At 37.7% G+C, this 72,089-nt stretch overlaps 1 protein-coding gene across 1 annotated transcript; it reads left to right on the forward strand.

Annotated features, from left to right (window-relative positions):
- The first annotated feature begins 2,578 nt into the window (after positions 1-2,578).
- Positions 2,579-36,520, forward strand: LOC145980850 (battenin-like). Its single transcript, XM_083113936.1, has 9 exons — positions 2,579-2,666; positions 7,929-8,080; positions 11,146-11,279; positions 16,325-16,483; positions 16,993-17,136; positions 22,638-23,034; positions 23,935-24,084; positions 24,701-24,841; positions 33,957-36,520. Exons 1-9 carry the CDS (start codon positions 2,645-2,647, stop codon positions 34,083-34,085), a joined length of 1,428 nt encoding a protein of 475 aa, XP_082970062.1. The 5' UTR covers positions 2,579-2,644; the 3' UTR covers positions 34,086-36,520.
- Positions 36,521-72,089: the final 35,569 nt, after the last annotated feature.

Genomic DNA, 72,089 nt, shown 5'->3' on the forward strand with positions numbered 1-72,089 from the left:
GTATCCAAACGATCCGGGAAATAGCCAATCTTTTCTAGGTACCTTTTTTTTCTCTACATCATTGAAAAATTTCAAGTGATCCATTTTGTTTCCGATCTCTTATAAGAAAATAAGCTCGGTTACTGTCTGTATTCCACTTGTTTACATTGGAAAATTCGCCAAACCGGAAGTTCTTTCCCCGCCATCAATAATCGAATTGTCTGATCGATCATTTTTTGTTTACTCAGGAATAACCCCCATTACGTACTACTACTAAATGTAAACAAAGATCTATCCTACGTAGAGCGGCCATATTGGAAGCGGCACTAGCGCTCAGGTGGTCATTTTAATCGCGAATTGGCTGCCTTCAGAAATATACTAACATTAGAAAGAATTCTAAAAAGTAATTTAAAGTTAAGTTGAAAATGAAATATTACGTCTCAAAATAGAGTCCCCTGCAGGGGACACTGGGAATTCAAGGGTTAAAATAAAATCTTTAGGATGTCTGAATGTCACGCGGGATACCCGGATTCGATTCCCAGGTTGGGTGATCTGTGGTCGGAAATTTTCCGGCCTTCTCCCCACATAAAGCGGCTTTGTGGTTCATCCAGCCTCAAATTAATGAGTCCCTGTGGGTGAAGACGGCCAGAGCGTGGTGCTGATCACCAAGGCTTCCCGTAAGATTTTTTTCTCAGGGGGGCAGCAGTGTTTAAAATTGGGGAAACATGGAGTGGCCCAGTTAAGCGAATTCTCATAAAGCATTATCAGCACTAGGATAATTTACATTGGCACTTTAATCTGCTGTCTTTCACAGCACCACTCGTCCATGTTTTCAAGATAGAATTTCACCATTTGAATTATATGAATTATTTCCAGATATCTCAGGAGGGGGCAAGTGCCCCCTCAGCGGGCGCCCTTGCTGATCACATCATCTCCGAATTGGCCGAGATCGAGAATGTGTGGAGCCTACTCCCACATCCAGAGCATACAGAGGCGCAACCACTAATTTTTGTCTGGGGGGGGCAAGTACGAGGATAAACGTGGCAATAATAATAATAATAAACAATAGTAATAATAATAGTAATATTAATGAAATTATTACTATTAGTAGTAGTAGTAGTAATAGTAGCAAAGACGTTATTATCCTCGTAAATCACGCAAAAAAGGGGAATAGATGTCAGTGCTAAAGTATTTGTATTGCAACAAGGATTTGAAATATTTTTTCACCACGTTCAATTTCACATTAGAATGGAAAACAAGCACACAAACTGTATTTTTGAAAGACAGAAACTACATGATAAATGCATTCCGGATATAATTATTTTTGTACATATGACATTTATAACTTTCAAGTACAGTATGTGTTTTACACATGGCCGAGTCTGCTGCCACGTAATTCGTCTGCTAAGAGGATGTTACAACTCTTAAGAACAGATTGAGACGGGAGAAATGCAAGTTTATGATTAGTGGGAATTAATGTACAGTTAATTTAGAACCTTTTTCTTTAGAAAGCATTTAGCGATATCATTTTAATGCTAACAGAACCTAACCTAACTACGAGAGCATTTAGGTTTATTATGAGAAGAATGCTAAGGGACCTAATCTTAAAACATTTTTGTAAAAGTAATCGCTACAACTTCACAGTATGTGTTACAGACGTAATTGCATACATAGCATGATGAAATCACGATAAAACAAAGTCCGAGGTTCCAGCAGAAAAAGAACGTTGCAGCAGACACTACGTTTACAACACATGTAACATGGAGCAACGTAAAATAAGAAAACATATATGCAACATGTTAACACTATATTCTGTATGTATTCGAAGTTTCTTTAATACATATATATGGACATAGTACATATATAAATCTTTTTCATTTATTTGCATAAATTTGAAATCGAGGAGACAATTGCCCCTCTGCCCCCATGTAGGTGCCTTTGCCGTTTGGAAAAAAGATGCAAGAAATACGTGAAAACTAATTTAATGTTGAGTATCCTTATGTCCATCTACTTTTAGATTCTGCTAGCCATGTTTTTTTTACTTCATTGTTTGCCCCCTCGCCCCCCTAGAATTGATTTCCGTCCAAGGTTGAGAATTAATTCGTCCCCTGCCCCCTGTGTGGTTGCTCCACGGCCTACATTCCGTGCCTTCATGCATGGCACTGCATGCACCTTACAAAATACCGATAAATAACGCTTAATGAATAATAAGCATATTGATATTGGTATTAGACTACTGATTTTCTCATTTTTCCTTCCTTTAATAAATCAATTCCTCTCTGTGAACAAGTGGGAAAATAGTAATAGTTATATTATTACTACTACTTTATTATAATGTTAGTAACAATAAAAATAATTGATGAAGTTGTGATCGCGATATCAGTTTTTCTAAGACGAAGGGAAATCTTGGACAAAACGGGAACTTTGGAAGAGAAAGGGAAATGTTACAACTTTAAAAGGGAAATTGTGGTGCGTTATTGTGACGACATCACTGGCTACAACGCGGCAGCCTTTTAAAAACGTGAAGTGAAGCTTATGTTCCAACCTAAACAAGTCAATCTTTTTAATACCGATTTTATGTAACTGAATGGTGGTAGTCTGTGAACATAGGAAAGAGCTTTAAAGAGAAGCTGACTAATACCTGAATAACCAAATATAAGCTAAAATGCTGGAATTTTTAAAGTATGGTGAGTTTGTTTTGTAATGGTAACTACAACAAAAAGTTTTTTTTGCCTGTAATAGTGTTTTGAACATATGAAAAAAGAGAATATATTCGCAAATGGAAAAGGCCATTGCCCATGAAACTATGCAAATATTTTATTAGTAATGACTTGAAAATGCAAATGTTTCAACGCAACAGCAAATACTGATGATAATAAATAAAAAAAATACATACAACCAAAAAAAAAATGCTAGCACAAACTAATGTTAAGCTATTCTTCGTTTGAAACCCTGCAATTCTATGTTGCAAGCATATTCTTTGATGCTTGGTTATATACCTTAAACAAATTTTATGAGCATACAATGATACAATGCATGTTTTCTTTTTTTTTTCTTTACAGTGGGTTGAATTAAGATAGGGTCGATTAAAAATGAGCGTGAACTAAAATTATCCACCATTTCAGTGACTTCTTTTTATGTAATGTGAAGTTCAAGAGTTGTAATAAAAATCTTCCTGTGAATGTGCATAGGATGTAAAATATAGGTGAATGAAACTAGTTTGGGCAATTTCTTATCAACATATCCTTGAATTCGACTGTACATGGTTTAAATCACCCAAATTTATCTTTGAAGACTTGGTTAAGATGGGTTCCACTACTGAATGTTATATGATATTGTAGTAGGTTAAACTAAGTAGAGTATGAATTTTTGATAATGTACACTTTTTGAGTGGGTTAGGTCAGTTGCATTTGGTTGCTTGAATTTTTTCTACTTTCTCTTCCTGTAGGTTATTGAACAAAAAAAAACATGCAACAATCCTGTACTGAAGAACTGTACTTTGCTCATCGATAAATAATAAAATAGAAGACCTCAAAATCCACAAAGCTTCTATGATATTTTCATACTACTTTCTAATATTGTAAATGCTTTTCTTTTTTCGTACAGTGTGCAAAATCATCTAAAATTTTATAGTCATAGGGGTGTAGGCATGATTATTTTCTGAGTGGGGCCGAACCTTTTATAAAAAAATCAACATTTGAAATTAAAACTAGAAAATAGTACTGAAATAACAAGTTATGATGTACCTGTCACTAAATATTTTTATTGGGACTACTGTATGTCTACTGATCCACGACCACACGTGTACTTTTGGGAGCAGTATTGTTTGTCACACGTTTAGAACATTTGGAAGCATGAAATGTGCATATTTTTTCTGAGGACACAGCTATTGTGATGCTTCTAGTAAAATACTACTACTACGGAGTGAATTGACAATATAGAGAAAGTCTCCAATTTTGTTAATTTTCGGTATACTAACTAATTTTGGCCTCCTAATCACGAATCTGTTCTAAAAAACCAGGGGTCACGTCTAGAAATTTGAAAAAAACCGATTGAATTTTTTTATATATACGTGTATATGCGTAGTTTTACGAACGAAATGTTATAACTATGCTTGCATAACCTAACCTAACCTCCTGTGAATGGTTTGTGGGCTAATGATTACTTTCATTAACTCCACAAAATCCTAGTTTTGTAGCATGTAACAGACGAAAAATTTTTCATCACTACGAAACATGTAATTTTTCCTGAAATCAGTGGTGGAGTATATGCATAGTTTTATGAACAAAATGTTATAACTATGCTTGCCTAACCTTCTGTGAATGGTTTGTGGGCCAATGATCACTTTCAAAAAGGAATTCCTACTTTTGTAGCACGTAACCGACGAACAATGTTTCATCACTACAGAACATGCCATTTTTCCTGAAATGAGTGGTGGAGTATATGCGTAGTTTTACGAACAAAACCTAACAAAAACCTAACTAAACTTAACCTGAAATGGTTATCCTTGAATGATTTGTGGGCCAATGATCACTTTCAATAAGCAATTTCTAGTTTTGAAGAACGTAAACGACGAACAATGTTTCGGAACATGCCATTTTTCCTGAAATCAACAGTGAAGCACTGTTGCCAAACTTACCTGTAATTGAAGCCCGCATTCCTCTCCCGCCTGACCTCAATCACTTTCCACGACCAATGCTCTGAAACGTGTGGCAACGCTGTAGACAGCGCAACGAATTTTGAACGTCACGTGTTCTTACATGAAAGATGGTACCTGTGTTTAATTATGGAGAATTATCGCAGTAAATAACAATGTTATTTTACAACTTCTACACGTAAATGTACAATTTTAACACGCGACTCCCAAATCGTAACTCCAGATACGTCACCAGGAGCGCATAAGAAGTAGGAAGTGAATTACAGACTTTCTCTATATTGTCAATTCTTACCAATACTACTTTCAAACATAATGGTTCCGATAATGGTTGTAAAGGAGAATATTTAGAATACTGGAAATGATTGCTGAAGTAAGTTTGAAGTTCGGAGAAACTAAATTGTACATTTTAAAGATACACAAAGTGTTAATTTATGAGCAACTATGTCAGGAGAAATAGATGGTGCAAGTGACCATTCTTGTAGGTCACCACTGCATAAGCGATCCTCTCTCACATGTGCTTGAGTTTCTGTTTTATGTCCACTTTATGCAGAGCTATGCTAATTGGGACCAGGCTTATAGTTTAAAGTTGAATCTGAACCACTATGTGCCTCCAATTGGTATCACACCTGGGACATCATGATTACAAGGTGATGATGTTACCACTATGCCATTGGGTAGGCACTCTTCTTACAAGAGAAATGTTGTATACACATGCAGGAGATGAAGGAAAGTGTGGGTTCAATGCAAGCAATCCTCGCTTACTTAAAAAGTATACATAATAAAATGATTAACCTGTAGAAACCTAATTATTGTGCTACGGACACCAAGACCTGATCAGCTTAACCACTTGCCTTACGACTTTTTTTCCAAATTGATGTCAAAATTTTACACTTTTTTTAATTTTATATTTTACTACTACTTTACATGCAAAATTACATTAACAATGATTTTTGGTATAACAATCAAAAATAATCAAAATATTCTACTCCAAATAGGCATTCCTTTATTAACCCGAGTATACTCGGAGCTGTTAAATGTGATATAAATTGTGATATTTGCTAACAATAATGCAACGAACAAAATGGTATGTTGTTTATGTTATAAATGATATAATATTGATTTCAAAAGACAAAAGAAGTAATTATTCAGGATCAAGTTCTTGCCACACTCGTACAGACGTCAAACTAACATCAGAATGCGAACTTTTGACTGAAATATCATGACAGTCAGTTAGCGTTGTTTCACTGCCACTAGCACTTACACTACACTCTGATGCACTTATGTCTGTGCTTATATCACTCATTTTGCTGCCAAAAGGACGAGAAAGTTCCAACCGAATCAACGCTTCCGAACAATGCATTCTTGCAAGCAACCAAATGTCACGCAATGCAGAAAAGCTGTTGCCTTTCTTCACTTCTTGGTGCCTCAAGGCAGGCACAAAAATTAGTGCACGCTCGAGACATCTGTTAGCCAGACTTGCAACTAACTCCACCTACCCAATTCATCATGAAAGTTCCGCCCGACTTAGTACGGGCCGGTAAAAAAATTACATTCAAACTCCTCAGGTTTCCGAGATAACTCGGGATAATATTTTGCCGGAAGAGTACCACATCCGAGATAATTCGGGTTAGTAAGGCAAGTGGTTAACCTACTCACTGAAGCATATGGACTACCTTGAATAGAAATGGGATGCAAAAATTGTTCTGCACAAGAAAAGCCATCGCTAATGAGAAAACCTGTTTGATGACTGGAAAGTGACATAGTGGCATCTGTTTTCTCTAATCTTCTGTTTTACTGCATGCACCACAGAGAGCTATCAACAGATGTGGCTACTGATGCACATTTCCACATTCTTCATTGAAGAGTCAAACTCATTTCTATACCATTGCATTAGTCATGGCATGTTCTCCATATAACTCACAAAGTTAACAAGAAATGTCAGTTGGTTTCACATTCAAGAAACAGATGGCAGACTGCATTTCACATGCAGCAGATTCTTCAATATTCTTAAACCTCCATTGGTCATGCTGTATCTCTGAGATACATGCAAATAAAATTGCTTATTTTCTCGAAAATGATTGGGCGTGCTGTTCTAAGCTTCTTGGTAGCTTCTTTCCTCTTTGAATACAGATGACCACAGTCTCTACCCTGCTTCCCCAGTGGTGCAGTGGTAGCGTCGTCACCTTGTAATCAAGGTTTCCCAGGTTCGATACCAGGTGGAGGCACATAGTGGTTCAGATCCCACTTTAAACTGTATGTTCAGTCCCGATTAGCCTTACAGTGCATAAAGTGATCTTAAAACACCAACTCAATCAATCACAGTCTCTGCCTGGCACCTTTCATGTCTGGGCTTAGTAAGTTGATTGTATCTTTGAGATACATAGTGATACATTCCTTTCGGGTTAATGGTAGCACAGTTTGCTCGCAGAAAGGACTGTCAGGATTTGGAAAACATTGAACTCGTTCATTCCATTCTCTGCAGCAGTGATGATGAATGCAGGTAATATGATGATATCAGTGATAAGGGTCTGTTGGTGATTGTGATAATGTAGAAGAAAGCGAAGATGATTCGGAGACTGAACTGGAATGTGATAATTTACGATGAACAGCAGAGCAATATATATAAATAAATATTTGTGAGGTAAAAATAAATATTGTATGTAATGCTAAATAATTTTTTTAGAGTGTTTAAGAATCATTATGTATACGAATAATAAAAAGTAAAAATTAAAAAGTAATCATAAATTTGTTAATAAAATTGTACTTGTATCTCACAGATACAGCACCACTGATTGTGTTAATTTTCCAGGTGTGATTGATGAAGGGTTAAACAATACAAACATGCAGCACAATGTTTAAATGCTGATTGAATGGCATTTGTGCCTTGCCAAGGAATCAATAAACTTAGCAACAATACACACCATGGTGACCACAGCACAGCAGTGGGCAATATTTCCATGTTGCCTTATTTTGTGAATAACCCCGGTACACTCATTAAATCTATAATTTCAGCCTCTGCCATAATCAAGGAGTCTCACGTTCAATCCCCAGTGGAGGCACATTGTACAATGGTTCGGATCCCACTTTAAATTATAGGCTCAGTCACAATTAGCTTACCTGAGCATAAACAAAGAACATTTTAAATGTATAATTTCTCTTTCTGAGGTAAATCTACTCGTGACCACCTGACTTCACATTTCACACATAAGCTATTATTATTGAATTCGGGTTTTGACTAAATACTTGAACTATTGGCATTGGTATATTTTATATCACTTGTCTTTCCTTACAGACGTCAACACCATGACAGCTGCATCTGGAGAAGGCCCCCGTAACAAATGGAATCTGCTTGCCTACTGGCTGCTGGGTCTTTGCAACAACTATGGATATGTTGTTATGCTGAGTGCTGCTCACGACATACTGAGTTCTGATTTTCATGCTGGCGTATGTATATATTTGTGGATTGTAATGTTTTTATTCATACTTCTTCTCCCAATGTGTAGGCTGATTCAAAATTCCCATCCTGTAGAACAACTCTGTTATTGTTGCACATAGCAAAATAATAATGATAATAATTGCAAAATAAGGTAGTTGTTAGAATTATGTATGTTTCAATCCAAAGTACTGAAGATTTTCAATCTAGCATGCACCTGTGAAGTTGTATGCTGGTATAAGCCTGAATGGCAGCCGAAAATACCATGTTGCCATCTTCATCCGAAATACCTTACATCAGGGGCATGCCTTGAATGCCAAGCAATGGGTCAGTTTTTTTTCATTTCGGCTAATTACAACATTTTCAAATGTTATATAGGGGGGAGGGGGTAAGGATAAATTTGGAGCCAAAATTACCAAAAAATGGACATTGGTGAAAAATTTTAGGAGGATATTGAGGAATTTTGGGGGGGGGAGGGTTGTGAGGTATGTGTGGATAGATCACTGGTACACACACAGGAGGGAGCTGTAATTGTAATAAGGACTCTTGCTTCCCCTGCTAACCTGGCCACAGGCTGAACTTTGCCCATGAATAAAAATTTCTAATGTGTATTTTGTCATACTTTTCGTACCTTTAGCTCCCACCAATCCACCTTTTGTACATCACTGCACGAGTGAAATTTTGGGAATGTTCATGTCTTTGCACTGCATTATGAAAATTACTCAAGTCACTGTGGCCTGTGAAGTCCCATGTTCCAACATAATGATTCATAAAGAACATTGCTACTACATAACCACACAATACGTAACTTCGTTGCCTTGTAATGAACAGGCCTCGGATTCAATAATCGGTTGAGTGGTTCGAATCCCACTTTAAACTGTAGATCGAGTCCAAACTAGCCTTCCTGTGCATACAGTGGACCTTAAGTACTTAATGAAAACGTCCACGTTTTTCTTACTTGTTTTGGTTATGCATAGTTACTTGTTTTGGTTATGCATACATGGTCTCTCTCACTGGTGGAGTTGTTAGCACATTGTGCTACAATGCCAGGGGTCCAGGGTTCGAATCCCGGCTGGGGCATGAATGTTCATGAGTGTCCATTCATCAGTTTCATCATGTCATCACTCATCCACATCTTTGCAAATTAGCCAAAAGTGGCACAAAAAGTGAAGTGAAATGAAGCAAATCAATCATGATTCACCACCTCCAGCTTTTCGGCACAAGTTCTTGAACTGAATGGTTTTCAAAGAAGATCCTTAATTGAATCTTTACCTGCACCACTCCAAATCGATGCATCATCTCATTTGTCAACCCTGGTGGTTATTTTCAATGTAGACCATACTTTAACACAAGACTGCAAAAGAACAGAATAACACAGGACAATGGCACAGTAAAGAAAACATGTATCCACAGCTCCCATGCTTCCAAATGCACTCTCTTCCTCACTCTATTTGCAGTGTTACATACCCTCTATATTTTGGAATTACTGACCACATGACTGATATGTCCAAGTATTTGCTGGTGATTTTATTTCTTATAAATACCATACGACCGGTACTCATTGACTAACTTCATAAGCTAATTTGTTCATTACTTTACTGTTAAGTTTCACACAAGAATGACTGTACTGACTTAGGAGGTGCTAATGATGCATAGAAAGTTCTGGAAGTTAGCAACACTTGTGGCCACCATGAACGAGGTGTTTCCAACACCCTTGCCAAAGACGAAGCGGGCGGGGGACCGCTTGTGGTCAACCTTTTTTTCGTGAAGGTGGAAGGACAGTGACCATGCAAGAACTGCATAAGTTACTCGAAAAGCAGGGGGATCTCCACACTTCTGCCTCACGTCGCTATACCGCACTTAAGATTTGAAAACCATAACTTGAAGCAAAATAAGTCATTAACATGTGACACATGCAGCTCCCTTCCTATCCTAAAGATAATACATTTACAAATCAAAATATGGCTATTTTCTCATACCAGTGTACAGTCTCAATAGTGTTTGCTACATTGAAAATTCCAACACTTTAGATTGAAACCCACATAGTTTCAGCATCTTTCCCCTTTTCCCATTTTTTGCTATGTACACTGTTAATGGAGTTGTCCTATGTAACTGGACTTTGGAATTACCCTGTGTATTATTGAACAGCAGAAGATATTTTTATGTGACGAAAGAGCTTGTATCACCTTAAAGTTATCTGCATTCTAGCATGCATTGGCAAGTAGATGATGCTTTTAATCGTACCATAAAAAATCATCTGGATCTTGCAAAGGGCATAGTTCTTCCTTGATTAACATGAGTGCCACTGAATACACAGTTCTCCCTTTAATCCATTAAAGAATCCATTTTATTTCATGACACATGTGAAAAAATAACTGTGAATACTGAGAGTGATATGTATGAACTGACCCTGAATGTCTGTGCAAGACAGAAAGGGGAGCTCAAATTTTAAAGGACAGATGCACATTTTAGGACCATAAAACTGCCTTCGGTATGAGCCAATCAACAGCAACATTTCACATCATAACGGCATGACAGGATATTCAATTGATGAAGTCCTAAGTGGCACGTGTTGCTTGTTGCCTCAGTTCGAATTCTAAGAGATTAAAACCAATAAGTTGCTGACCAAGGCAGTTTATTAAGATAAAACACTTAACACGTAACGTTTCGACCCTGTATCAGGGTCTTCCTCAGACGAAGAACTAAACTAAAATGATGAAATATACTACATACAGAAAGATTACATACACATAGCAGGGTCACAAGCCACACAACAACAAATCAAGGTGACAGATCTAAGAGATGTCAATTTGAAAGCATTGACTGTTGGATTGGTAGACCCTTGGCCACAGTATTGTGATACAACTCAAGTTCCATGTGTGTAGAAGTCATGCTTGCAAGACAAGAATGTGAGATTTAAACAGGTGCAGGGTGGCCCATTTCCAGCATCTCAGTGGGTGATAACGTTAAGTTATCAAAACTGATTGGGTGGAAAAAATAGATAGAAAAGAATCATTAACAAATAACTGAAAAAAGAGGATAACAATTTTATTAACAGATTAACTTTTTGTTGCAGGGTGAGACATTGAAGAATGTCACGGACAGATCAAGAGACTGCAACCCTACCTCAGCTGCGGCTGTGGTGTTAGCTAGTGTAATCCCATTCCTAACACTTATGTTGATGACTCCTGTAAACGCCTTTATGGTACAGTAAGTATTTGATTGTATTTCACTTGAAATGTAAGCATGTGCATGTTTAAGGCAGATCTTTAAAAATATTGAACCAACCATGTAAATGAAATAACTACATTTGAAATGGCAAGCTTTAGCTATTCAGAAGATAAAAGTTGAAGGAAGATGGAGATGGGTGGAAGGACCATAGAAGAAGATAATATGTCTGAAGAACTGATTTAGGTTTAACAGTATAGTTATAATATATAATAATAACCTGTAGTATAACAGCCTGTGGGAGCCAGTGCCTACCTACCAACTGCCAGTCGCACTACCACCAGAGGTGGGAGATCATCCAGTTACTGGGTGATGTGTGGTAGCACAATGGACCCCAAGTCTTCATCGTAGGTTTTCTCTGACTTTCTTATCACTGGCGGTTTCAGGATTTCAGGAGATGGTACTGCATATTATATAGGCATATTTCTATATCCTTCTAACGAAACTATTAACATTTAATTATTAATATTTAATAATTAAATATAATTAATGCTTATATATTGTTAATGTCTTTTGCATTTGTTATAATAAAACCTAGTGTGAAGTTATCAGTGACGGGGTACCATCTCCGCTTCAAACGCCGTACCCTTTTGTGAATGAAGACAGTGGATCTTCGAAATTAATAGGATTGAACCATTAAATTGTGCAATGCGGAAGTGCGAAATCTTCTAAATTTCACGTAAGTAATTTTAAACCGCGTTTACTGCAACCATCATGAAATGTATAATTACATGTTTAGACAATATTTGATTTTCTTTGGGGGGCAATAAAAGAGAATTTGTTTCTTGCTTTTAGAATCATTATGACGACTGGAAGTGTGAGAAACTAACTATAGAATTAGATACAACTACTTCGCTCAAATACTCGCCCAAACCTTTTAATTTGGTAAACTTTTTTTCTCAGAGGCAAAATGTTGTTGTGTGTTCTCATTGTCTCTCAATAACTTAACTTCACGGACGAAAGGTTGGTTAACTCACATACAGCCTCGAAGGAATAACCTGGCAGTGATGTCACTCCCTGCTAAGTCAGCATTGCCATGAAAGGAATCATGGTACGAGTAAGAGTATATGAGCAGTAAAGATCGCAGTGCAAACTACCAATCTTTAATTTAATGTTAGCACTGCTCGATGTTTATTTTATGTTTGTTTATTTTAATTATTTCATATAATTCGGTTTCAGCAAACCTTCTGCTTGCGGAATATTGTGAGATGACAGCCACAACTTCATTTCATCCTTCCTGCTGTTTGATGTTGGGATTTTTACCACTAACTTGTTGTGTTACAGAGCATTGTCACACACAATAACAGAGTTTGGGGACAGATTGGGAAGAAGCTGTTCTTCAAACCACAACATAAAATTTTTAGTGTTCATCTCCCCATGATGGTCCCCAGAAGTTGTTTTTGAAAGGAACACTAACTTCGCCCCCTCCACAAATCCACTTTCACCACTGGCATGCACAATAATAAATCTGGGACCCTTTCCTGTTGGCAGTTTTAACGCCCCCCCATCGAATCTTTGGAATCCAGCCATACTTTGGGGACAGTGTGGTGTGTGTTCAAGAAACTTTTATCCATGTAAATGAAAGACTGGCGGTTTGCTCTCTGCGCAGTTCTTTAACTTCACGCAAAAATGATTGCCACCTGCAATGCAACGATGCTGTTTCATTCAAGGAGTAGCTTCCTGCTGCTTACGCTATGATTTTTAAATCTGAATCCTAATTTTCTTATGACCAACGTGAACCCTTAAAATTAATATTTTCTTGCAGTTCCTTCATCAGTTTATGTACGGTGACAACAATGCCTTTCATGTATAAATCATGAATTGTTCGGTACACGACAGCTTCATCAAAAGAATCCAGATTTGTGACACGTTACTGGGCATTCGGTCGGTGTTTGCCCGGCGTTGAAAAAGGTTTCCCACTCGCACTTGCAACTTTCTCCTTCAAAATTCTCCACACAGATCTTTCACTGACACCTGTCGTCACGGACGTTCTGTGAACAGTTGTGGTTTTGTTTTCATCGCAATCAAAGTACTTATACACATTAAAAACTATTTATCTTGCATCACTGTGCAAGCACTTTCTTTATGCCACTGCTCATTGTACAACAATGACAAAACCAGCAAAAAAAAAAAAAAAATACCTCTCTAACAAAGAAACAAAATAGGCTGCAATCCCTCTATCTTAGGTGCTGTTTGTTAGACTAATGTAGCAGTGTGGGGGGTTTGCGCACCAGCATCACCCCTCTCGGAATGATTTCGATTGGTTTGCATGTCACCTTGTTGTCCACTCTAGCAAATGAGCCTTCCTTTGGAAGGAGAGGTGGCGGTGGGAGATGACATCACTGCCAAGTTATTCCTTCTGCGCTTTAATACTATACGTAGTTTTACCAAGAAATGTCCAATTCTTGCAGCAATATTTTATTGTGAATTCAAAAGAAAAAGCCAGGAGAGAAGTAAAGACAAAGACAACACTAAACTTGACATTACTAATGTTATCCAAAATTCAAGTGTCAATATCTCTAGTTTCGAAACTCGAATTGCAAAAAAATAACTTCACTATGATGCTGTTCGGGAAAAGTGTACAAAAATGATTCACTAGAAGTTGGCCGGTTTTCAATGATTTCAAAAAATCACCTGATTTCAAATGTTCCAGAAAATTAATCATGAAAGTATATAACTGACACAAGGTAGACTTTCTCGTTCTCTCTGCCTTTTCCTATTTTCTGCCCCTGACAGGTTTTTTCTTTGCTGTACTCATTTTCATTGGATGCGAAAACTGAACACCAGAAAGAAAAATTCAGAAATATGCAAACTGTCAAGACCGTACTCTTCTAATGCATGCGATTCACTCACTACCAGACCACAACTGAGTATCCGAAGGGAAGAAATACTACGAAATATTTTTAAAAAAATTTTATCGTGCCGCTTATTGTTGCGGATTATTAAAATGTTCAAAAACGTCCAGTAGCCCTTCCGAACAGTCGCCTGCCATGTTCTGAAGCAGTGAATGGAAAATGAAACACCGAACAATTTAATTCGTAAAAGTGAGAATGGATATTAGAAGGGATTGTTGACGTTAGAGGACAGGTTCTGTGCGATTGTTGACAGAGCAAGCAAAATAAAAACTAAACAAAAGGAACCATGCTTTGGCATTTTTTCCTCTTACTATCTCCAAAGTGTTTCAGTCAGAACTTTGCAACATGGAAGTTGCATAGCAACAAATATGCGCAAGATCAATAACAAGTTTACCCCAAAGGATGCATTCAGTAAATAAAATCCGGCCACGTTCTGCCTTCATGTTGCACCAGCGTTCATGAAATGACAGGGAGTACGGCCGTACCATTGTACCCCCCTCCCCCTGGAGCCACCGGTGTTTGTTATGGTACTCATTCATAGCTCCCCAATTTTCACATGATGGTGGATGACCAGGCTGAAATCTCAGAAAAGGATGTTATGCTTCCTCCATAAGATTTGAACTTATGCTTTCCTGTAACCCAAATCTTGCACCTTAGACCTCATGGCCATGGTGAGGGACTTAACAGTATAGTGCTGTTTCTATTTGAGAGATATAAGCAATCTGTTTCTCAGTACATGGGGCTAACAGGCAAATTGCATATTTCAGTAGGATGTGAAATGAAATTTGGAAAGACTGAGAATTGAGAATATTCTTTAATTAGTAGAATTCAGGAATTATGTGAGAATGTTTGGTTGAGTGAATTTTGCTTCACAAATGCCTACTGCAAAAGAAAGGGGAGAATGTGTATTTTTTTTTATAAGTACATATTTGGCCAGGATAAAATTTATACAGTACGTGAGGATTTTTCTCATATTTTTAATTTGTACAAATGGTTTCTTGATGATGGGAAAAACACCAAATGCAGGCAACACTAAACACAATTATTGTAAAGCATTTGTATCATAATTGTTTTGTTCTTGCTTATTATATACACTTCTCGCAAAAAGATTGGAATATTGTTATGTTAGACAATAGGTGATAGGCACTGCCTTGGAATGCAACTAAACATGGTGTCTGTCTGGTGGACATTCTAGTCCTTTCGCGTACATATCCCATCGTGCCTATAACATATTGCCTAATATAAAAATATTCCAAACTTGTTGTGCCAAATATGACAACATTCCAAATTTTTGCGAAATGTTTATATATACCGTATTTACCATGTATAATGCATGTGCATGTATAATGTGCACCCTGGTTTTTGATGGGGAAAGTGACAAAAATTATATCTAGTATATAATGTGCAGTATAATCCAAGTTCAAGAAATGGCTTTCTTAGTTGTAGGTTGTAGGCTGTTGCTATGCTGATCAAAAGTGAATGTCATCCTACCTATTCAATGAGTTACCTGTTGCTATGTGGACCATGACAAGTATATCCTCTTGTGTAAGAAATAAATCTCCAACCCATGCCACCTACCCCTTCTCTCTCCACTGTGTTTAGCATCCCAAAGCTTTCACTCTTGAACCACCTTATTTATTCTGTAATAGTAGAAAGCAAGATCAAAATTACATTATGGATTTGCAGCACTCAGGAAGTTATTTTCTATTATTTCTCACCCAACAAATACTGATGATACACATCCCATGTGACGGAAGGTGCATGCTTGAATTCTGCCAGAACAGCACTGCTTTTCTTGGTGTTACAGGACATTACATTACAAAGTGAAAAATTGTGGGAAATGGCCTTCCAATATTCTGTGGATAATACGCACTACAGGTTTTGGGAGCAAAAATTTTGGAAAAAAGTGTGCATTTTATACATGAGTAAATATGGTATATGTCAAGAAACATAACTTGGAATTGAATTGAATTGAAAAGTCTTTTTATGTACTACAGAGCGAGATTCAGCCTTGGGCTGCTCTAACACCACTTTGCAAATGTTTGCAAATAATGTGATTGAGGATTTATTACTTAAAATGTTATTTTCTACTTAAAATGTTATTTTCTACTTAAAATGTTATTTTCTACTTAAAATGTTATTTTCTACTTAAAATGTTTTCCTTTCTTCTAGTGTAAGGGTGCTCATGGTCATCATCCTAGGAGCTGCTGGATTTTTACTTGTTGCGTTGTCATCTGCTCAATGGGTTGCTATTTGTGGTGTAGTTTGCACAGCTTTGGGTTCTGGGTTGGGAGAAGGCACCTTTCTATCTTACTCATCCTTTTTTGAAAGGTAATTATTTTTTAATAATTCATATATTTCACATGATATTTATGTACAATATAATTTGTTTCACTATCTGAAAATAAGTTATTCATTTTTAAGCTACTGGTTCAGTCTCCTTTGTTATACAAATCAGTTAATTGTATCTCAGATGAATTAAGTTTCCATATAACAGACAAAACTTCTTTACAGGGCAGTAGAAGATGAAACAATGTCATTGTGTAATATTTGATCAGCTTTTGAATTATCCTATATTCAATTAAAATTCCAAATGCCAGTCTTTTTTTTAACTATGTGGAAATTCACGATACATTATGGGTTAATTCTGTTAAATTATAACAAGTCTTATGTTTGATTTCTTTGTGTGGCTAGTGCTCAGTCCTATTTAGAACGGAGATCTAATTCAGCTTTTAATAACTTTTGTTTCATCATGTTCTGGAAATACTTTTATCGTGATCAAATCATGCTACTTTCACATGGATTTAATTTATTAAGACATAATTGCTTCCTGAAATTAGAAAAGTCATTTCGACCTGGTCATCTGGCACTGTTGCTGCAGGCATAGCAGGTGCTGTGTCCTATGCCTGGCTTACAACTGGAGGAATGTCACCAAGGAATTCATTGCTGCTCATGCTGTCTGTTCAAGTTATCATGGCATTCACGTAAGTGGATACTTTTATTAAAAAAAAAATCATTTCCATTTGCTATGCTTATATGGTTTGTTATGGAATTTGCATCTTACTTCCCTTATCCACAAAACCTCCCACTCACTCTGCAATGGAAGTTTGCACAGGTCTCAACTTAAAACATATTATTCTCTCACAATGAAAATTAGGTGTAGTCACTTGCTTCAGTGCTGTCACCTTTAAACTTTTTTGCCTAGGTAGTGTAATTTGATTAATATGGCTCTGATTGCACATGCATGTTTTGTGCAAAGCCCTTTTGATTTTACAACATTCTAGGTCCACAGAAATCTCTTTGATTAGCTTGCTTCAGCTGCTGTTCATGTAGAATTTTTGTGTACATAAACATAGTAACATATATTTTTTAGAAAGATATCAGTAACAAGATCCATAAATAATATTTCACTTGGTCTGTGTATTTATTGATGGTAACCTATTCCAAATTTGCACTATTATGAAGCAAGTTCTTTACAAATGTCTTACACTTACGTGGGTTGGAGATTAAATAGTGGTGACTATTTTTTTACAAATGATGCAAGAGAGATGCTGTGAAACTTCTTTTATAGTCCTTTGATGTAATCACCAGCATTGTGTACAATTGTTGCCAGTGATGTAGAAGTCTTAGTATACCTGTAGCAGCCCCAGTGGCAAAGCGTGACATTTTTATGTAATCATTGCAAGACTTGCAAGACCATTCTTAATTTTATGCAATTCGTATTCTAGTATTTGAATGATAATAATATCTCAAGGTGCTGTAAGCGCATGTCCAGACTATCTCAAGAAAATGAAAAATTCTGATTTTGTTTACCATACAATTCTATCCCATGAGGTGTTCCAAAAATTGGGAGAGCAAATCCTATCAAAAATACAAAATTTAAAGTTGCTAGCATGTTTTACTATGAGGGCTATTTTTTCTTCAACCTCCAATGGCACCGCCAGGTGGCCTGTGAAGTGCTAGGAAGCGGGTCATCACGCAGCGTGATTGGCATCACCCCTGCCACTACCACCACCACTGTCAAGGACAATGCTTGAGTTGAAGCTGAGCAACGGGCATGTAGAGATGTCTGTTACAATCGACTCTCCTACCAAGTGCGAGGTGCGTAGTGTGATATGATTTCTACAAGCAGAGGGGCAAAATACAGTTGGAAATTTACTGTCGAATGATTTGTATGTATGGTGAAAACTTTCTGAGTGACGGTGTGGTTCACGAATGATGAAATTTCAAGATGGCCGAACAGACATTCATGATGAAGGTAGTCAGGGACGGAAGTCTGTGTCGAGCTCAGATGAACTCGTGCAGCGTGTCAATCAAGTGGTACGGACGAGACGTCACTTCAAAATTTCTTAACTTTCCGAAGACTTTCCCTACAGACCAGACCTGGTGCCGGGTGACTTCCGCCTTCTTCCTGGTAATGTGGAAGTGGTTGGGAAGATGGCGCTTCCATACCAATGAGGAGGTTTGGGACACCGTGCAGACCTGGCTCAACAGACAGGCGGCACCTTTTTTTGCAGAGGGTATTGGGAAGCTGGTGCATCGGTATCTTCTTGGTGATTATGTTGAAAAGTAGATTATATGTGTACGAATCTTTTGTCAATAAACCCTTGAAAAAGATATAGCCCTCGTATAATATTACGAATGCGATTTAAAATCCAAATTACTAGGAATTACACCAAAGAAGAGACTGAAGAATGGTGCCATTCCTATATTGACAATGATGATATCAATGTTTGTACATAATGTGAAGTAGGAATGGCAGGTCCATTTTTTTTTCTTTCTCCAGAGTATATGATCGTAAAATGAGGAAGAAGAAACTTTATTAATAAATTCTACCTGAAAAATGGAAAACATTGTTAAACGTCTCTTTCTGAAATTCGTATTGCCTCTGAAATCCAGGCAGTAAAATTTCCAAATCAAAATTTTAAATTTTCCAGAATCCTGGTATTTCTGGCAATCCCTAGTGGGAAGGACAGATGTGCTAGGAAATAGGTTCTGTCTGAGTAAGTATGTCTGTCACCTCGAGAACAAAAATATGGTCAGTCTTGTCATTTGTAAACATAGTAAACACACAACAACAGGAAGTACTTTGTGTTTTGTGAAGCAAGAACATTATTTTCCAAAATCGAATATTTGAACCATATGTTCCAAAAAATTAAAAATAGAAATACTATGAAGGAAATACAATGGATCCAGAACTTCTCTTTTTTTCAGTTCTTTCCAGCATTAACCATGGATAAATTTATGCTTTTGCTTGCTTATAATCTTTTTTATATCTCATTACTTTCATGTATTCTGTGTAAGTTATGTTGCAGTGATCTTCAAGAGCGTTGCATGCTTTACAGTGCTGAAAATAGCAGACACGCTGAGAAGTTTCATCTTGATGATGTTCCTGTTGTATTTGTAAACTAGGGGTCTGAAAAAAGGTCTTTTATGACCAGACCTTCAAGAGCAGGGGAAACTTGCAGTCGACAGACCTTGGATTCACGGAATTCTACGATGACCTGGGCTGCCTGACACCATTGAACTCAACAGGAAATGTAGTGTGATGGTTTGTGAATGAGGGGGGGGGGGGGTAGAACTGGGCTATCATTTCGATGTGCTAAACTTAGTGAATCTCTTGCGTGTTTCCAGCTGTTTCATGGTGACACTTAACTAATTTCGCACAAATATGCGAACATTCTGAATTATTTTTTGCCTCTCTAAAATGTTTAAAATGCAATATTTTTATTTTTGCTTTGTCATCGCCGCATCCCCCAATGATCGGATGCCTTGCCTCGCCTCTGAGCAGCGTCTGTTCTGTTGTTGGTGTGAATTGAGGGGTCTATTGCCTGATGAATCTCTGGAGCTGTTCAGAAGTGCATGCCCTTCACCTTCGGGATCAAATCAAAGTTCTGGGACTATGGGGGATGGTAGAGCACCTGCCAGTCCCATCAAGATAACAAATTAGTTGTACTACATGCCAGCGGCGGCTCAAAGGGTAGAGCTGCCGTGCCATGGCACTACCCTCAGAAGAAATGCATACCTCGCCAAGTATTGTTAAATTAATACATTGATAGTTTACAGAGATTCGAATCTTGCAATCGGTCATGCTGACATGACGACCGCCCCAACCTCCTCACTGCACCGCCAGCTGTTTCGTTTGTATCCTTGCGAGGCAACAGTCTGTGCTGCCCAAGAGCTGGCCTAACCCATGGACCTAACCAAGTTGACACACGTGCAGAGGGTTGAAGAAGTTTCCACGAAGAACATTTCCACCATGAGCCGAGAACAAAGTGGCAGGGGCGGGGTTAGCTCATAAGAAACCGTGCCTGTCTTCACCTGGCATGGCGAGGGAACTTTCGCAGTGTTGACACAGTTGCCACCTTCAGAGAAAAGTTGCTAAATACGATTGATTTGTAAGACGGGAAGTGATTTCTGCCTACTTTTGGAGAAACGAACCTAGTATTTTTCCAAAGTGAAATGAACATTTTTGATAATAGATAGATGCACCAAGAGGGCCATCCAGACTCTTATTTAAAATATAAAAGTAAAAAATCCTATGATGATGCGAGTTTCCTTTGGCATTTCGACAATTTCTTTTCATAACAAAGATATTTTCGACATCCAGTTAGAATACGTGTGCATGGGGGAGGAGGTGATAGAAGTTGCTTTTCCTTTCCTCTTGTAATTAGGGAAGTGTCCTGTAGTGTATAAAGATAGGTTAGTGAGTGATGATGAATCAGATTAGTACGTTGTTACTTAAACACACGTTGTATTCCACGTTACCAAATGAGGATAAACATCTTGGCCAGTGGCACAACCTCAAGGAAGGGGACATTGCGGAGTTTTTTTTTTTTATTTCTTGATCACGTTGGCACTACCCATTATAGTTGCCGCCGGCCGCCACTGCTACATGCACCCGAGCATTGTCCTTCAAAATGAAGGGAGGATTCAGCCGAACGTGTCACCTCTTCTTTCGCTATACAGGTTGCAGGCAATGCAGATGCCCACATGCCTCACAAAGACCTTGATGACACTTTTGTTCTATACTGCGGCAGGCACATTCAATCTTTATTCTGCTCAGCTGTCTCTGCTTCGAAAACATTGTTGTGACTACACAACTTTAGACCGCCAACTCCAACAATACACTGTTCCTCCCATCACTGCGCATGCACCTAGTGTTGGAAGGAAGAGTCCATTTCCTGGGAGGTAGGTTAGGTTTCAAGCTAATGTGTGGTATAAGCGAGATGCACCAGTTCCATTTTTTACAGCAGTGTTGTCACTATAAAGTCTCCAACCCAAGTATTAACTGTTATCTTATGAATGTTAGTTTAAAAAGTTTTGACAGTCTATAACAACATAGTATTGTGACTTTTTTATACAAATATGTGAAATATGGGGACCCTAACTCCACATGTCCTAAATGTGCCTTCATGGTATGGTGCAATATGTACAGGGAACTTTTCCTTTTTCTTTACCTTAGCTATGCAAAATGTATTTTTAAAGAGGAATTATATCATACATTCCTAAGTATGTAGACATTTCTGTGAAAAAGGCAGGCTGAACCAGGACTTGAACCTGGATCTCTCTCATACTGTACCATTTCTCTACCAAATGAGCTTCAGAGTCTGCCTGATTTTGCCTGATGTTTTGCTGCTGCTGTTTGACATGTGTGGAATTGTCTTTCTGTGCTATCACTAAAGGATGTGTAGCCCTTGAAACACTGATATGTTGACAGTGCCTAGTTTCTCCCAGCATGGAGCTGTATCTTACCTTACAATTTGGCAAACATGGTGGATGTACTTTGTAGAAATTTCATCCAATCATTTCAACAAACAAGTAATTACTGTAATCAATACTCAGTGCATTCGACACCTCAATAGTGGTGGTTAACCTGAGGCCATGAATTACAACTGAATATCATCCATTAAACCAAATCCATTTGATATCCATGGAGGCACATAAAGGTTCAGTTCCAACTTTAACTGTAGGTTCATTCCCAATTTTGAGCATAAAGTCAATTTGAAACATTTTTTAAAAAACATTCACCTTCGTGAAGTATACTCAGCACTTAATGAAAACAAAAAGAATTACTTCAGTGGAGGTATTAGAAGCTCCATTAAGTAATGTTTTCATAACTCTACCCCAAACTGATCGCTATTCATTGTTGTGTTACAACTTCTATCATGATGCAAACATTTTCTGGGAAAAAATCCTGCAGTTTGGTGTTTTTAGGTGGGGTATTCTGAAAAATCTTGGGAAAAATGTTCTTTGTTCACTGAGGTCAATCCTTAATTAATCGATATGTACTGAAAACTAAATTAAAAATAATGCTGAATGTTGTTAAATTTAGCACATTTTAAAAGCCTTACAGGAAAAGAGCTATTATTTTGATAATATTTTCCCTACAAGTGATTTTTTTTATGCTAGACTTTATTCGGTATATCAACATTTTGTTACAGTGCAACTTAACTTAATCATATAATATGATTTCTGTTGATAGATTTTGGTACTTACTTAAGCATCCAGATGGACCTTTCTCTGGAAGGATTCTGACTCAAAGTACTGCCAAAGTGCATCCAGAGGCTGTCATTAGTACAGTGTCTAGTACTGGTGTTGACCTGTTCGTTGAAGGGGAATCATCTCTAGAAATTCCCATTGGAGCTAGCGTTGAAATTAAAACTGAAATGCCCAGCGATGTGGAGACATCAACCGTACCCACACCACCAGGCAGTCCACCAGGCACTCCTCCAGGCACTCCTCCATCCGAAAGTGCTGATTTGAGTAGAAATATATTTTCTGAGTTTGTGGACAAGCTTAAGTCTGTGCCAGCGCTAATTAACTACATGCTTGCTCTGGGAACGGTCTTCTTGTTTGAATATTTCATCAACCAGGGATTGGTAAGTTGCATGCAAAATGTGTTTATATTATAGATTAATATAAATTATGATAATTATTTTTCATGTAATTCATGTACTCTACTTTTGTTTTGATACATGGTTTTTTTTTGTATGGCAAAATCAGGGGCCTCCCCAGTGGTTTAGTGGTAACATCATCATCTTGTAATCAAGGGGTCCCAGGTTCGATACCCAGTTTAGGCACATAGTGGCTCAGATCCCACTTTAAACTGTAGGTCTAGTCCCAATTAGCCTATATGTGCATAAAGTGGACTTAAAAACAAAAATTCAAACTAAGGTAAAATCTATTACAGTCACCTCGAAAATCTTGAGAAAATATTGTTTAATCAGAGACTCAATGAGTTTTTTCTATTTCTGCTTAGAATATGACAAATAGAAAGATTAGAGGTTCTCTTATTATGACTGCATTTCATGATCACATTCTTCTGTAAGTGTGTATTTTGCTGAACATCAGTGGGAGTTTTTGTAAAACCATAACAGATGAAGGCAAAAGATGTTCAGGCAACTGCTTCTTCTGCTGGCCGCAAACTCCACTGTCATTGAGACAGCGTAGTAATTTCTAAATCATTCAGAGAGGAAAGAAAGGTGAAGATGGATTGGTAGGAATGTATGTGATGAAAAATGTAATGATGAAAATGGCATTGTAAAAATTCCTAAAGATATTACCATCCTCGTAAATTCAAAAGGTATGATCAGGAGACACTCATTTGACTAAAATTCAAATTAACTTTTTTTTCTAATTTTTCTATATCTTTCTCTAATTTCTTTTCTTTTATGTTGATTCCTCTACACTTGTTAAATTTACTTTACAAACCTGTTATTTGTGACGATGTATTTTTCATGCTTTATATATTTATTTTCTTTATTTCTTCCTTCATTTAGTTTGAACTGATCTACTTTGATAACACTTCAATAAGCCACCAAGAGCAGTACAGATGGTTTCAAGTTGTATACCAGATTGGAGTCTTTTTGTCTAGATCTACGGTTAATTGTTGCACTATTGACCGTGTGTGGGTGTTATCAGTATGGCAGGTAATTATGTCATGTGCCTACTCTAAAATGTTACATGATAATTGTTGTTATCATCTTTGACAAATGGAAATAATAATTTAATTAATTATATATATGCGTTAGACTTGTTTCATTCATGTTTCCATTTGACATTTGAAAGCCAGCATCTCCTTTAGTTATAGCCCATAGCAGTGATATATTTTATGGATTGTATATTTTGCCACCTGCCTGTGAGGCAGAGTGGTGAGCACAGGGAGCTATGTTGCCAGAGGTCCTGAGTTCGAATCCTGTCTTGGGCATTCTTTGTGAGTGTCTGTTAATCAATTTTATCATATCAGTCATCTACATCATCGTGATTAGTCAAAAGTGGCACTAAATAACATAAATAAAATGTTCCACCTTGATGGAACATTGAGTACTTGACTCAAAATCCCTTATTCAATTTCATTGTATCATCACTCATCCTCATCTTCACAATTAGCTCAAAGTGGCAGAAAAGCATAGTAAAATAAACTAAATGAATTAATTGAGATCAATTGTATCATGAATGTCAATAATAATAATTTGGTGGAAGTTCAGCCTTAAGCAATTTGTAGAATGTACTATATCTGTAAGTTTCTAAATATTTTTTTTTCAGGCAATAAATGTGGGCATGTTTTTGTTGCAAGTGATTTACAAATACATCCCAGTGATATGGATTGTTTTTGGTTTAATCCTGTGGGAAGGCCTGCTCGGAGGAGCTGCGTATGTTCACACATACAATAAAATTTTGTACAGTGTAAGTATATAACACCAGCTACTTTGATCTTGAATAGGTAATAAATTGAAATAGCATTATATTTACGGTAGTTATGTTTTTATTGAGAATTAGATATTAGTTTCATTAGTTATATACAGGAACCAGGTAACATTGCGAGTTCTAAATTAACAAAACATATCAAGCAAACAGAGAAGAATTGTAAATTAAACAAATTGGAATTTTCTAAAAACTTGGAACACACATTTTCCAAGGGTAACAAAATACATCTTAAATTCTGCATTTGATTCCTATTTAACTCATAACTTAAGGTTTACTGTATCTTTTTTTAAATATTGTTGAATTAGCATAACTGCTTTTGATAAATGGAAATCCTCCTGTTATGACTGATGTATTGTGCTGGACTATGAAACTCCAAGGAAACTGGAAATTTTAACTGAAGATCTGAATTATTTTAAGATCATATTTGACCCATTGAAAAAGCCGCATAGCGTACCTATGTTCTCACTATGGCTTTTATTGTTCATTTTCCCTTTCACAATTATTGAAGAGAGGGGCAAGGGGGGATACATTTTCTACTTGTCACCGAAGGTAATTTTTAAAAAATTGTAGTGTTTTGCAGAGGCAGAAATGTGCATGGGAACTTTTTCCAAATATATTCCTGTGAATTCAAGAGAACAGTCTTTAACACGGCAATATCTTATGTAATGGAAATGTAATAATAAATAATATGAAATTTTTAACAATTAATTTATGTTGTAAATTATAAGTATGGTTCCTGTGTTAGCTTGCCATCACTACCTATTCAGTACTTATAAACTTTAGTGTTTCATTGGAATAAATTAAATTAAAATAGTTATAAATACATAAATGTGAAAAGAAACATATCAAGCCAATTGAAATTATGATGTAGTGGTAATGCTGAAGTATTGTAATCAAGGGACCCTGGGTTTGATCCCCGGAGAGGCACCATGCAGTGCTTCGAATCCCATTTTAGACTGTGGATCCAGCCTTAATGAGCATTTCTGAGCATAAAGTGGACTTTCAACAAACTGACCAAACTATTTTGACCTTCATTTGCCAGAAGCGTGCAGTAAAGGAAGGCAGAGCAAGTGCCGCTTGTATTCCTTTTTTAAAAACAATTTTGATATCAATGCCTTTATACCCCTTGGAATGGAATTTATTTACTTTAACATATTTACATATGCAGACTTTCCAGTTCCCCTATTTCCTGTCATGTTGGCTGCAAACATAAATTGGCTGCACCCTTCATGAGTCTTGGCAAAGTGGCACAGCTGTTCCACATTAGAAGGAAGAGGACTGCTCGTCTTTCTACTTGCTTTACTTGTGAAATTTAACAGTAATGAACAAATTAACTTATGAAGTTACTCAATGCGTACCGGTCATACAGTATTTATAAGAAATAAAATCACCAGCCAATACTTGGACATATCCATCATGTGGTCAGTAGCTCTGAAATATAGTGGGTGCATTTGAAAGTGTGAGAGCTACGGATACGTGTATTCTTTACTGTGGCCATCATCCTGTGTTATTCTGTTCTTTCGTGTGGTGATTTTGCTGTCTTGTATTAAAGTATGGTCTACATTGAAAATAACCACCAGGGTTGACAAACGAGATGAGCCATCGATTTGGAGTGGTGAAGATAAGACTCAATTAGAGATCTTCTTTGAAAAACACTCAGTTCAAGAACTTGTACCGAAAAGTTGGAGATGGTGAATCACGAGAGACCATGTCCTGAACTATGCATAACCAAAACAAATAAGAAAAACGGGAAAGTTTTCATTCAGTAGTTAATTCATACTATGAGAATGAGACACGCGGTAATAGATAATTAAGGTACTCATCTTTTCCGCGAAGCTGTTTTACATTATTTTCTATTAATTTCAGTAGCCACTGCCACCATCCTCGTAGGAATTTGTTGTGTTGTTGGTTGGCACATTTCTCTTGTTTTTCCTAAATCGCCGCTAGGTGTGCTGCTGTCACCTGTATGTCTGCTTATATGTCATCTACTGTTCACCGGTGTTAATTGCTGCAGTAACGGAAGCCAGGCGCGGTGTACCTGACCACTATCTATGTTCAGTTCATGGTTGTAGTGCATGATGGCATATGTTTCTTTGATTTTTGTGTCTACGAGAGTGTGTGCTTTGTATTTGACATGTAGTTTCTCAATTTTATGGTTGTGGAAACTGCCAATTTGCTAGAAGTGTGCTTAAGACACAATTATTTTCAATTTGAAAATAATTTCTATGAGCAATCTGAAGGCCACTATCAGCTCCGATAGCAAACATAGTAATGCATTTGGCTGAAAAAAGTATACTCCAAACTCCGGAACTCAAATTCATCAGATATGGACAATACGCTGATGACACCATAGCCATATACAAAAAAAACAAAAAAAAAAAAACAGAAGAGATCAACCTGTTGTTGGAAAAACTAGATAGCATCCACCCCAGACTAAAATTCACCATAGAACATGAAAAGCAGGTCAAAATCAATTTCTTGGACCTCACCATCAGCAGCGGGGGAAACAAATTCACAACCACAGTTTTCAGAAAACCAGATGCAAGCAACATATATATGAATGCACTATCCAACCATCCACCCAAGCAAAAGGCCAACGTATGGCTAAACTTCTTCCAAAGAGCCTTCTCCTACTGTTCCAGAGAAGAAGACCTGAGGGACGAGATAGCAACCATCACGGAACTGGCACTAAAACATGGATATACTGAATGTCAACTCTCCACATGGTGCAGCAAAGCTGAAATCCAAGTCAGACAATCTGCACCATCAACACAACCTGCTCCACTATTGCAACCAGATCCAGCAGCAAAACCAAGTGGTTTGCCTTTCCCTACCATCGTACCACATCCAACCGCCTTACCAAAGCCCTCTGCACCTACAATATCCAAATAGCACACAAACCAACCTCCAAAATAGCTGACTAAACAAACATAAACGGTACTTCCTCTCGCCCTCAACAATCCAGGCGTCTGATGCTGAATGTGAGTCAAGGCTCATTACATCAGCAGATCCATCAGGCCCATCAGTGAGAGATTTCAGCAGCATCTATCAAATGCAAAAACTTCCCAAAACACCACCGGACTCGCCAAGCATATCAAATTTCACAACCATAAAATTGAGAAAGTACATGTCAAATACAAAGCACACACTCTCATAGACACAAAAATCAAAGAAACACATGCCATCATGCACTACAACCATGAACTGAACATAGATAGTGGTCAGGCACACCACGCCTGGCTTCCGTTACTGAAAAATTAACACCGGTGAACAGTAGACGACATATACGCAGACATACAGGTGACAGCAGCACACCTAGCGGCGATTTAGAAAAAAAAACAACAGAAATGCGCCAAGCAACAACACAACGAATTCCTACGAGGATGGTGTCAGTGGCTACCAAAATTAATAGAAAATAATGTAGAACAGTTTTGCGGAAAACGTGAGTACCTTAATTAAGTAGTTAAAAGTAAAAGACAATATTATGTTTGAATTTGTTTAATTCCACTTGATGCACAGAAACGCTAATTGGGACTCATCCTACATTTTAAAGTGCAATCCGAACCACTCGACCAATTATCGCATCCGAGGCCCGTTTATTACAAGGCAACAAAGTTACATATTTTGGGGATATGTAGTAGCAATGTTATTTATAAATCATTCTGTTGGAACTAGGAACTTTACAGACCAGAATGACTTCAGTAATTTCCATAATGCAGTGCAAAGACATGAACATTCCAAAAATCACAATTGTACAGTGACGTACAAATGGGGCATTGTTGGGGGTCATAACCCCTCTTTTGGCACAATATTCCTAAAATAAGGCTAAAGGCAGGAAAAATATGACAAAGTACCCATTATTGTTGGGGTCTGGTTAGTGGGGGGAAGCAAGAGTACCCTTTACAATTCCAGCACCTTCCTGTGTGCATACCAGTGATTTATACACACACATCTCGATACCCCCCCCCCCCCCCCCATTTCCTCAATACCATCCTAAATTTTTCATCAATGGCCAATTTTGGTAAGTTTGGCTCAAAATTTACCCTTCTCCCTATATTATATTTGAAAATGTTGTAATTAGCCGAAATGAAAAACTGACCCATCGCTTGCCTATCATGAAAATTCACAGCATGATCCTGTCATTTGCAGAATACACCAAGTTTACCATGTGTTCTCTTTTCTCCAGATGTATCCTCTAAGATAATAAAAGGGTCATCCAGGTGGGTTTTCTTTTCAGTGTAAAAATGCCTGGGTTTTCTACAAACCCTTAACAAATATTTAAAATGTCAAGACATAGCATGGCAAGTCACAACATGCTGACTTGATGTCATACTACACTGGTCAAAAAAATTAGGTGAGCAAGCCAGAGGGAGCAAAAATGACCCAGAAAGTGGTGCAACAGTAATATATTTGCATGTGTTTTGCTGTCCCTCAGCAGATAGTTAAATTATGAACAATTACAGCTGTGGTAGAGCCCAAGAGGGTGTTTATGCAAGTGACACATGATACGACACGCTGCAGTTCAGCATAACATGGTGGAATATGTTGATACAAACAGTGATGTTCATTGTAAACCAACCTCTAGTAAGGTGCATGGTCTCCATGAACACTGCTGCACACCTGCTTGGCATGGAATTATCGATACGTTCTTGGGGAGCCTTCTCCACTGCTCTAAGGCAGCCATTTCCAGCTGTTGAAGAGTTGCAGGAGTTCCGGGTGTAGCTGATATGCATCTTTCCAAGGCATCCCAACTATGTTCTATTGGATTAAGGTCTGGGGAACATTCAGGCCATAACATCATCTCAGTGCCTTCATCCTGAAGCATGTCGTTCACCATCTGCTCTTGGTGGGTGCGGGCATTGTTCATAAAAATGAAGGATTCACCAATTTCTGCAGCCAGAGGCAGAACATGAGGCCTGAGGATCGCATCTTGATACCGCTGGGCTGTCAAGGTACCATTACAAATGGCACGATGATCAGTACATTGACCATTGGTGATTCCTGCCCACACCATAATCCCACCATCACCATACTGGGATACTTCATGCACATTAGCTGGATAATGACTAGTTCCATGTTCCCTCCAGATCAGCATGCATCTTTTGTTTGACTGCAGACTAAAGTGTGACTCATTGGACAAGAGAACTTCACTCCACTTGGCATGATTCCAATGACAATGTTCTGCAGGCCAGTTTCTATGGTCTCGACAATGTTGTGCAGTTAAAGGTAAAAGTCTGGTAAGCGAAGATAAACACCATCCGGCTCTAGGAATAACTTTAACACAAACCATGCCTAAACAAAGAGCTTTAAATCCAAACATCCAACGATATAATTTCAAGAAAGCAGATTTCATTAATTTGTATCGGAAACTCGAATTAGCTGACTGGGACCAAATAAAAGAATGCGAAGACGTAGATATTGCCGTTGATAAATTTTATGAAATGATCGAAAGCATTTTTAATGAATGTGTTCCACGCTCTCGCTCCTCTGTAAAAAAATCTTACCCATGTTGGTTCACACGGGAAATTATTAAAAATCTGAAAGCAAAATCACGTCACCACAAAAAATGGAAACAAGGAATGGGAAATGTAACACATCACGAAACTAAGTATAAAACTTTAAGAACGAAATTAAAATGGGAGATCAGTAAAGCTTACCAAAACTATATTGAAACTTCAGAAATCAATCTTGCTCACGATACTAACCAGTTTTGGTCCTTCATTAAAAATCAAAGAAAAAATCCACCCGTGCAGCCAACTAAGTATAATGATAAAACCATTGACGATAATGAAAGTATCCAAGATCTCTTTGCAAAGTATTTTGAATCCGTATATTCCAAAGAACCATCTATCTACAAAGATCTGCATCCTAATGTAAACATGAACTCACTTCCTAGTATCTTAAATATCTCTGAAATATCACTAAATGAAATTGAGGAAGTCATTAAAAAACTGAAACCTAAAAAATCCGCCGGCCCTGATTCAATCCCCCCTTACGTAATTAAAGGATGTTCGGAAATTCTTAAGTACCCTCTTCACACCCTTTTCAACTTGGCTGTCAGAACTTCGAGATTTCCAGCAATGTTGAAAACAACAGAAATCTGTCCGATTCCCAAAGCCGCTGATAAGGCTGACATATGTAACTACAGGCCTATTGCAAAATTGTCAGTACCAGCAAAACTCTTCGAGCAGATAATATACAAACATATATATTTTCATATTAAACCCATTCTTTCCCCCAAACAGCACGGATTTGTCCAAAAACGCTCAACCGTAACCAATCTTGTCGAACTGACAAGCTACATTGCACCCAGTATAGCTAATAAAGGGCAAGTTGACGTTTTATATACAGACTTTTCAAAGGCATTTGATACAGTTCACCACGATATATTAATACAGAAATTTGCCAACAATAGCCTTTCTCCTCCACTTATTACCCTTTTTTCTTCCTATCTGCAGAACCGCCGACAATATGTCGTGTATCAAGGCTGCAGATCAACCGAATTCGTGGCCAGTTCGGGAGTTCCACAGGGGTCGAACCTTGGTCCCTTGCTATATTTAATTTTTATAAACGATTTGCCAGAACTACTCACAAAATGTGAGACATTAATCTTTGCTGATGATGTTAAAATATACAAAAATATCGAAAACGCTGATGACTGTACAATATTACATGAAGAGCTGAATAACTTGCTTCAGTGGTGTGAAATTAATAAAGTCAGCCTAAACCTAAAGAAATGTAAACTTGTATCATTCACCCACAACAGACACCCTATTCAACATTCATACACTATTTCTAATGTGTTAGTACAAAGTGAGAATATAGTTACCGACCTAGGGGTCACTTTTGACAAAAAGTTAACATTCCAATCACATATTGCCCGCATTTTAAGCGAAGCTCACAGAAATTTGGGATTTATAATGAGAATGGGTCATCAATTTAGAAAAAAGGAAACATTTCTCTTGCTATATTATACGCTCGTCAGATCTAAACTCGAATATGCTTCTCTTGTTTGGAAACCGCAATTCAAGAAAGATATCGTAAAATTAGAAAAGCTTCAAAATAAATTTCTCAGATATCTACTATTTAAACTTGATGGTACGTATCCAAAACTCACTCCTAGCAACATATTACGCGAAATCTTTAATATTCCGTCACTCAACGAAAGGAGGCAAACAAGTCAAATAACTTTTCTCTCCAAGCTTATCAATGGTAAAATAGATTCTTTTAATCTGTTGTCGAATTTAAATTTTTATGTGCCAAACTGTATGTTAAGGCCCAGAACGGATCTCTTTCAAATCCCCCTTGGAAGAACCAAAATGACAGAAGCTGAACCCATGAGGAGAATGTGCAAGTTATTTAATTCAGTTTCTAAGAATAATCCAAGTGTAGACATATTTAAATGTAATTGTAACATAAGATCTATTCGCTGAATTTCTGTATGTTTTGTTTTGTTTTGTTCATTGAATTTTGGTTTTCATTCAGCTTGTAAGGTTAAATCCAACAGTTTAGCTTCATTTATTATTGTATTGTCTCTGTGTTCCCTTTGCTTCTATAATCTAATAATTAATTTCTTCTCACAATTGTTTTTAAATGTAAAATGTATATTGCGTCATTCATATTTCTTGTTAATTTTCTTAGTTATGTTCTTGTTTATGTAATGGTGTCATCCCATATTGAACACTGTAATTGGGCATGCGCCTGTTGTGTTTGAATTAAATAAATAAATAAATAAATAAAAGGGGGACAAACCACTGGCCTTCATGCATAGAGGGCACCTTACTGCAGTGAGTCAGTTGCGAATAATTTGCGTGCTGTTGCCGTGAGAAACTCATGTTGCAGGTCAGTCACATTGTCGCCTATTCCGATGAGCCTTCAACGGTACACATCGGTTGTTGTTGTTCTGGACTCTGTCGCACATTTTCCATCTTCTGAAAATGGGTTCATAGGTGGGAAATGACACTTAAAGACAAACCAAGGGCTTTTGCTACGTGCCTTTATGTCTGTCTTGCTTCCATCCTTCCAGTAGCTCTCCAAAGTGATAGATTTTTGTAAATGGCACTGTGGTGGCATTGTTCTTATTGAATACTCCACTACACAAACCCCCACACACACTCTCACAGTCAGTATCAATCGCAGAACTGGGGTGCCTGTGTGGCTGGTTCACGTCTTATCACATTTTGTGAGTCATGCCTTGTGAGGTCACTGAGACTGCTGTTCTCACACTCCAGTGTGGATTTTTACAGCAAGGACCATCGAACACAAATAAATCACAGTTGGCAGGTTTGGGTGTGCAGTTTCTAGCCTGCTCCCTTAATTTTTTTGAACAGTGTAGTTCAAATGTGACTACAATCATCACTAAATTTAATACTCAGATATTATTGATAGTAACCAGAATCAGAATAGATATCAGAAATCTACCCAAACTTTCTCTCATATCGCATCATCTCAGATTCAAACTTGTAAAAAAAAAGTAAAGTGCTCCCCTGTGCTTTGTACCATGCCATGAAGGCATATAAGGAGTGTATAAGGGGTTAGGGCCCCACACTTTCTTGATCTTGGCCAAGCTGGGAGTGATGTGATCAGCACCATGCCCTTGGTGCTCTAGACTAAGAGGCCTATGTTGCTTCATTTACACACTGATGGTGTGTAATTAATCCCTGACTCACTGGTTGTGTCACCTATCACCTGCTGCTTTGGTCTGAAAACTCTCTGAAATACACAAACCATGAAAAATCTGAGCAAAATTGACTCTAGGTGGTTGCAAGGCCAAGCATGCATAGGAATTATAACCAACAAAGTGGCTCCCGTGAATTCCTTCAGCATGGAAAAAATGAAGATCTTAGTTTCTCAGTTTGAAGTGCCAGTGTCCTACAAACTTGTGACCCAAGTAATTTATATCTGGTTAATAGTCCCCTGAAGTGCAAGGCCTTGGGTAAGTGCCTAAGTCATCCCTTTCTAGGGATACATAACTGTAGAACAAGTAACATAGATGCTCATAAACCCTCAACCAAATATAGAACACACACCACTTCATAATGGTAGTGTCGAGAAGATATAGTGTGATGAAATTGATATTTTTTCTCTTTTCTAGATTCCAGAAGACAAGAGAGACGTCTATATCAGAATAACTAGCATTATAAATGCTATTGGGATTACCTTGGCAGGAGTAATTTCGATCCCAGTTCATAATATATTGTGTGCCCTGCCAGAGCCTCAATAAAGAACAACATTTCTGGAAAGTGGCAGTAACGAAGATTTGTTCAGTGTTTAATGTTGTTCAATATTCTAATTTTTTTTAAGTGTTCATGTGGTCAACCACCTACGATTTTAAATTGGTGTTGTCTATATGTAGTTAGTCCAGATTTCTTGTTTCCAAAATATTAAAGGACAGTTCCGAGAGTTTTTCTAAATATTTTGAAACAATAACTCTTTAACTATCACATGTTTATTTTAATTATTGATCTGTAAGTGCTAGATGGATGAAAATGTTTTATTACATACAGTTATAAACAGAAATTTTTGTCAGGTGATACAATTACTTTTTTGGATTTGTTTGACTCATGTATATTAAATAAAATTCATTTTTCCTGAATGATATTAAGTATTATGGGAGATTTCAAGTGTGATATTTATGAATGAAACCAAAGAAACATTGTGATACTAGTGATATACGATTTTAGAAGTGAAAAACTGTTCAAATAAATCTAGTCTGTTACATACACACACATTATTTGGCTGATACTGCCATATATAATTCCATGTTCAGAAACGTTATTGAGTGGTACTTAACATATTTTCCTTAAAGCTTTTCTATCAGCATTTTAAGTACTGGCAGAAAATTAATGTAGAAAGTTGAAAGTGTATTTGTTAATAGTTAAGAAGTTTTTCTTATCCAAACTCTTCATGTTAAGTCATAAACGTTTCATGTGTATCAAAGAAAATGTAAGTCATATTATTAACATGTGATAATAATTAATATGGTTTTGTGTTGAAGCAAAATTTTTGTTCAGATGAATCTTATCAAAACTTATTATGTATTTTGATAAATTTGTCAGCTGTTTCATTCTTGTTCAATCCACACACACACAGTTGTGTTCCATTACATTGCTACATAATAAATGTGTTGTAGGGCCCAATAGAGTAATGATCTATGAAACAGAAGTTTCTATGTTCAGATGCCATAACCCTTTAAATTGCTTCTGATTATTGTGGTGATGGAATGGGGATTTCTAAAAGTGGACTTTTAAATGTGAAAACACTTGGTTTATCATAGGCAAGGAAAATTCATTTTTCCTGAATGATATTAAGTATTATGTGAGATTTCAAGTGTGATATTTATGAATGAAACCAAAGAAACAATGTGATACTAGTGATATAAGATTTTAGAAGTGAAAAACTGTTCAAATAAATCTAGTCTGTTACATACAAACACACTATTTGGCTGGTACTGGCATATCTCATTCCATGTTCAGAAACGTTATTGAGTGGTACTTAACATATTTTCCTTAAAGCTTTTCTATCAGCATTTTAAGTACTGGCAGAAAATTAATGTAGAAAGTTGAAAGTGTTTTTGTTAATAGTTAAGAAGTTTTTCTTATCCAAACTCTTCATGTTAAGTCATAAAAGTTTCATGTGTATCAAAGAAAATGTAAGTCATATTATTAACATGTGATAATAATTAATATGGTTTTGTGTTGAAGCAAAATTTTTGTTCAGATGAATCTTATTAAAACTTATTATGTATTTCGATAAATTTGTCAGCTGTTTCATTTTTGTTCAATCCACACACAGTTGTGTTCCATTACATTGCTACATAATAAATGTGTTGTAGGGTCCAATAGAGTAATGATCTATGAAACAGAAGTTTCTATGTTCAGATGCCATAACCCTTTAAATTGCTTCTGATTATTGTGGTGATGGAATGGGGATTTCTAAAAGTGGACTTTTAAATGTGAAAACACTTGGTTTATCATAGGCAAGGAAAATTCATTTTTCCTGAATGATATTAAGTATTATGTGAGATTTCAAGTGTGATATTTATGAATGAAACCAAAGAAACATTGTGATACTAGTGATATAAGATTTTAGAAGTGAAAAACTGTTCAAATAAATCTAGTCTGTTACATACAAACACACTATTTGGCTGGTACTGGCATATCTCATTCCATGTTCAGAAACATTATTGAGTGGTACTTAACATATTTTCCTTAAAGCTTTTCTATCAGCATTTTAAGTACTGGCAGAAAATTAATGTAGAAAGTTGAAAGTGTTTTTGTTAATAGTTAAGAAGTTTTTCTTATCCAAACTCTTCATGTTAAGTCATAAAAGTTTCATGTGTATCAAAGAAAATGTAAGTCATATTATTAACATGTGATAATAATTAATATGGTTTTGTGTTGAAGCAAAATTTTTGTTCAGATGAATCTTATTAAAACTTATTATGTATTTCGATAAATTTGTCAGCTGTTTCATTTTTGTTCAATCCACACACAGTTGTGTTCCATTACATTGCTACATAATAAATGTGTTGTAGGGTCCAATAGAGTAATGATCTATGAAACAGAAGTTTCTATGTTCAGATGCCATAACCCTTTAAATTGCTTCTGATTATTGTGGTGATGGAATGGGGATTTCTAAAAGTGGACTTTTAAATGTGAAAACACTTGGTTTATCATAGGCAAGGAAAATTGTAATGACATTAAGTAGGTAAATGGCATGAATGGCATGAATGACAGTACGTTCAGTGCAAAAACAGTAAGTTCACATGTTGAAACTTTACCTTGTTGTGTGGTGTAATGATTTACACCAAGCATCATCAAAAAAATCTAAATATAATTTTAAAAATACTTCTTACAATGTAATCTTCAGAACACCATAGGAAACAGGAGCATGTGGGGGGGGGGGTACAGGGGTACATTGTACCCCCCTAAATTTTTGAAGGGGGTACTGTACCCCCTTAAATCCGTAAATCTAATTGTACCCCCTGTACCCCCTTAGAGAATTTGACAGACGCAAGGTGCTACTGTTAAAATAATCTATTTTCAATTAGCTCAATAAAAAAAGTTTAAATTGTTTATAACTTATAAGCATTATCTTCCTTACCACAGAAATTCTAACAATTGTAAGGGCCTCCCCCATGGCGCAGTGGTAGCGTCATTGCCTTGTAATCAAGAGGTCCCGGGTTTGATACCCGGTGGAGGCACAAGTGGTTCGGATCCCACTTTAAACTGTAGGTCCAGTCCCGATTAGCCTTACTGTGCATAAAGTGGACTTAAAACACCAACTAAACTCTAACAATTGTAGACTTATTCTACTACATTGTGCTTGCTATGATTTAGTTCATTGACCTGTGTTCTTGGAAACTTCTTTAAGGAGATGAAAATTGTTTAAAGTGTGTGTGGAACAGTGGAATCACGTAATGTTTAGCCTACTCTCAGGCGAATGCTCATTTGCGTAAGAAGGGTACACTTTTCTTAAGAAACTCGCATCTATTCGAAGATATGATATAAACCTTAGTCAGAAGAGTATATGACTGACCTCCTTTTCTTTTGAATTTTTCAAATTGAATTTTCTGAAACAAAATACTTACACAAACAAAATTAGAGATGACTGACCAACTTGGTGGTACAATCTACTCCTGTACCTCACCCATAATTTTCATTACTTTGTAAGAGGGTATTCGGAAAACTATACTTAAACCTATATACCTCATATTAAGAGATTTGTTGAAAATACAGATGTTACTAAGACAAGAAAAATGTGTTTTCTCTCAAATTTCAAGACGAGAATGAAATAAATCTCTGCAAAATCAAAGCGAGACGATATTTGATGTAAGATACGATCTCGTTGGAAACTCAGGTTGTCATGTTTGAAGAAATTGCTTAAAATGCTATGTCTTTTTCAGACATACTAATTTATTTTTCAAACTATCCGTGTATTTTATTTATTGTAATTGCAAAGTAAATCCAGTAGTGACAATTTCAAGCCTGTGCTGCCTGTTTTAATCTATTCAGGATAACATTCCGTATTTCGATGGTTCGCAGTGTCGAAACAAGATGTAAAGCAGAAAAACGTCAATAACTAAAGTTTTTGCTTTAATGAGATATTGTACGTTGTGAGAGTGGTGACACAATGTACATGTTGCTTTGCTTATACTAAACATTTGGTGGGTCAGGACGAGATACCTCGCCTTGTAATTAAGAGGTCCCACATGCACAGTGCTTTGGATTCCACTTTAAACTGTAGATCCAGTTCCGATTAGCCTATCTGAGCATGAAGTGAATCTAGAAAAAGTTTTAATAACTTCGGATCCGAAACCGAGACAAGAATAAGCACAAACAAGAATGAGAAGGACCTCACCACACAGGAGACGAGATGAGGCTGTGACAATTCTCGACTCGTCTCATTGCGATATCATTCCTAGGTGAAATGAAATGTTTCCTAGACATTAAGACATTTGTGATTTTATCAGAGGGAGGAGGACTTATTTTTACCAACGTACATAGGCGCCGACTTCATGGGGCTTGGGCGGGCTCAAGCCCCTCTCCCCCAATGTTAACGATGTGGAGGCAGAGCCCCCAAATAATTTTGCTTTAGAGGATTTAATGTATTATTTTGCTTCTCTTGTAAAGTTTACTCTGAATTGTGCCATATGAACTTAACTTTAAGTACACATTTGAAATGTTCTAGACCATCAATTTGGGGGCTGAGATCGCTAAACCATCAACTTTGTGGGGGCTATGACCAGAGACAGCAAAACACATGACTTATTACTATATACTAAGTATGCAATTATGAGTATTGTTAAAATTTTTACTAAAAAGAGTTTCAGAAGACGATGTGCATGAACTAGGGTAGTGGATGGAACTTTTGGCCTACAAATGGCTCTAACATGACATTCAGAATGAGATCATTGATATATTAGGGAGATCTGTTTTGCTCTCCGTGGTAGTAGATGTTAAAAGTCGGGAATATTTTGCTATTATGTCTGACGAAACTTGACATATCCATCCGTGAACAATTAATATTCTGCATTCCAACTGTGAATAAAAATGTTGATATTTTTGAGAATTCGTGGGCTTTTATGAGATTCCGAACACTGAGGCCAAAACTTAAAAAAGGGAGAGAGTGATCAGAGGCCCCCCCAATAATTTTGACAAGTCGGCGCCCCTGCTAATGTATCAGGTATTCTTACTTAGAATTAGACACTAATTGCTTAAAATCAAATTTGATATCCAATGAAACACAAACACAACACCATTTTAAGTTAAGCCCTAAAGTCAAACTGTAAGGAAACCAGATGAATGTACGAGAGAAATCAGAATCACTGCAGGTTCTATGGTTTGCCAGTTGGCTTGTCAAGGGCACTGTGATGCTTAGACTTGATCCAACTTCTTGCAAATTTTCTCTAATCAGTCAAGTTAGGTTTATGGCATTGAACCCGCTTTCACCATTCAGTTGATTTTGGATTGGATTCACAAGGTCTTTTAGTGAGGTGGGAATGTTTGATTGATTGATTTGGTTTATTTTACTTCACATTTCTGCCACTTTTGGCTAATTACGAAGATGAGAATGAGTGATGAAATTGATGAAGGGACACTCACAAATAACACCCATGTCTAGGCCGGGATTCAAACCTGGAACCTCTGTCATATTACCGCGTGCTATGATAACCACTCTGCCACAGAGGACGAAGAATTGGCATGTCACCCTAAAACACACGCATGTACCTACATTCTACAGGGAGGTTATTTCAGTCGTTCACCGCCAGCGTGTCGGCCGTTCGGCGGACTCTTCATGCAACAGGTCCCGGCAAATTGCATTACAGGAAGTCCGTAACAGAAACCGCTTGTTTTCTAATGTTTCCACTTTTCACAATTACAGTTACAATTACAATTGAAATAAGCACTTAACTTGTCACAAGGATTGCAGAAAAAGGTGCCCTCGCAATTACAAATATTTCTGGCACCTTATTTCTGACATCTAATCTTAGATTAGTCATCGCTACTTTATTCTCAGTTGTCGCGACAGCGCCTGCAGCTTATCGGGGGTTGAGTGAGTTGTCAGCCGCGAGAGGGCGCTTCATACTGCACGTGTCGGCAGTGATGCCAACCGTAGGGACATGTCCCTACGCATAGGGACTTTTCACTAAATTTCGCCCGCGTAGGAACGTAGGGACAGATTTTGCCAAATGAGGGAAAACGTAGGTACTTTTTTCAATCTTGGTAAATGACATTTTATGAATTAGTTTATCTGGATACTTTAGCGAGGAGGAGAAAAAAGAACTAACTAACAAATCTCCATCAGAATTTTGGAACATGTTATCGGTTACCAAAAACTTTCAAGGCGAGTTCCTTTTTGAAAACATTTCCACTCTCGCGAAAATAGTGCTAACATTGCCACATTCTAACGCGGAAACGGAAAGAATATTTTCAATGTTAAGTGATACAAAAAAAAAAAAGGGAAATAAAATGGGACCAGAATTGTTCAAGACTGCAGGAAATACAGCATCACCAACCAACATCTATCTCTTCACAGCAGCGGCATGTATGACTTCAAATAACATAATCAACAGTAAACGACTCAACGTTATTCATTAGGAGTGTGCGGGATGCTTTACTTTAAAAAGTCGTTAATTCTCGACGTTTTCTGCCTTGTAAGTTTCTGGAACTTATCGAAAATTGTAAGTTTTTATTCTAGAAATGCAAAAACAATCACTTAAAGTGAAAATGACTTGTAAAATTCGAGATTTCCAGTGCTTCGGGAAATTTCGAACATTTCCCGTCCCGAAAATTTTTCGACTTGGTCGGGAAATTGCAAATTTTTCAGTCCCGAATGTCGGGATTTAAAAAAATTACCGTCCCGATCCCGTCCCGACCCAAAAAATTCTGTCCCGCACAACCCTATTATTCATTAAGGCAAGAATTTACAATACCGGACCCTTCTGTAATTTCTATGCTACGTCTTATACTCACGAAATAATTATTCGTGATGATTTATCTCAAATTAACATGTTGGGGTGAGGGGGAAAAATGTTCATTAACGTGTAGAAGTTGTAAAATAAGCTTTTCAATTCTCGCAATGATTCTCCGTATACAAGTATGGTAGCCATATTTGTTGATATGAACAAATTACAATTAGTTACGCTGTCTACAGCGTTGCCACCCTGTTGATTTCATACTTGGAGAGCATGGATTGTGTAAGAATAGCGGAAGAGAACAGTAAAAAAGTTGTTAATGTTGTACAGATTGTTAGGTGGAGTGTGCAGGAGGAAGGCTGTGGGCTAATTAATAAACTTATGGATTTCAGTATATTGCCCAAAGAACGTGCTTACATGTGACAGCGACAATCACGATGTAGAAGAACTGATTTGATTACAGGTAAATTTGGCAACATTACATCAATCATAAAATTGCAGGATACGAAAATGGCGTCTTCGATGATGAACGTTTGCCGTTAAAGTGCTACGAAAATAATATTTTTTATCGGTTCGTAATCACAATTACCCAAAACCATTCAGGAATAGCCCCACTGAGCATTCTCGGTAAGGTTAGGTTAAGTTAGGTTAGGCAAGGCAAACATAGTTAAAATTTGGGCTCGAAAAAAACATGCACGGGTAGCCCAACAAACCATTGACGGATAGCCCCACGAACCATAGGTACGGTTAGGTTAAGTTAGGATAGGCAAATGAAAATTCGCGCCTTCATTAATTGTGGAAGCACCGAGCAGAAAGATTTGGTAAGTAAATGTGTATATTTTATCTTCTGTTTTGCATGCTCATGAGGTGATGATTTTTTTAGTCGCTTTACTTGGCGTAGGGACATTTGGTCAGTTGTAGGGACATTTTGACTACGTCTGTAGGGACATTGCCGAAAAATGGTTAGCAACACTGTCGGCTACCAGACGTCAGTGTACGTTCATGTTCACTTCTGTTTGCGTTTATCAGTACGCGTGTTGCGTATACTGTGTTATTGTAATGTGCTACTCATGGCCAGTGCTTTATTGTGTGTTAATTGTTATTCATTCATTACTTATGTCGTTAAACAAATATAGTCTTGAACAGAGAGTTTTTATGTACGATAATTACGTGAAAACGAATTCTTGCAGAAAAGTGGTCAGGGAATTACGAGAGACAGGATCTCTTGAACCTAAGAAACGTGTTGTATTGCTGTTGAAGGAGGTCATTTTCAACATCTCTTATAACACAGGAGGTTAGTGATCATCATTATTATTACTTTTAAATATCATTTTACGCTTTCGGTTTGCTTTATGCGCCGGGATGCTGTCTTCCCTTTCTGTCAACTGAGGATAAAGTAGCGATGTCTAATCTAAGATTTTCTGTCAGAAATAAGGTGCCAGAAATATTTGTATTTGGGAGGACACCTTTTCCAGCATCCTTGCGACAAGGTACGTGCTTATTTCAATTGTAATTGTAACTGTAATTGTGAAAAGTGGAAACATTACAAAACAAGCGGTTTCTGTTACGGACTTCCTGAACGCATTTTGCCGGGACCTGTTGCATGAAGAGCCCGCCGAACGGCCGACACGCTGGCGGTGAACGACTGAAATAACCTCCCTGTACATTTAATGCCACTATATATATGAAAAGAAAAAGGAAAAAGAAACCTTGGCTGGCTCTTCATATTGTCCACCAAAGATTGAAATGAAATAAACTTTCGAGTGTATGGTTTTCCTTGCTTGCTCTGAGATCTGAAGGATTTCGATTTTGTATGTGTAATAATAGTACTTTCAGTGCTTGAACAGCTAATTATATTACAAATAAATGCTTTGCCATGAATTTTTTAAAGATGCGGTAGCTCAGTCGTTAAACCTGGGTTCGATCCCCGGCGGGGAAGAACCGGGACTTTTTCAACCTGTTCAAGCTGCTCCAGCACCGACCCAGTGTCGCATAAAGTGGGTACCTGGAGGAAACTGGGGGCTAAACGCGGCCAGGGGCGTGGTGCTGATCACATCACACCCAGCTCGGCCGACATGAAGAAAGTGTGGGGCCCTAACCCCACACCCCTATACGCCTTCATAGCATGGTGCAAAGCACAGGGGAACACTTTACTTTTACTTATTTTTATATGTAGGTATGGGACATTAAAATGATCTGTACTGAAGTGGAACTCTATAAGTATGATATATTCAATAATATGGTTTCTATATCCAGTAGGTGGGATATGATTATTCCTGGTTGGAATGGCTCAAGATAGAGGGGTGGAGTGGGAATCTTCCTCACACCCTTTAAATCGCAACCTGCATAAAAATGAATAGATGCCATGCTGGGAATTTCGCCGTACTTGTGGTTTTTTAAATCGTAGATAAAAACTATAGGTTGCAAACACTCACTGATGCCTATAAAAAATCAAGTAACATGTGCCTTGTTTCCACTGACATCTGCAGTGTGGTGAGGAAACAAGCAAGCAAGCAGTACAGTTTGGAATGGGCAGTTCCGTCTACACAGAAGACAAATAAAGGTGCCGAATTTCAATACTACCTTGGAAATTGTCATTTCGTGGCAGGAAAGAATTATTTTTCTTCCTTTTAGTTATTGATATCGTAACCTCAAACCGTAAGAATGTCGTGAAAAGATTTGCTTTGGAAAGTGTGCATGTAAGTAAACATAAGTGTTTTTTTTTTTTTTTTTCGACTATGCATTTGCTGGTAAATTCGCCAGAGTAACAGACAACGTTCCGATTCACAGCCAATAACCAATCCAAGTTCTGCTTCTTTTGGAGAACAAGGCCCATTGACAGACTCTGCAAATTAGTTTGTATTGCCTCTTTTTAAGCAGTTTCCTATTGTCATTTGTAGGTCTTTTACACTTTGTTGTCTGAGTTATTGGCAACAACTTGGTATTTCATACACATAACTGAGGATAAAATGATAAATAAGTTAAAATAAATACGTTTGGCGAATTTCCCAGCATATGGCGGGAATTGCGCGACTTTTTCTCATTTTAGTATTTTTAATATTACGTCATAAGTATAAGTAACACAGTGTTTATGTTATATTCCTCATAATCCACAATGAGTAGTTTTTATATCGTGTAAATTTTGACCTCCCCCAATTCGTTTAGAAGGAAAAAAAATGAAAAGCATTTTGGTGGCGAACTTCCCCTCCTTTACCCTATCTTTGTTCGCAATTTTCACATTTCGAAATCCTGATTTTCCGTTCCATTAAATTCAAAATGAGCCCAGAACAAGGTCCAGAGTAGGGATGGCCAGATCCGGATCCGGTTGGTTCCGGATCCTAAGGATCCGGATCCTAAAATTTTTCGGATCCGGATCCGGTACTTTCGGATCCGGATCCAGAATTTTCGGATCCGGATCCAGAATTTTCGGATCCGGATCCGTTTTGCCATCCCACATGCGCTTCTTTGGAAAGTAAGAATGTGCTTATAACATAGTGTTACCTGCTAATATACATACATACACACACATATATATATATATATATATAGTGTGTGTACGCGCGTGCGCGATTTGTAATTAATTAATACACTTACAAGGGAGGTCTAAGTCTCCCCCTCCCATTTCCATGAAACTTGGCAGGTGTATAGAGCCCCCCCCCCCTTCAAATGTCAAGATGAGGAGAAATTGAAGTGGGGATCTGACCCCGAAACCACGTAAATATGGCATAGGAAGAAACAGGGGGCATAGGGCCTCTCTATACACCTGTCAAATTCCATGGAAATCGGAGGGGGACACAGGGGTCAGATGATCCACACGTCAATTTGTACTCATCTTGATATTTGAGACTGGTTTTGCCCCCTAAAACAGTTTTTTTAGCCGAAACAAAAAAAACACGTATTTCTTCCTTTGGGCCCCTCTATACACCTAACACGTTTCATGGAAATCGGAAGGGAACACAGGGGTCAGATCCCCACTTCAATTTTTCCTCATCTTGACATTTCAGGGGGTTTTGCCCCCTAAAACCGTTTTTTAGCTGAAACAAAAAAAACGTATTTCTTCCATTGGGCCCCACTATAGACCTGCCAAGTTTCATGGAAATCGCAGGGGGACACATAGGTCAAATGCACACTTAAATTTGTCCTCATATTGACATTTGAGGGGGGGGGGGTTGCCCCCTAAAACAGTTTTTTAGCCGAAACAAAATAAACACGTATTTCTTCATTTGGGCCCGTTTATACACCTGCCAAGTATCATGGAAATCGGAGGGGGACACAGGGGTCAGATCCTCACTTCAATTTGTCCTCATCTTGACATTTGAGGGGGTATTGCCCCCTAAAACAGTTTTTTAGCTGAAACAAAAAAAAACACGTATTTCTTCCATTGGGCCCCACTATGCACCTGCCAAGTTTCATGGAAATCGGAGGGACACAGGGGTCAGATCCTCACTTCAATTTGTCCTCATCTTGACATTTGAGAGGGTTTTGCCCCCTAAAACAGTTTTTTAGCTGAAACAAAAAAACGTATTTCTTCCATTGGGCCCCACTATAGACCTGCCAAGTTTCATGGAAATCGGAGGGGGACACTTAGATAACCTCCCTTGTTACTCTTACACTTTGTAATTATATAACACTGCATATATTATAATGTTTTATTTTAATTTGTAAAACTGTAAGTGTAGAACAATTGCATAATTTTTGTATAACATTTCTATTTTGTTATATATGTTAAAGGTTTCATTCTGGAATGGAATGTCTCACATTTATGCGTGTTTCCATTTCCAATACATTCGAATGAATACATATTCGTTTCAATGGCATTTACAAAATCACCTCTGACATTTTATGTTACACAAGTAAGATTATTTTTGTGCACGTGTGTGTCAGCCGATGCGTAGCAAAGTGTTTTAGGAACAACACTTGAAAAAAATTCTTGTAGGACTAACTAATGAAAAATTTCTGTGTAATCGAAGATCATAATACCGTTTAAGGTGTGGTAATATTATAATGGGATTGAGATACGAAACTCTCGGATCCGGATCCAAAAAATTAGGAATTTTCGGACCCGGTTATATATATATATGGGATTTTGAATTTTGTACCCCCCCAATGAAAAACGTTCCTGCGCCACTGTGTGGTGACATTTGGGTTTAGGCAAGCAGCTGAAAATGATTCCATTTCACCATTAAGCTTATGATCATATAATACAAGGCTTATGCAATATATAACCAGAAATATGTTGTAACAAATACAGTTTGTAAAGAAATAATAGCAACACATCATCCTCACAGTAATTTTCATGAATACCAGTACATAACACTAACTAACTCTCTAGCCTTCTTAAACCCGAAGGTTCATGGCTGCAGCAATACAGGCCTTCCATCTGTCCCTATCTTGAGCAAGATCTATATACTCTTTTCCATCCTTACCGATTTCCTTTAGGTCCATCTCAACGTTATCCCTTCATCTTTGTCTTGGCCTTCCTACAGGTCTCTTACCATCAGGTTTCCCAACAAGAATCCTGTAAACTCTTCTTTCTTCTCCCATTCGTGCCACATGGCCTGCCCACCTAAGTCTTCTTGATTTAATTATTCTAGTAATATCTGGGCATGAATACAAATTATGGACTTCTAAATTATGTAACCTTCTCCACTCACCTGTCTCCTCATCCCTTTTAGGCCCTAATATTTTACTAAGGATCTTATTTTCAAATACTCTCAATTTATGTTCCTCTTTCAATGTAAGGGACCACGTTTCGCATCCATATAATATTACAGGCAAAATTACTGTTTTGTATATTTTAACTTTTAGTTTCTTAGATATTAAATGAGAAGACAAAAGTTTATGAAGAGAGAAGTAACATGCATTTCCTGAATTAAGCCTACTTTTTATTTCCTCTTGAATATAATTTTCACTTGTTAATATTAATCCTAAGTATTTTAATTTGGAAACTGGTTCAAACGAGTTGTTATCAATAATTAGATTTTGATTATTACCTAACACTTGGTTTCGGCCTGTAAGCATATATTTAGTTTTCTCTTTGTTAACTTTCAAACCTATCTCTTTAGCAGTTTTGAAAAATATTTTAGCATTATTCTTAATTGTATTTATATCATCCCCTAATAAGTCTACATCATCTGCATATGCTAACAACTGAGTCACACCATTTAATTTTAGTCCTTCGTTAGTTTCTTTTACCTTCCTAACAGCATATTCTAAGGCAAAATTAAAGAGCAATGGAGATAATGCATCTCTTTTGTTTTAACCCATCATGAATATTAAATTTGTCAGACACATTAATACCCACACGAATTTTACTTTCTGTTACACTGGTGCATACTTTTATCATACTAACAAGCTTCTTAGGTATTCCTAACTCTACTAATATATTATATAATTTATCCCTTTGACCGAATCATATGCTTTTTTGAAATCAATGAATAGCTGATGGAATTTGATTATATTCCCACTTTTTTCAAGTGTCTGTCTGATGTGAAAAAAATGATCTGTAGTTGATCTGTTACATTTAAATCCACATTGATAATCACCTATAATTTCATTAGCATATGGGGTTAGTCTTGTTAAAATAATGTAAGATAATATTTTATATGTTGTTGTTACTTTTTCTTGGTTTATGGTATCCTATACTTTCTTTAGCTGCTGTGGTCGTTGGCAAAGAAGAGCCATTTGAACCCACAATTGGTAAAGAAAGTCTTCATGAATTAAGTAATGATAATGGTAAAGGTAAAGGTAAAGTGCTCCCCTGTGCTTAGCACCACGCCATGAAGGCGTATAGGGGGTGTGGGGGTAAGCACAGGGGAGCACTTTACCTTTACCTTTACCATTATCATTACTTAATTCATGAAGACTTTCTTTACCAATTGTGGGTTCAAATGGCTCTTCTTTGCCAATCTGTGCATTACAGTCACCTAACAGAATTTTCATATCATACTGAGAAACTTTATCAAAGACCTGTTCTAACTCTGCATAAAAATCATCTTTAGTATTATCATTTATATCTTCCGTTGGTGCGTGTATGTTTATTAAAATAATTTTACACCACCTACCTTGTAAAACTGCATATGATATCCTATCATTAATAAATTCTACTGTTTTAAGAGCCAAGATAAATCTATTATTTATGAAAAAGCCTGTTCCAAACTTATGATTTTAAGTACCACCATAGAAAAAAGTATAATTTTTAGTTTTACAATTCCCTTCTCCTGGCCACCTAACTTCCTGGACAGCTACTACATCTAATTTATACTTAACTATCTCATTAACTGTATACTGAAATGCCCCAGGTCTGTAAAGGCTCAGAACATTCCAGGTGCCTTATTTAATATCCTTGTTCCTAATGTGGATCTTATCATTAGTCCAGGTACCTCCCAAAGTAGTCCCCGCCTGGAGATCCGAACAGAGGACTATTTTACCTCCGGAATATTTTACCTTGGGAACATCCATGGCCTCATATTGCTGTTACTTGACATGTCTTTTTACAGTGCAGAGTTGTCAGCTCTACACCTAACTCCCAATATAAATGGAGGACCACACCTGTTGTTGGTCAGCAGATCCCTCGGATCTAGCTGGGAGATCACATTGTAGTCCACCAACCATAACCCACTTCTGCCGATTGTGGGACGCTCATAGAGCCATGACAGGACAGCTCTGTAAATCCCAACAGAGCAAAATGTTGACCATTTCACTCTGTTGGTTGACTAACTGCAGTGAACAAGTCACTGGGCAATGGGGTCGTCACATCCCTACGCCTTTAAATAATTAAATTAAATTATAAAATATACAATATATTATATCGACAGTCCTTCCTTCAAAATGTAATTGCAAATTGCAGATGTTAATGTAGCTACTACTGATCTTATGAACAATGATTTGCCTAAGGAGGGAGGGACAAAAATTAAGACATATTAAGAGAAGATAATAGTTTCCTGTATAAAATCCACATATAAATGCTAATACGTGTTTTATTAATATATTTATATAATTCGCAGTTGCTAACAAAAGCCAATGAGAAATGGATAATTAAATTACTTTTAGATAATTCGTTTTACAATTCCCTTCTCCTGGCCACCTAACTTCCTGGACAGCTACTATATCTAATTTATATTAACTATCTCATTAACTGTATACTGCAATGCCCCAGGCTGGTAAAGGCTGGTAATTTGGTAATCTTTAACACAGGCATATAAAAAGCAAATGAAAGCAGAATACTAATGAGTTTTACTGGACATCTTTGCCCATGAGCGGTGCTAGTAACTTGTTTCTGTATTGTTAATACAACCTCCAGATGATGCTGAAATCGTGCATCCATTTATTTTCTGAGAAAGCAGTTACTGTGAAGGTGTTAGAAAACTGTGTGAGGAGTTTTTTTTTCATCTGCGTTAACTGACCTCATGGTGACTTTTTATTGTTTTGTGCAGTGACTGTGTATTGTTTCAACAGTGTTGCGTGATAGTATTGTTGCTATCTGGAAAGTGTGAATGAGCTAAAATGGGTAAGAAATGTGACATTTCACCTTGAAAGCAAGGGCAAATCCTTGCTTTACATAGTGAAAGCAAATCCCAGAGACAGATTGGTGGAATACTGATAATTCATAATTCAAAAGCAGGCAGAGAACAGAATGAACATCATAAATCATCTCTCTGACAACATTGTGGCAGAAGGAAGAAAACATCACCTAGGGCAGATCGCAAAATAGATATAACAGCATTGACAAATCGAGAACCGAGTTTCTGCCAAATTGCGTCTGTTCTGCGAACAGTCCATTTAATTGATCTCAGTCATATTAGTGTAGTGTCTTGATTGCAAGATGTGGGTATTACCAAGAAAAAACTGCATAAGAATCTGCAGCTGACACACGCTCACAGGACAGCAAGAAGTGAGTTTGTAAGCCAATACGCAAGCTGGGATGAGGATGATTAGAAACACGTGATGAAAAGAAATTTAGAATGATAGGAAACGATGCAGGACTGAAGTTGTGGTTAAGAAAGGACAAGGAACTTCAAAATGATTGTATTTCTGAGACACAGAAATTATCTGGAGGAGTAATGGTATGTGCTTGCTTTGCTTTGCAGCTAAAGGTGTTGGAAGGATCGAGATATGTGAAGAATCAGTTGATTCACAAAAATATCTGCACATTCTACAGCACAAAGTACTGGTAACAGCTAGAGATCAATTTTCTGGGTCAAATATGGACTACTTCATCTACCAGGATGACAATGCATCATGGCATCTATCACGAATGGTTAATCAGTAGTTCACGGACATGGATATTCTTGAGACTTCATTGGCTACCTAACTCCCCTGATAAGAATCCCATTGAAAATCTGTGGGTCATTATGAGTACAAAAATGTGCAACAAGAGATTTTCGAGTAGGCTGGAACTCATAGCCCAGATTGTCAGTGTGTATTTTCATCAATCGAGGTTGAACTTTGCTGTAATCTTCTTGCAAGCAGCCTCGATGATTGGCTGCATGAAGAAAGCCAAGGGGAGGGGGGGGTTACCAAATACTAGTGAACTCTTCTGTACAAGAAAATCGCTCCTGATCATTTTCTGTTAATGTTTTGATGTTAATTAACAATTTTGAAATTAAAGCACATAATTGTATTATTGTAGGCCACACACATATTACATATACAGGGTGTTTCGTAAGTTCGTTTACAACGCTTGGGAGGTGATTGAACGAGTGAAAGTAAGGTGGAAAGTTCATGTAACGAAATTCCGGAAACGGCTTTGTTGCCGAGTTATTGACGTTTCAAAACGTGGGAAAATGATTTTCCGAAGTGAATACTGGCAAGACGGGTGGAGAGAAGTCGTCGGTGTTGGGCGGTCCATTAAGAAATTTGGTACGCTCTTGTCAAAAAATCACGCGTCAATTTTGTGCAATGTCGACGCAAGGGATTCCCCAAACGACGCGAACGAAGATGTTAACGGGAGTGGGGTGGGTGTGCGTTCTGCGTGAGCTGGTATCGACGAAAATTGGCATGTGTTGAATGGCACCAAAAAACAAAGAAAATTTCCTGAGCGAAGGGCACCATGACGTAAAAATGAAAAAAATGAACTGTCATAGGTTGCATACCCTGAAGAGCACACAGAACGCTTCATGAAGATGTGAAGGGAACCTCATCACAGACGGTTTTCAAAGTGTCCACCATGTACTTCCAAGCAGAGGCGACAAAGGCGAATCAAGGATTGTCTAGTGCGACCCAACAACCCCGGCGTTTCTGCTATCTATGCTGCAGCTACATTGATACGGGCAACGAGGTCCTCGGCTGACACGACAGATGTTTCTTAAACGAGGCGTTTCATCTCTCCCCAGAGGAAGAAATCCACGGGCGTAATATCAGGCGATCAAGGTGGCCATGGCACAGGCCCTCCCCTGCCAATGCACTGGTTGTGGAATACGGTGTTGAGGAAATGGCGCACATTCCGATCGAAATGTGGGGGTGCACCGTCATGTTGAAACCACAGTCTTTGTCTCAGTGCCAAGGGCACGTCAAAACCTCACTGAGAAATGCTTGATAAGTGGGTCCACGTAGGAGAACAGGGAGAATGTACGGTCCAATCAAATGATCATGCAGTATCCCGCACCACACATTCACTGCAAACCTGTGCTGATGATGTGCCACTAGCAGTGCATGTGGATTTTGATGTTCCCACACATGACTGTTTTTACAATTGAACACACAAGTTTTCGTGAAGATAGCCTTATCAGTACATAGTACCGTATTCTGAAAATTGGGGATAGTTTCAAATTGATGAACAAACCATTGGCAAAAGTCCTCACGTGGGCCAAAGTCCCGAGGTAAAAAGTCTTGCACTTTCTTCAATTTGTACGGGTGCATCCCCTCTTCTGCCAGGACTCGCCACGCATTCACGTGGGAGGTGTTTCGTTCGTGGGCTAGTGTGCGCGTACTGGTGCCTGGATGATCCATCACTGCAGTTAGCACATCTTCCACAAACCGTCGTGTTCGCACACTTCGCGGTCGTCCAACTTTTCGACGAGGTGGCAACACTGATCCTGTTTCCCAAAGTCGAGTGTCTACAGTTTGAAATAAGGTGTGCAATGGTAACACCCTATTTGGAAAACGTGCCCCATACAGACGCCTTGCTGCACGGCTATTACCTCCAGCCTCCCCATAAATCAGATGCATGTCCGAAAGCTCTTGGGATGTGTATGTAGCCATCCCTTACACCGGGCTACAAGTGTTTATAACCATTAACACTAGTACACTTCACAGAACACGATGGGCTGTGTCTAGGGATTAACACGTAACACTGCTAGGTCAAATGTTTGCCCAACACTACTGTCCAAGAACCTCACGTCTTTCCATTCAATGTTTAACAACCTGCTGCTGGCACAGCACCTGAAGCACGAATGGCACAGACACGTGCGCTCCTTCATGAGGAAACCTACACTGTTGGCGCCCCTAGCGGGAAATGTGGTACTTAACGTCAGATCACACGGACACCCATCTGTCATTCAGGGTATACAACCTATGACAGTTCATTTTTTTCGTTTTTACGTCATGGTGCCCTTCGCTCAGGAAATTTTCTTTGTTTTTTGGTGCCATTCAACACATGCCAATTTTCGTCGATACCAGCTCACGCAGAACGCACACCCACCCCACTCCCGTTAACATCTTCATTAGCATACTTTGGGGAATCCCTTGCGCCGACATTGCACAACATTGATGCGTGATTTATTGACAAGAGCGTACCAAATTTCTTAGTGGACCGCCCAACACCGACGACTTCTCTCCACCCGTCTTGCCATTATTCACTTCGGAAAATCATTTTTCCACGTTTTGAAACGTCAATAACTCGGCAACAAAGTCGTTTCCGGAATTTCGTTACATGAACTTTCCACCTTATTTCCACTCGTACAATCACCTCCCAAGCGTTGTAAACAAACTTACGAAACACCCTGTATATGCATATAAATTCAATATAATGTGTTTGTTTGTTTCAAATTGTGGTGTAAACGAGGAGATTGTAATGGTCATTGACAATATAGATTGTACTGTGATCAAGAATTTCTGTCAACCTTCATTCTGGTTAATATATCTTTTGTAAACCGTGTGCGAGCTAGTGTCGCTATTTTTTCTTTATAAACTGTATTTACTACAAGCACCAAAAGACAGTACTATGTTTCAACATAGTTTCCCCCTAGTTGAATGATAAGGGCACTGATTGCACAGGAATCACTTAGTGCATCTTTCAGTGGGCCAAAGGTGCGAGATTGGGTGAATATGAAGGATGGGGTAAACACTCAATCGTTAGCTCTTGGATGGCAGGCAATGTGACACTGGCAGTGTGTGGTCTCGCATTGTCATGGAGCAAAAGCACACCAGTGGACACCAGACCACGTCATCTCTGCAGAATGGCTGGTTTCAGTTTTTCATGCAAAAATTTGGAGTAGGTGGCACTGTTTACAATATGACCTCTGGGCATGTAATGTTCAAGAATTGGCCTCTTGTGGTCCCAAAACAAAGTTAACACGACCTTTTCGGCACTCCATTGTGCACACACTTTCTTCGGTCTGGGAGACGAAAGATGTCACCATTCCATTGTTGTTCTCTTACATTCTGGTTCATGGAAATGAACCCAAGTTTCATCTCCAGTGAAAATATGATGAAAAATGCCTCATCGTCAGCTTCATAATGGCATAAAAGTTTCCTACACACATCAACACGTCTCTCCTTCATTTCCGGTGTCAAACGTTTCGGAACCCACCTCGCACACACTTTCCTGAACCTCAGTATGTCATGACTGATATGGTGGGCTGATCTTTCACTTATTTCCATCTGGGAAGCAATTTCACTTAGAGTAATATGCCGGTTCTCCCGTATCAAGCCCTCCACTTGAGTAATGTTGCTTTCCGTGACTTCAGTGACAGGGTGACCTGGATGCGGAGAATCTTCAACACTGGTTATGCTCTGTTTGAACTTCTCAGCCCACTTGTACACTTGTGATCAAGTCATACAGTTGTCACCATTCTGAACTGTCAAGCAGTGATGAATTTCTATCGGTTTCATGCCTTCACTCAACAAATATCTGACGAAATTTCGCTACTCCAGCTTGGAGCACTCCTGTAAGGGTGCCGCCATCTTGTGTAACTGTTTCCCAGCGTCCCATGAGCGATGCAGGCATGCCAGTCCTAGCTATGAATAGCTTACAGATACTTTCACAAAACCTATAACAATCACAGTCGTATTTTAGATTTTTTATACTTCTTTTCCAGTTATTTATTGAATGCATGCACATATTTCTGCGCTATGCTGCTGCAACCTAGTGGAAGCTTCATGAAACGAAGTATTTACTCCCTGCCCATCAGAGGAGAAAATGACGTCGGTGTTACAGAAGTAATGTGGCACGTGTGAATCTTTGCTCTGTTTTCTCCCTGTTTTCGAAGCGAGTTGTAATATCAGCATCAAAAAACCTCAAAGTAGGCACAGCAGTAACATAAAGAATGTATAAGTTCTAATTATAGTTTGACAGTAGCATATATGGGGCATGTTTTAGTGGCTATAGTGTGTAATCCTTCGTGGCCAGTTTTCGCTGACGTCATATGCGGTTCCTATATGTTATGTATGTTGGGGCAGAACGGGGTAATACCCCATTGTGGCCCGAGGTATTCTAACAGTCTGATTTTCTCCCTTATGATTCCAGATGGTTCGTGATTACATCAGGAAGACCAACAGGCAGAATTGGTGTGTACAATCCATAAATCAAGCAATATCTGATGTGAGAACTGGAATCATGGGGTACAAGAAAGCTGCTACACAGTACGGTGTTCCGCAAACCACTCTCGAGAGATACGTCAGTAAGAAAAGAGACAATGAACAGTTTGTTATTGATAAAAGTGCTGGTAAATTCAAATGTGTATTTACCAAGGAACAAGAAGAAGAATTAGGTGACCATTTGAAGGGTATGGAGAAGAGACTGTTCGGATTAACAATGAAAGATTGCCGAAAATTAGCATATGAACTTGTGCAATGCAACGGAATTGCTAATAACTTCAACACGTCCTAACAGATGGCCGGGCAGAACTGGATGAATAATTTTATTTCTATACATCCTGATTTGAGTATCAGGAAGCCGGAAGCAATGTGAGGAGCCTGAGCCATGGGCTTTAAAAGAGTTGCAGTGGCCCAGTTATTTCAGTTGCTTACAGAAACTATAGAGTAATACAAGTTAACCGCATCTCAGATCTACAATTGTGATGAAACAGGTATTAGTGTTAATCTAAAGACTACTTCACGAATTGTAGCCACAAAAGGTAATTCTCAAGTTGGGGTTATGACATCTGCAGAACCCGGACAAAATATGAGTGTTGAGTTGTGTGTTTCTGCATCGAGTTCTTACATGCCGGCAATGTTATTATTCCCTAGGAAAAGGACACATAAAGAATTTGAGCTCGGACTGCCGCCCGGTTCTTCTGTCGTGATGAATGAAAGTGGGTGGATGACATCTGACATTTTTGTGATGTGGCTCTACAAGTTGATTGTTTTCTCAAGCGCAAGTAGAAACCACCGTGTGCTACTCATCTTTGATCGACGTGCTACACACATGAAGAATCTTGCACTAATTGATGCTGCACGAGATAATGGTGTGACATTACTTAGTATTCCACTACATTGCTCTCTCAGACTCCAGCCACTGGACATTGCTGTAATGAGACCTTTAAGCCTCTATTTTGAAGAAGAGGTGAGACGGTGGTTGCGCATGAATCCAGGGAAGGTAGTGACACTGTTCCAGATTTCCACCTTATTTGGAGCTGCATTTGTGAATACTGCCACAATGAAGAATGCGCTTTATGCATTTGAAAATATGGCCCCCGAATATGAACATTTTCAGTGATGATGACTTCCTGCCATCATTGCCAACTGATATCACAGTACAAGAAAGAGAACACACCCACACAAGTGAGGAACATCTGCAAACGGTTCCAGCAAGTATGCCTAGACCTATTGACGAACCGAAACCAGGACCTTCAACTTACAACAGAAACAGACCTACCGAATGTGACTAGATTTTCAAGAATGTTGCCAACAGACATTTTACCTTTCCCCAAAGTTAAGGATGGTACCACAAGACTGCCAGAAGGGCACGAAAAAAACAGCAATATTGACATCATCGCCTTATAAAGCAGTATTGGAAACGAGGAAGAAGGACGAGGAAGCAACAGGTCGAGCAAGAAGAGCTCTGTCTAAGATGTTGACATCAGGGAAGCAGGGGAGCAAGAGGAATTTGGTGAAGAGGAAAAGTTACATGCTTCTGAATGCAGGAAGGGTGACAGCACCAAAAGGAAACAAGAAATTGAGTGCTCGTTCATCAGAAGTGACAACAGAAAAAGGGAAGAAGAGATTGAGTGCTAGTTCATCAGCGGATGCGGCATGTCTTTATTGTGATGAATGGTATTCCCAGTCCAACGAGGGATGGATTGCGTGTATGCAGTGCAACAAGTGGTCACATAACGCGTGTGCAGCTGCCGAGAGTGACGACGAATATGTGTATGTATGTGAGTTATGCCAGTCTTAAATCTGAGTATCCCATTGTGCCCTGTGTGTTCAAGTGAGAACGAAAAAACACTACTTTAGAAAAAAAAATGTCTAGATATTTAGGTTTGGACAAATACACCGCAACTACAGGTGTTTTTTGTAGCTTGGGCATAAAATAATATATTCCATTCAGTTTTAGTATTCTCTCATCATTATAAGTGCCCTTATATTGTCTTTTATGTTAAGTACCCTGTTCCACCCCAACTTTCCCCACATATTGAATATAGAGTATTAAGTTAGGATAAATTACATAAAGCACTCCTTTTTATTCTATTCCCAAGTTTTGAGTTTTTAAGTCCACTTTATGCACAGATAGGCTAATTTGGACTGGATCTACAGTCTAAAGTGGGATTTCAATCTCTGTGCAATTGCCTTCATTGGGTAATGAACCTGGGAGCCTTTGATTACAAGGTGGTGATGCCAAGGCTCGAGCAAACATCCTGGGTCCAGGAATTTCTACTTCAAGCATAACCTGTAAATTTTTGTGATGATGTTCCGGAGATGGGACTGAAAACTCATTTCAAAGATTTACCTGTGTTCATGCATGACTCATTCGTTTTTTATTCTTTCTTTTATCACTGAAATATATGTTTGTTGTTGAAAAGGAAGTAGGTTAGTTGAATTGCAAAATAAAACAAACGTCTTTCTTCCTTTTATTCAGAAGCATATGGTTCATGCTGGATCCAGTCTATCTTACAAATACATTTGAAAACTAGTTTTTCAAACATTTGTTGTGAAGCAACATTGCCTTCCACGTTTGTAGCAAGTGTATGCATTCCTTGTTTGTGCATTTCAGTACAGAGAGCTTTGACAACTACCGTACCATATCCTTTTTTTGTGATAATTTTCCATTGTGTGTAACAATCCTAAGCCTCCAATTCAATCCACAATATCCAAGAGAGTAATTCAGCTGTTCTGGAAAATATTCCAAATCCTTGGTTCAGCTCTATCATTTTCTCAATCAAGTTGCTAGATGACGATGTAGCGAATGGCCAGAATTGGAGAACTTGTTGTATATGTGAAGTTTCAAGAAGTGCTGTCTTAACATCTGGTGGGCACCTTGAATGAAAATGTTCTCATCAAGCTTTATAACTTACATCGACCATTTACAGACCCTATAGAAGAATGCCTGATTAAGTATTAGTTGGTGAAGTAGTTTGGCCCCAGTCTTCTTTTAAAATGCCCGAACACACAGTTATTATTTAAAGATGGAGCTTAGTAATGCAGATAGATGCAAATTGAAACTTCCAATGTGGTCTGAATTTACTTCTATAGATAAAAGTTAACATAACAGCAAGTTCTATTTTACACAAATAGCAGGTCAAAGATATTCCTCTTTCAACTTTCCTTCTTTTCAGAATCTTGATAACATAATTAATTTTTATTTTCAAGTTACCCCTAATCAGGAATCGAACTTGCATATCAAACCCCTCCCCACCCACACACACTGCCAGGAGGTTTTTCTTTCTTTCTTTAAATATGATTTGAGTTCAAGGTACTCAAAAATAATATCATAGAGTGGAGTCCAATAAGAGTAATGCACTGAAATTTCAACAGCTAGTATGTCCCTGCATGAACAGCATTGATTGTTGAAAAGTTTGAACATGCTGTTGTACTTTTACAAATATTTCCCCAAGAACTTCATTACCTTTGAACCCTAACTGTTTTGAAAGCTATTTTCCTTGCATTTACATATGTGGTTACTTGTGTAATCTCTATATCCTTTGCTTTGTCATTCTGCATCCAGTACATGTTGCATATACCTGGTGACAATCTTCCTATCTCTTGTGCAACTTCTAACACTGATTGTCTATGCTTTACATGAACACTTTTAAAAGTATTTGAGTATTCCAGTTAATTAATTTTGTGCTTTTAAGTGCTGACTTCCAAGTGGTGCAGCTCTCTTCCAATGTGTAGACACTCCATCTCCTAGTCCTAAAATATTAGGGTAAATCAAATAGTAAAGGCAATTTTCACATAACATCTTCATTTCCACACAAGAAGAAGAACTACACATATCACTATTCCACATATGTCCCCTGCACAGCAATGCACTTTTGGTATCGTGCAATCAGCTTCTGTATTCCGTCCGCGAAGAAGGTTTTTGGTTGCTCACGAAGCCACGTCTGCACCACCTGCTGGATCTCGTCATCTGACCTGAACCGACGACCACGCAGCGCCTCCTTCAAAGGGCCGAAGATGTGGTAATCTGATGGCACCAGATCAGGGCTGTATGGAGAATGGGGAAGCAACTCAAAGCCAAGCCTGTGCACAGTGCCTAACTTTGCCCTTGCTGTATGAGGCCTGGCATTATCGTGGAGTACGAGCACCCCCTTAGACAGCAGTCCTCGTCGCTTGTGACGAATTGCAGGTTTCAGTTTGTCTTTCAGGACCGCACAATAACTTGCACTATTCACAGTTTCACCATGCGGGTGGAACTCCGCCAGGATCGGTCCCTTCACATCCCAAAACAGCGTTAGCATCAATTTCCTACAGGACAGCTGTTGTTTGAATTTCTTGCATACAGGGGACGACGGATGTTTCCATTCCAGGTTTTGCCGCTTACTCTCTGGTTCGTAGTGGTGAACCCATATTTCGTCTCCTGTCATGATTCGTTCCAAGATACTGGGATCGGCTTCATAGCGTTGGAGAAACTGGCGAGCCACTGTGACGCGCTTCTGCTCATGCGCAGCTGTGAGTTCCTTGTGTACCCACCTAGCACAAACTTTATGGTAGCCTAATTCATCATGCACTATTGCATATGCTGATCCGAAACTGATGTCCAAGAGCTATGCCACTTGTGCTATTGTGATTCTTCGATCGTCCCTGATAATAGTATCCACCCGTTGGACGTTTTCTTCTGTGCGGGATGGTTTTGGGCGTTTACTTCGACTTTCGTTCGTTACACTTGTCCGTCCCACCCACTCATACACCTTTCGTTGAGTCATTGTGCTTGCTCCATACTGCGCTAACAGCCGACGGCGGATGTCTGACGGTTTGACTCCCTCCGACCACAGAAAGCGTATTACGACGCGCTGTTCCTCGATGGTGCATTTGTGGAGTGGTGCGTCCATACGTGTGACCTTTTTGCTACGCGACACTCGACTGAATGGGGCAGTGATGGATACTCCTACTTCCACGTCACTCCAAGTATACACGTGGTGACATCAGACACACCCAGTCTTAGATTATTCCTGCGAAAACACAAAATTGCCTTTAGTTTTTGATTTACCTAGTATATTCTAAATGCAAATAACAACAATCAAATATATTAGGTACGATTTATATTGGTATTGCATTGCTTCTCATACTGGCAACTTATCAAAAAGAACATTTTTTTAATATTCAATATACAGAGCAATCCATTGAACTGTAGACTGCTGCATCAATGTTTTAGCACTATCAACAAGCAAGGTGCTCATGGACATATGTTGACACTGTAGACTGTCCGTGAATCAAGCTTGCAAGTTTTCGTAACTACTTTTACGACTGATTTATTTATGACATGGAACTTTTACAGCCAGGAATATTGTTTCAAATCGCCTTTGAACTTCACGTGCCAATTGAGTTAACACATATGAATCATAAATAAATGCATGCATGCTGTGCAATAGAAAACATCTGCTGATCCATAACACACTTTGTGGATGAATACACTAGAAAAATGACAAACATAACAAGCATCCTATCACTTCACAGTCGTCAGACTAATAAATAGACCACACAATCAAATCAATGACCCTTATCACTTACTTCATGTCTATTTTCAGTACCTCCATAAAAATTGGTTTCTAGCCCCCCTCGCAAACTTATGTCAGTGAGTGTCTTAATAAAGATGTATGAAAAATATGTGAATATCAAAGGAAACTAGTTTGAACATTTTGTTGTATAAATCTGGTAAGTAAATCACTTTTCAAAATAATTATGAAAGTTGTTGTGCGCTTGCTTCATCAACACTCTACGATGCCAAGAAACAACCACGTGTACCTCACTTGCCGACAGCGTAAACACTGAAGTGTTAGTCTACACTTCAATGTATAACTCTGTAGAATTGGTAATTGATTGAGCAACGTGTTCTCACTGTGAAAACATTTTACCAAAGTAGTGAAAGTGCAACGCAGACAGTGCAAAAACTTCGTACGATTTTCGGAAGGAATAAAACATCTAACGAGTCTACAGTATACCAACAAACCACGAACTCTTTTGGAACTGAAGGCGCAAATCATACAGGTGATTGGAGGCATCGGGACAGACATCTGCGAGAGGGTTATCAATAATTTTGTGGAGCATATAAATGAATGCAGACTCGTAGGGGTGGACATATTGTCTTTCATACGTAAATGGCAGATGTTACTGCTTATATATATGTGAAATATAACTATTTTCATGATATTTTCCCTATTTTTATTTAATTTTCTAATTCTGCGTCCTATACATGTTCAAAGAAATTTAATGTCTCAAAAAACTAATAACATTAATAAATTTGACCTTGCAAAATACCACAGCCAGAGTAAAAATAAATAACGCTGTGAATGAGAATTTTGCAATTAACAGAGGAGTAAAACAAGGAGATCCATTATCAGCAATTTTATTTAGCATTTTCATGGAAGCAATAATTTAAAATCTGGAAATTAGAGGCAACATTTCAATAAGATTAGGACAGATCTGTGCATACGCAGATGACATTGTAATTACTGCAAGAACTAAGCAATCAATGGTTGACTCACTTGTGAAACTAAAGAATCAGGTAATGAAATATGGATTAATAGTGAATGAAAATAAGACAAGATATATATATGAGGTGTACAAGAAGAAAACCGAAGAACAAAAAGCAAATATAGATACAATGCAAATAGAGCAGGTCCAGTCATTTAAATATCTTGGGTCAATAGTAAATGGAAACAATTTAATTGAAGAAGAAATTAAAGAAAGGATTGCAGCTGAAAACAGAGCATACTATGCAAATAAGATCTTCCAATCTAAATTAGTTTCCAGGAAAACAAAATTTAAACTATCCCACTCCATAATAAGACCTGTTGTTACATATGGCTGAACTGGGTGCTCAAAGAGGATGTAATTCGGAAACTGATGATATTTGAAAGAAAGATATTAAGGACAATATTTGGCTCAACAAGACTGTCTAATGACTACACCTCGGATTTTAGGATTTTAACCTATTTTTTCCTTTATAGTTATGTAAGAAATAATAAGTTATGTCAGCGTTTCATTAAAAAACGCAACAACTGATTAAGTTTTATAGTGCCTAAAAAATCTATTTTGCTTGTTAGAACCTATTTTAGATTTATGTGCCTAAATCAAGCCTTTTTTAGGTTTTTATATATATTTTTACGTTTTACAGAATTTTTATGTCACACAGAGGCATTTGCTTTGTTTGGTCACGTAAAAAATTCAATGACGAACGTATTTGAAACGTATTCTCTGTCGATTTCCCTTCCTCCAAGTCCATGGTGATTTTTCAAAGTTCTAAACAAAGCAAAATGTCTGGTGCCACTGTTACCTGTACCAGAGAGAGAAGCCTGTACAATCCAAAGTGGTGTGATCTGTGTGGTCTTGCTCACTTTCGCGTCACTTTGGTGCTTTGTGGCATTCACGCCTTGCAAACTAATATTTCAACATTGCAGTTAGCACCACTGACTATGTTTTTGTTGAAAGATCATTTTCAGCATATAAGATGATCCTCAAGTAGTAGGATTTGTGATAGGATGAGCACCACTTACAAGTGTAGAAAAGGAGAGGCTATTTGATTGAACAGCCCGAATTGTCTACACTTAAAACAATGCCAAGAGGGGCCTATACCCCAATTCTTCAGGTGTGATATGCTCTGATTTTTTAAGAATTTTGAATTCTAGTGTAGAAAGGGAGAAGCCTCTCAGACAGATTTGCCTATACTTAAAACAAAGGCAAAAAAGGCTTATACCCCACTTCTTCAGGTGTGATATGCTCTGATTTTTTAAGAATTTTGAATTCTAGTGTAGAAAGGGAGAAGCCCCTCAGACAGATTTGCCTATACTTAAAACAATAGCAAGTTCCCATATCATCTTATTGTTTATAGTGTGTTTTTTCTGTCAAAATCCCAGGAATCTTGAATCCCCCCCTCAGACAGATTCGGCCATGTGTGTAAAAGCTATATCTGTGTGATTGTTGTTTATAAACTTGTCAAAAATATGGCTTTTTTGTATGAAAACATGCAATCCTGAATACAATTCTGGTTTTGTCTTGTTCTGTTAATATAAACACAAGTGAGACTTACAGAATATTTATTGCACAGTTCAAAATCCAATTTTGAATTGTATTTAGTTGATATAGAGATGAGGTTTTAAACCTGGTGAAGTGTGTTGTACATCAGCATAACAGAACAAAACTATCACCAAAACCTAGTTACTGCTGTTGTTTGGGTATAAAAGCACCAGCTCAGCCACTAACTGCTGAACCCAACTGATATTTTGTATAGAATTTTGATTTGAACCCCAAGAAATTTTATATAATAAACAACAACAACAAAAATGCCAAAACAAAAATATTGCAATCAGTGTAATAAAAATATATCTAGTTCTCATTGGTCTAGGCACCGGCATATTTGCGACCGTAAGAAATGCAGAAAGGCTACAAAAATGTGTCCAAGATGCCATAAAATATTAAGCAAGGCATATTACAAATGGCATAAGTGTAATTCTTATGTACAGTCATCAATATTGCCCCCACAACCATCTACATCTGGTCTGAAAAGAAAGCATGAAGCACCTGTTAATGCTGGACTGGCAAAACAGCCACGCTATGAACCACCTATCCATAGCAGTTTTAATGGCCAATTAAGGGATTATCGGTTTGTATCAGAGCCAAGATGTGGTATTGAGAATTTTTTGAACAGTATAAATTCTGATGTGCAGGCAATTCTTAATGCACAAAATGGCTCTTATAAGCTGTCCCTCAAATTGTTTACACAATATAAGAAACCAAATGGCACAAAATTTACACAGCCCCACATAACAGAAACTGTACCGGTATATTCAAATGCAAATTCAGACACAATAATAAGCAGTTTAATAGATCAATTGAACATTAAACACTCTGAATTTGCTGGAAAAGAGTCTGGATGGAGCCTATGCGGTTCTCCACACAAGTTATATGTTAATATTTCTGAATTCAGCCCATTACAAGGATCTACATTTCTGCTATTACCTGCCAATATTAAAAACAAAAGAGCCGTGGTTAATATAGAAAATACCGACCAGAAATGCTTTTTGTGGTGTATATTAGCTGCTTTGTTTCCAGTTTCAAGAAATCCTCAGAGAATAAATTATTACAAACAACATGAGCACGATTTTGATGAGGCAATGGAGGGTTTAGAATATCCAATGTCTGTTCAGAATATTGATAAATTTGAAAAAAAGGCCAGGAATATCAATAATAAACAATTATCTATTAATGTATTTATTTGTTCCACTGGCCGTGGCAATTGTTTGATAGAACCTCTCAGAATCAGTACATTTGTTGATGATTCTGCTGTTCCGATTGATCTGCTCTTAATTGAAGGGGATGGCACATATCATTACACTCTGATACATAATCTTGAAGCTTTAGTGAGAACACAACTAGACAAATCCAATACAATATTCAAGTTGTGCAGAAGATGTTTATCTGTATTTGATGGCAGAAAAATGGTGAATGGTGTTTGTGAACAGAATGTAAAAATTGCTAAAAACAAGTTAATTGAGCATCTGAAATACTGTGGCAACTATAAACCTGTTCATATGGTGATGCCAATGCCAAGTGAAAATTGCAAATTCAAAAAATTTGAAGCCCGGTTGGAACACCCAGCATATATTGTCTGTGATTTTGAATCAAATCTCAAACCTCTTGCATTCTGCAATCCAGATCCTGAAGAATCTTCAATTACACCATACCAGCTACATGAACCTTCCAGCTTTTATTATGTGATTGTACAGGATGGTGTTGTTAGTAAAGAAGATTCATACATGGGAGCAGATGCCATCAAAAAATTTGCACATAGAATAGAAAATGAGTGCCGTGACATAGCATCTAATATTTTATTAAAATCAAAACCCATGTTGCCTTTAACAGAGAAACAGATTGAAGATTTCAACAATGCAGAAAAATGCCCGGTATGTAAATCTGAATTTTCAGATACAAAAATCAAGGTGAAACACCATTCTCATACAGATGGTAAATTCAAAATGGCCCTGTGTAATAGCTATAATATTAAGATCCAGAGACCAAAATTTGTCCCCATATTTTGCCATGGAGCATCCAATTATGATTTTCATCATCTGATCAGATATGAGGGGTTTGAGAAGCAGAATTTAAATATTTTAGCAGAAAATGATGAAAAATATATTGCTATTAGCAAAATAATTAAAGTTAATGGTGTTCCTATTCACATAAGATTTCTTGATTCTTACAGAATTTTATCTGCTAGCCTGGCTACACTGGCCACTCAATTATCTGATGATCAATTCAAAATTACATGTGCCTTGTTTCCAAATCAGGACCTGAAATTAATTAGGCGGAAGGGTGTATATCCATATGATTATGTTACAGATTTTTCTAAATTTGATGAGTGTGCTCTGCCACCACAAGAAGAGTTTTACAGCAAAATCAGAGGATCTGGAATAATCACTGATGATGATTATCACCATGCCCACTTGATGTGGAACAATTTAAAATGCCAGACATTTGGTGATTATCACATGGCATATTTAAAACTTGATGTGACCCTCTTAGCTGATATACTGCAGGCATTCAGAAAATCTTCCATGCAAAATTATGAACTGGATCCAGTGTATTTTTACAGTGCTCCGGGCTTAGCATGGTCTGCAATGTTTTTAAACACTAACATACAATTGGATCTAATCCAAGATCAAGATATGTACTTGTTTATGGAGCAATGTATAAGAGGGGGGATGGTGCAATGCTCTCAGAGATATGCCAGAGCAAATAACAAATATATGCCTGATTATGATCCAGCACGGCCATCAAATTATATATTGTATGTGGATGCAAACAGCCTCTATGGTTACGCTATGATGGATAAACTGCCACATGCAGGGCTTGAATGGGTTGAAGATTTTAATATTGAGGATCTTCAGGACTTTGATGACAGTAATTATGGCTTATTCTTAGAGGTTGATCTGACAATTCCTGATGATTTACACAACAAATTTTCTGATCTGCCCCCAATTCCTGAGGTTAAGTGCTCACCTGGCTCTAAACAGAAGAAATTGATGATGACTCTAGAGCCAAAACAGGGTTATGTCATATATTACAAAAACCTCCAGTTCCTGATGCATCATGGTGTTCAAGTGACCAAAATTGGCAAAGTTTTGAGGTTCAGGCACTCAAAATGGTTGAAACCATACATTAATACAAATACAGAGCTTCGAACATCTGCAAAGAGCCAATTTGATAAATCTTTGTTTAAATTGATGGTCAATTCTGTATATGGCAAAACAATTGAAAATGTCAGAAAACATACCGATGTTAAAATAATTACTGACCCCAGCCTGAGCAAAAAATTGGTTGCAAAGCCTAATTTCAATTATAGAAGAATTTATGATGAAAATATGGCACTTTTCAACATGAAAAAAACAAAGATTAAGTTTGATAAACCTATTTATGTAGGGGCTGTGATATTGGAATTGGCCAAATTACATATGTATTATGATGTGTTGAAACCTTTTTATGGTGATTGTGTAAAATTGATGTACATGGATACGGATAGTTTTGTTCTTGATATTGAAACAGAAGATGTTTATAAAGATATGTCCCAGCCTGCATTGCTTGAATATTTTGATACCAGTGAACATACAAAGATTCAACCCCACAACAAAAAGGTGCCTGGCAAGTTAAAAGATGAGACACTTGGTGATGTTATTGTGGCATTTGCTGGGTTAAGGGCCAAAATGTACAGTTTTGAAACATGTAGTGGTGTTGTTGCCAAAAAAGCCAAGGGCATTGGCAGAGTGACTGTTGACAAAGAGCTTGAATTTGAGGATTACAAAAATTGCCTCAAATTATGTAGCACAATCAGAACATCAGAATCCAGAATTCAGAGTGTGGATCACTTATTGACTAGCAATATTGTAAGAAAAGTGGCTCTGGACCCACATGATGATAAGAGATGCATTTTGTCATGTGGCATACATACTCTACCATAGGGTTATTGTGATTTGAAAAATGGGGATCAATGCCCAATTACAGAGCATGATTTGAAATAAATAAACTTATTTGGGTTTAAAAAACAAGGTATTATGGACCTGCCAACACCACAAGCCTCTTCTGATATAATATCTAAACTGAGTGCCTTGTTAATTATTCATCTGAACAGCATACTTACAGATGTTGATGATAAAACAGGCAAAACATTGTACATATTTAACAATAATTTAAATCATTACCAATTACCTGTAGGTGGGCAATTGCAATTTATTACAACTCCTGAGGGTGATGTCAAAATTTCAGTAGGGAGAAATATTTACAGAATTAAGCACTCAAACATGGTTTCTGGCACTGTTTATACTGTTTCTGCTGGTGACTGCTTATATATTGAGGTCCCTGGATCATATGACAAGCTTATACCCTTTTTTATAGAATTAAGAATCAGATATTCAATAATAAATAACCGCTAAAACAAAAATGCCTAATGATATTTTTGGCCATACAAGACATGAAGATCACAGTGATGAGATTTTGATGCTTGATGTCAGAGTCAAGAAATTAAGAAGTGATTTACAAGCTTTACAAACTACACTCAATGCCAGTCTTCAATTAGAAATTACAAATTTACAATCACAATGCATGGACCCTCTTCTTAAAATTGATTCTGAACTCAAATTGCTGCTTCAGAAATATACTGATTTGGCCACATTAGATAATTTTCAAAGTTTAGAAGAGGCTGTAGCAGCTCTTCAAGCCAAATTTAAAACCCAGGCCACCAATTCTGAGCAATTGAAACAACAATTGGAAGAGCAAATAAATAATGTCCAGGCACAGCTCCAAACAATTGTCAAAAGCATAAAATCACAAGAAGATTTTGATCTTGTGATTTCCACTCTAAAGGAACAGATTCAGTCACTCCAAATACCTAATCTGGACCCTCTGAACACTGCCATAGCCGAGGTTAAAGAAAAAATTGAGACACTTGAAAATTTTATGAACAATTTGCCATCTTCTGATGCTTTGAATGCAATAACTCGGAGTGTAGCAAATATTAAGCTGCAACTTGAAACATATGAAGATTTTGGAAAAATTCAAAGTTCCATAACCCATCTTGAAGGTACAATAGCAGCAGTGCAAAGTGATTTGGCAAATGTACTAGAATCCCGATTGCCCGGTATTGTAGATATCCTTGTTAGTGTCCAGCAACAAATCACAAAGCTTGAAAACCTCAACACTGACTCTGAGCTATCCCATTTTCATCATTTGATTGATGATATCCAAACAAAACTTGAAATTTTACAACAATCAACACCCTCTCAGGCTGATATAGCCTTGCTCCAAGATGCTATGCAAAATGTGGCTGATGCTTCTGAATTAAACAATGTGAAATTGGCACTTGAATTTTTACAAAATACAGTGTCAAATCTGCCTACATCACAGGAACTTAAAAATATTAAGAGGGCAGTGAATCGCATATTGAAATCAGAAGATATCAAGAATATCCAAGCAGAGATCAAACAACTCACACAGACAGTGGCCACTCTACCAACAAATCAACATATTAATGAACTGCATGCCCTGTTTGAGGATATCAGAAGACAGGTCCATGATCTTACAGCTCAAAATTCAAAATTGGCAGTTGTTGAAAATTTGCAACAAATTGTAGCTAATATCAAGCAACAGCTAGGGACCATGGAATCCAATCAAGCAAATGCTCTGTCTGTTTTTGCCACCCAGCTACAAGAGATTGTGCAACAATACAAAAAACTTGTTGTGGACATAAAAATCAAGCCAGGCCATGATGATGTTGTTAGGACCATCAATGAGCATCTTGAATCTGTAACAAGCAGATTGCTCACAGCAGAAAAAGAAATAACAGGCATAATTGAAAATCCTAAACATACAGTAATTCTTGAATTGTACAGCATCCCCAACAAAGAATATGATTCTCCATTTACACCAGGTGGCAAAATATATATGCTGTCCCCTGCACAATTTTATTACCAATTTTTTGTTGGGGGCACATTGAGACCAATCAAGATCAAATATTGGCTTCAGCCACAGGCACACCACTACCCCACCTTATCAATAACAAATGCTGATAACAAAGTGAAAATCACCAGTGTAGAATTGGAGGATTTTACAGATCCCAATACATTAGAAACAGCCTATTCTGAAGATGATGGCTCTCTGGAATTTAAAATACAAATAGGGGACAAATTATATTTAGAAAATCCCGCAGTATCAGCTGCTGAACACCCCATAGTTGCAATATTCTTGTTTACATATTATGTCTAGACAAATTATTGTTGATGAATTACACAGACAAGCCCGACATAATTTTAAGAGACTCCCAGTAGTCACAAAGGGCATAGATGATTTATGGCAGAGCGACTTGATTGAAATGGCAAGTGGACAGTTGAAAAACTTAGACAAAATCAACAAGGGCTACAAGTATCTACTCACTGTAATAGACACATTTTCAAAATTTGCCTGGGCTGTGCCACTCAAATCCAAGACTGGAAAATGTGTTACAGAAGCCATCAGAACAATCATCAATCAGAGTGGAAGATCCCCGCGCTATTTGCAAACAGATAATGGCAAAGAATTTTATAATTCAGTGTTTCAACAATTTATTAAAAGCCAGGCAATACAACATTATTCGAGTTACAGTGACCTCAAGGCCTCAATTGTAGAGAGATTCAACAGAACCTTAAAAAATCTTATGTATAAACAATTTACCCTGCAAGGTAATTATAAATGGATTAATATTCTTCCAGAACTTCTACAAAAATATAACAACTCGGTCCATTCCACAATCAACATGAAACCCTCTGAAGTAACTTCATCTGATGAGCAAAAATTGATCAGCACTGTTTATTATCCTAAATATCAGCCAACAACAAGAAAAGCCAAATACAAGGTGGGGGATCAAGTAAGAATCAGCAAATATAAGCACTTATTCAAAAGAGGCTTTACAAGAAACTGGAGCACTGAATTATTTACAGTGGTTCAAATTAAACCTGGGACCCTTAACACATATATAATAAAGGATCACCGAGGAGAAATTCTCAAAGGCAGGTTCTATGAAGAAGAGCTCAGCAAAACTAAACAGCCTGACACATATCTCATAGAAAAAATTATCCGCAGAAAAGGCAACAAGTTACTTGTCAAATGGCTAGGACTCCCAGAACACAGCTGGATCGATGCAAACAAAATAATAATATGAACACCTGGGATGTTATAAAAAGGCTGCCAGAACCTGAACAGCAGAATAAGAGAAATGGCAAATTGCTACCTGATAATATTAGGTGTCTTATTGTTGGGCCATCTGCTTGTGGTAAAACTACACTAATGGTTGATAATTTTTTATTGGCACCCAACTGGTTAGACTGGAAAAACAGGCACTTGTATATCTTCTCTAAGAGCTTGGAACAATTAAAATATCAGCAGCTGATGAAGCTATATGATGGATTGGATATTGCCACTTTTGAACCAGATGTTAAGCCACTTCATGAATGTCTCGATAATTCTGTTGTTGTGTTTGATGACATTATACTGGATAATCAAAACAAGGTTAGGAATTTTTTTACACAGGGCCGGCACAAAAACATAGATTGTTTCTACCTGGCACAGACTTTTTCAAAAATACCCAAGCAACTGATCCGAGACAACAGCAATTTTATATGTGTGTTTCATCAAGACCATACCAACCTCAAACACATACATGATGAATATCAGTAGCGAAGCGTAGTCTTACGAAGGAGGCAAGCAATGTTTCAGTACAACAAAACATGTAGTACAACGACATGCCGAGGGGAAAGATTCAAGGTTTATAGCCTCATTTACCCAGTCGCTGGATTTGTCAAAATATCGTAATAAAGTGACTGTACTAAAAATAAACCATATGATCCGCAAACGTCACATTTACTTTTTAAAAAAATCCAGGTAACGTTATTCATATGATATTAAACGTTTTGCATATGCGAACTTTCCGCATACGACTAAAGGGAGACGGAATTTCTTACTTACTTATTAGTACCTTTATTTGTTCATTATTATTTAATATGGTCAAACGGTGACCAAACTGATTTAGATAAAAAATAAAATGGGAACCATTTGTTTATTTTACGCTGCATGATGTAATTTAGTATTTTTGGGCACCCTATAAACCGCATTGGAGTAACTTAAACACTAAATAAAAAGTTAAACACAAACAATAAAAAATTCATTTCAAAGCAAAGAAACACATGCATAGACGATGTACTCACCACAATAAATTTCAAACTCTTGGTGTTGGTCGACCCCCTGCCACGATTTTAATTTTAACACTTATCTCTCTCGAGCTAAACGAAGCAATTTTCAATTGCTCAATAATACACCCGCACTTCACATCAACCGTTCCTAAATACGCGTTCATTCCGATAAATTCACAGCACAAAACACGAAGCAACAAACACTCACACTATCCCACGCGCTTTCCACAACTGCAAATACAAGCATCCACACAAGATCAATTTGAAAATCTCTGAAACAACAGAAAGTGATACCAACCTATTTCCTTAATTTTATCCGTCACAAAGGAAAGATATATCAGTTTGGAGATAAAAATTACGCGGAGGAATCAGAATCATTTCAGCAGAACGAGTATGTACATTAATATTTAAGTAATAAAGTGTCATTCAATGGCGTGCCCGGGGCGAAGGGGGGGGGGGTGGATGGTAGACATAACCCCCTTTTGGCCCAGTATATCTAAGAAAAAACGTCAAAGGAAGGAAAAGATGACAAAATGTGGACCGTAAAAAGACCCTGGGAACACCACTTGCGTCATAATAATAGAACTTAAAACATATTCGGGCCTCCCCGATGGCGCAGTGGTAGTGTCGTCGCCTTGTAATCAAGGGGTTCCGGGTTCGATACCCGGTGGAGGCACAAGTGTTTCAGATCCCATTTTAAACTGTAGGTCCAGTCCCGATTAGCCTTACTGTGCATAAAGTGGACTTAAAACAACAAATCAATCAATCAATCATTAAAACATATTCTTGTGCTCATAATATGCAGAATGTATACGATTTACTTCTATGCCATGTACAAATATCAGTAGATAGTTCTTTCTCAGATAGCTTTATTTTCACCCCAAGTTTTATTCAAAAGCAGTCAATTTATTGATTGTAAAATTTGTGAAAGAGCTCACTTGAATTACTGCGTAAATAATTTGGCAGTTGCAAACACTGGTAGCGGTCAACACTTCTGGCGTAATTTGAGCTGGACCGACCAGGAAGCAGGGTGCGGGACCAAGGTCCGTCCAATCTTCCCTCCCTCCCTGAGAAAACTCTTCACGGGGGTGCAGAAATTCCACTGCCCCAACTCCCAATGTCAACTTTTTTTACGCGTTTTACATTTCGCGAAATCTAAAATAATTTGTAATATAATATGATATATATGGAATTTAGAACAGTGATAATAACTTCTTTTAGTTATTTTATGACTAACAATTATTATTATATTTGCGATCTTGTTTACGTGTTCATG

This window comes from Lepisma saccharinum, chromosome 2 (genome assembly GCF_977018435.1).
Source record: "Lepisma saccharinum chromosome 2, izLepSacc3.1, whole genome shotgun sequence".
NCBI classification, from domain to species: domain Eukaryota; kingdom Metazoa; phylum Arthropoda; class Insecta; order Zygentoma; family Lepismatidae; genus Lepisma; species Lepisma saccharinum.

Bases quoted from the DNA above. Each gene is read 5' to 3' on its own strand.
- LOC145980850 (XM_083113936.1), top strand. From the start codon at position 2,645: ATGCTGGAATTTTTAAAGTATG. The intron at 11,280-16,324 runs GTAAGTATTTGA...CCTTTCTTCTAG, and splicing joins GTAAACGCCTTTATGGTACA to TGTAAGGGTGCTCATGGTCA. The intron at 16,484-16,992 runs GTAATTATTTTT...TCCTGAAATTAG, and splicing joins TACTCATCCTTTTTTGAAAG to AAAAGTCATTTCGACCTGGT.